This window comes from Dipodomys merriami, unplaced genomic scaffold (assembly GCF_024711535.1).
Source record: "Dipodomys merriami isolate MVZ:Mamm:240054 unplaced genomic scaffold, mDipMer1.0.p SCAF_767, whole genome shotgun sequence".
Taxonomy (NCBI): domain Eukaryota; kingdom Metazoa; phylum Chordata; class Mammalia; order Rodentia; family Heteromyidae; genus Dipodomys; species Dipodomys merriami.
In genome coordinates, this window is record NW_027206365.1 from 350,865 (window position 1) to 403,122 (window position 52,258).

At 48.4% G+C, this 52,258-nt stretch overlaps 2 protein-coding genes across 2 annotated transcripts; both read left to right on the forward strand.

The window, feature by feature from the left end:
• The first annotated feature begins 3,565 nt into the window (after positions 1-3,565).
• Positions 3,566-33,674, forward strand: LOC138818494 (inositol hexakisphosphate kinase 2). The gene is made up of 6 exons (XM_070009417.1): positions 3,566-3,648; positions 20,208-20,525; positions 22,546-22,768; positions 25,823-25,998; positions 31,155-31,330; positions 32,906-33,674. Exons 2-6 carry the CDS (start codon positions 20,324-20,326, stop codon positions 33,404-33,406), a joined length of 1,278 nt encoding a protein of 425 aa, XP_069865518.1. The 5' UTR covers positions 3,566-3,648; positions 20,208-20,323; the 3' UTR covers positions 33,407-33,674.
• Positions 33,675-35,955: 2,281 nt separating this feature from the next.
• Positions 35,956-51,946, forward strand: LOC138818476 (NCK-interacting protein with SH3 domain). Its single transcript, XM_070009376.1, has 13 exons — positions 35,956-36,236; positions 40,307-40,416; positions 41,794-41,998; positions 42,653-42,743; positions 43,011-43,495; positions 45,248-45,418; positions 45,997-46,083; positions 46,204-46,342; positions 46,490-46,570; positions 47,191-47,319; positions 47,864-47,956; positions 48,111-48,283; positions 50,958-51,946. The coding sequence occupies exons 1-13, from the start codon at positions 36,066-36,068 to the stop codon at positions 51,159-51,161; spliced, it is 2,139 nt and encodes a 712-aa protein (XP_069865477.1). The 5' UTR covers positions 35,956-36,065; the 3' UTR covers positions 51,162-51,946.
• The last annotated feature ends 312 nt before the right edge of the window (positions 51,947-52,258 follow it).

Sequence of the window (52,258 nt, forward strand, 5' to 3'; positions counted from 1 at the left end):
GGCTAGCTTTAAACTACAATCCTCAGATCTCAGCCTCTTGAGTAGTTTAGGATTCTAGGCATGTCTAGCATAACTGTTTTTGCTCATGGCTGGTACTTTTATCACTTGAGTTACACTTCCACTTCTAGTTTTTGCTTGTTAATTAAGAATAAAAGTCTCACAGACTTTTCTTTCTCTCTCTCTCTCTCTCTCTTTTTTTGGTGACAGTCCTAGAGCTTGAACTCAGGGCCTGAGCACTGTCCCTGAGCTTTCTGACTCAGAGCTTGTGTTTTATCTCTTAAGCCACAGATCCACTTTGAGGTTTTTTTGCTAGTTAATTGTAAGTCACAGGCTTTCCTGTCAGGCTGCCTTCAAACCACAATCCTCAGATCTCAGCCTCCTGAGTAGCTAGGATTGTAGGTGTGAACCACTGATGCTTGCCTAGGCTGAAGCTTTGGTCCACAAGGATGTAGTTGAATGGGAGCTTGTGCTCCTCAAACCCTGAAACTTAGAGAACTACCCTAATCTCAAGGTGGCCCCATTCTGCTAACAATTCCTGCTGGCCAGAGAAGAATAGATTGGAACCCTCATACTGGCCCTTAGATTGCACCTCTGGTTTGTGTTGTTTTGATTTTGGCTGTGGGGTTTGAACCAGGGCCTGAGAGCTATGCTATCCTCGAGTGTTTTTGTTTTGTTTTGTCAGTCATGGGGCTTGAACTCTGGACCTGGGCACTGTCCCTGAGCTCTTCAGCTCAAGGCGAGCACTCTACCACTTGATATACAGCACCACTTCTGGTTTTCTGGTGGCTAATTGGAGATAAGAGTCTCACAGACTTAACTGCTCAGGCTGGCTTTGAACCTGGATCTTCAGGACTCAGACTCCTGAGTAGCTAGGATTCCAGACATGAGCCACCAGCACCTGGCCTGCCCATCATAAACAGAAAAAGCCAGAAGTGGCACTGTGGCTCGGGTGGAAGAGCTCTAGCCTTGAGCTGAAGAGCTGAGGGACAGCATCCAGGCCCAGAGTTCAGGCCCCAGGACCAACAACAGCAACAAAAAAAGTGTCAGATTTCTGGAGAATGTCCACCTTGTTGCAGTCCCTGGCTTTGCCTAGAGGTCCCTCACTCACCTATGAAGGATCAAGGGCCAACCCCAGAAAGGGGTTGGGGTCCAACTGCTGCCATAATAATCTCTGTCCTGTGTTCGGTCCACTACTGGAATGTCTGGCTCACTACCTCTCCTCTGACACAGAACTGGTCTCCTAACTTAGCCCCAGCAGGGTTAGACTCTTATTCCCTAACCCAGGGAGGGCTTCTAGCCTTGTGTGAGAGAACAAGTTCAAAGTACAGGCTCACAAACAAAAAGTGTCAGCTAAGGACACAGTAAGAGTGTAAGGGGTGGAGCTCACCCAGCCTGGGCAGTCTTCCAATACAATGGGAATTTCTTAGTTGTCCCCTCCAGGCTTTGTACTGTCTGGACGTGTTGGGGACAATGTGTGCGTGTCTAGGACGTGCTGGAAACCACCTCCACTCTGGTCTTTGTAGGATCCTTTTCTTAGTAATTTTCCTGCCTTTGGGTTCTGGGAAAATATCTTAAGGAATGGTTTGTAGCAGCCACAGCCAGTTCCTCCCTTCCTCCATGGCCCGCGTTCAAAGAGGGTGAGGGAGACGTGAGTCTTCCCATGTTTTCCACTGAAAGTTGCATAGGTAACCCTGAGGCAGTGAGGGATCGGGGAAGACTTCAGACTTAGTAAGAATGGAGTTGATGAGGTTGGGAATGTGGCTGAGTGGTAGAGTGCTTGCCTAGCATGCATGAAACCCTGGGTTCAATTCCCCAGCACCACATACACAGAAAAGGCTGGAAGTTGGCACTGTGGCTCAAGTGGTAGAGCACTAGCCTTGAGCTGAAGAGCTGAGGGACAGCACCCAGGCCCAGAGTTCAAGCCCCACAACTCCCAAAGATAAAAGAATCCACACAGCAGGCTCTACTGTCACCCCTCTGTCCACCCTTCCACATGCACTTTTTTTTTTTTTTTGGCCAGACCTGGGCTTGAAATCAGGGCCTGGACACTGTCCTTGAGCTTCTTTTGCTCAAGGCTACTAGCACTTTACCAGTTGAGCACCATTTTTTCTGTTTATGTGGTACTGAGGAAGTGAACCCAAGGCAAGCACTCTACCATTAAGCCACATTCCCAGCCCACACAAGTACTTTTTACATAACTTTTTGTTGTTGTTGTTGTCCTGGGGCCTGAACTCTGGGCTTGGGCACTGTCCCTCAGCTCTTCAGCTTAAGGCTAGCACTCTCCCACTTGAGCCACCTTTGTCCACCATCTACTGTTTTTGTGTACTCTCTACAGCTGTGTGTGTGTGTGTGTGTGTGTGTGTGTGTGTGTGTGTGTATATACATACCAGTATTGGTGGCTCAACCTCAGTGCTTTGTGCTCTTGCTTGGTTTTTTGGCTCAAACCTGGTGCTCTACTACTTGAGCTACACCTCCATTTGCAGTTTTTTTTAATCTTTTGTTTGTTTGTTTGTTTTTCTGGTTAATTGGAGGTAAGAATCTCACAGACCTATTTGCTTGGTCTAGTTTCCAATTAGGATCCTCAGATCTCATGTTCCTGAGTCACTAGAATTATAGGCTTAAGTCACCAGCCCCCTCCTCCCTACCAGTCCTGGAACTTGAACTCAGGGCCTGGGTGCTGTCCCTGAGCTTCTTTTGCTCAAGGCTACCTCTACCACTCGAGCCACAGAGCCACCTCAGGCTTTTTTTTTTTCTTAGTAGTTTATTACAGATTAGAATCTCATGCATGGGCTGGGAAGGTGGCTCAGTGGTAGAGCTCTTGCCTTGCATGCATGAGGCCCTGGGTTCGATTCCCCAGCACCACATATGCAAAAAGAAAAAAAGCCGGAAGTGACGCTGTGGCTCAAGTGGTAGAGTGCTAGCCTTGAGCTGAAGAGCTGAGGGACAACACTCAGGCCGAGTTCAGGCCCCACGACCGGACCCAAAAATATAAAATAAAATAGAATCTCATGCACCTTTCTGCCTGTGCTGGCTTCGAACCAGGATCCTCAGATCTCAGCTTCCTGAGTTAGCTAGGATGACAGGCAGAAACTACCGTGTATGTCTCTTAACAACTGTTCACAATCCAGGCCTGTCCATCCATGGGCTAGCATGCCCAACTTCCCAGTTTGCCTCTGGATGTTGGCCCTGCCATTTCCCGCATCCTGGGGAAAGCACCTCATTGCCAGGCCAACCAGGACTATTAAACGATCTACCTGTCTCCCACGCGTCCCGCAGTTGACTCATTCCCACGTAACCCGTCTGTCACTCCAACCAAGCACCTGATTCCCTCGGCCAATCCTCCAGTTAGAGAACAATGCTCCGCCCCTTGCTTGGCCACGCCCGTTTTCCCCAACCCCTCCTCCCCGTGTTGACCACGCCCACTGCGCCCCCCGCCCCTTCCGGAAGTCACCACAGCGAATCCTAGCGCCTTAGCAACAGCGCCTTTCGGGTTACCCAGTCCGCGTGCGCGGCTGCTGGTGTCAGCCAATCGTGAGAGGATCCTGGGAGCGAGGCGCGGGGGGGGCGGGGCTCCGAGCGGCGCAGCCATTTTGGTGGAAGAGAAACAATAGGACGGAAGCGCCGCGGGACCGGGCTGTGGCTGCACAGGTAACGCCCGCTCGGCCGGGCCTCTGACTGGGTCGCCTCCGGAGTCTTGAGGGGACGCTTTTTGTTTTTGTTTTAACGTGTCGTGGTTGTCACTGAGCGTTTCTTCATTTGGTGAGGTGGGGGGGTGTCTCCCGCTGTCATTGTGAGGGAGATGTCTCTCCATCTTCGTGGAACCAGATTCTCCCTGACCCTGTGTGAAGATGTCTGTCTGTCCATCCATCCATCCATCCATCCATCCATCTATCCATCATCTACCTTTAGATCATAGAGGAGAGAAGATATTCCCCCCCTTGAGGGGAGGGACAGAATCCCCAGTCATGGGGCGGGGGGGGGGGGCTGAGTGCTGGGGGGGGTGGGAAGGGCCGTGTTTTCTCTGTTTTCTGGAAGAAATCTCCTGTATCATTTGGAGGGGGTTGGGGGGGCGAGAAGGTCATTGGCGGCCATGATTTCCCAGGTTATTGGGGATGGGGAGGGCAGGGTCCCCCCCATCTTTGGGTCAGCACCTCAGGTATGGTTTGTGGTGACGGGAAGGGTGTGGGGGGGGGGGAGTGAGGGATCGGGGCTCCATAGCTGGTGCAGCCATTTTGGGTTGTTGAATGCCACTGAGGCCCAATCACCTCATATTTGATAGGAGTGTGTGTATGTGTATGTGTATGTGTATGTGTATGTGTGTAGGGAGAGGTTGCGCATCCGATCTTAGTGGTTTTGGAAACATCTTTTAAAAAAGATGCCTTCCATATACTGATGTGTTCACCTTGAGTAGAGTTTTTGTTTCACATTTGATTGCAGATTGCTCTGTGTGTGTGTGTGTGTGTGTGTGTGTGTGTGTGTGTGTGTGTGTGTGTGTATCTTTGGCATCCTTAATGACTTCAGGATTTTAACCCATTTCCATAACCTCTATCAATACAAATGCATTATACTTATAAACTGACACTTTGAATGGTAACTGTTCTGTGATAATTTTTGGAAAAAACAAAACAAAAACAACTCCCAAACCCGAAAAGCTGTACTACCAGAAAAACAGGTGAAAAGCAGATGTAGAATCCAGTCAAATCTAGTACTCTTAAATAGTAGGGTAAATACTTGCTGCTTAGAATCGGTTTTACTAGGAAAAGGTACAAAGAGTATGAATAAAAGGATCATTTTGAAGAATAGTTTTTTTGTTTGTTTTGTTTTTTGTCAGTCCTGGAGCTTGAACTCAGGGCCTGGGCATTGTTCCTGAGCTTCTTTTGCTCATTGCTAGCACTCTACCATTTGAGCCACAGTGCCACTTCAAGGCCTTTTCTGTTTATGTGACACTGAGGAACTGAACCAGGGTGTTATGCATGCTAGGCAAGCACTGTACCACTGAGCCACATTACCAGACCCTGAAGAAGAATTTTAAGATGCACTACTGACACTTTTGAAAAGTAACCAAAATATTGAAAATGAGCAGTTGCACAAATTCACTTTAAAGAAAGACCTCGATTACAGTAATTTTGTTCAATCCTAGTATTTAAAATGTTTGCTGTATTTGCATCTTTAACAGGATAATATCTTACATGGACTGAGATACTTATTTACGTAAGTTGTTTGTGGGGTTGTTATAATTGCATCTTGTAACTTGGTGTTACGTCTTAAAAGAAACCCACAGGTGGTGGTGTTTTTAACCACTATCAAAGTCAGAAATGTCAAAATGAATACTTTTATCACATTTAACACAAGTAGGACAGTTGATTGTGTAGCAACTTTTTTTGCAGAAAAGTCAATTGTACTGTTAATGCATTCAGATTGTTTTACCTGCATTGTGCTTTTAGAGTAGAATTTACAAGTATTGCTAGAAATCAAGTAGCTAAGGACTAGAAACTAGAGTTGATGTAATCGTAGAAACCAGTTTATCAGATGCTGTAGTCTTCCTTTGTGCTTCAAAGCTTCCATGGTGACAGACCAGAACACTGTATACCAACCCTGTATCTCCAAACATTGGAACGTGCCAGAAAGGAGCAATCACTGATTGCTGAACCCTAGCCTGTCTCCCTTGCAGTGGGTTGTGGGAGCTTCCGAGATGTCACTAGTATCTAGGCAACAGTGATGAGCTTGAGTCTCCTCCCTGAGGCCAAGTTGCTGAGATGAAAATTTTCCATTGTTAGGTTCATAAAGAGGATGCTTTGGGAAGAATTTTAAGCCAAGGTTTGTTTGTTTTATTTGATGAGATGATTATTTAAAGAACAAGTTGATGCCAAGTGTGGTGGTCCATATCTGTAATCTCAGATCTTAAGAGGCTGAAGTAGGTAGATCATGAGTTCAAAGACAGCCTGGTCCATATTAGAAGTTCTAGGGGCTTGGCTCGAGTGGCTCATGCCTGTAATCCTAGCTACTCTAGGAGACTGAAATCTGAGGATCTCGGTTGGAAGCCAGCTTGGGCAGAAACATAGCTATGTTATCTCCTATTAACCATTCAAAAAACCCAGAAGTGGTGCTGTAGCTCAAAGTGGTATAGCGCTAGCCTTGAGCAAAAGAACTCAGGGACAATGCCCAGGCCCTGAGTTCAAGCCCCACCACCCAAGTTCTGGGGCCCTCCTAGACTATGCAGCAAGATAACAAAAACAAGTTGAACACCCTTCTTTTTGGTCCTGGGCCTTGAACTGTGGGCCTAGGCATTGTCCCTAAGCTGCTTTTTTGGGCATTTTTTTTTTTTTGTTGTTGTTGTTGTTGATTGTAGAGTTTGAACTCTGGGCTTGGGTGCTCTGGGCTTGGGTGCTGTCCCTCAGCTCTTCAGCTCAAGGTGAGTGTTCTCTATCCCTTGAACCACTTCTAGTTTTCTGGTGGGACTTTCCTACCTGGGCTGGCTTTGAACTGCAAACCTCAGATCTCAGCCCCAAGTAGCTAGTATTTCAGGGGTGAGCCACCAGCACCCGGCTAAGCACCTTTTTGTATCACAAAAAATAAGATTTAAGACTTTTTTAAAAAAGTTTTTGCCTTTCTATGTGCCATGTAATAAAATTAGGCGTTTTCCAGCATATTCTAATGGCAAAGAAATGAAAGTAGAATTTAAGTTTCACCTCTGAGTTTGAAGGAAAAGATGATCTGTCAGATTAAAGCATGGTTGGATTTGTCACTCACCACCAGCTTCATCAGTTAACCAATTCCTGCCAAATATTGTAAGTAATTCCTGCCCAATATTGTTTCAACTTTAAGAAAAGTTTTTATGTGTTTGTTTATTTTAGGCCTTTTCAATCGCACCTCCAATGACTGAGCTATATATGTCTCAGCCCCCAGAAGTGTTATGCTATTCATATTTTACTGTATATCTTTGAAAGAGGAGCTGGCCATAGAATCTATACTGCCATTATTCTGTCTTTAAGAATAGTAATTCTTGCAGGGTGCTAGTGGCTCATGCCTGAATCCTAGTTACTCAGGAGGCTGAGCTGAGCATCTCAGTTCAAAACCAGCATGGGAAGCTGGGCGCCAGTGGCTTATGCCTGTAATCCTGTCTACTCAGGAGGCTGAGATTTTAGGATTGCGGTTCAAAGCCAGCCCGGGGAAGGAGACTGTGAGACTCTTACCTCCAATAAAAACCACTAGAAAACCGGAAATGGCATTGTGGCTCAAGCTGTAGAGCGCTCGCCTTGAGCTGAAGAGCACGGGGACAGTGCCCAGGCCCAGAGTTCAAGCCCCATAACCAACCAAAACAAAAAACGGGGGGGGGGGGATTTGGGTGGGGGGGCGGGGGGAGGCTGGGAAGGGATGTGAAGGGTAAACAAAGGAGGAGGCTGCAATGCTTGATAAGAAATGTACTCATTATCTTGCCCATGTAATTGTAACCCCTCTGTACAGTATGTTCACAAAAAATAAAAATTAAACAACAACAAGAAACAAGAACAACAACAACAAAAAACCTAGTATGGGCAGGAAAGTCCAGGGACTGGTATCTCCAGTTAACCACCAGAAAGCTGGATGTAGGGCCATGGCTCATGTGGTAAAACATCAGCTTTGAGGAAATAAAGCTGAGGACTCCCAGGCCCTGAATTCAAGTCCTGTAGTAAAAATTATGGACAAAGCCAGATGTTGGTGGCTTATACCTATAATCCTAGCAAGAGACTGAGGTCTAAGGATCATGGTTTGAAGCCAGTCTGGGCAGGAAAGTCTGTGACAGACTCTTTTATCTCTAATAAACTGCTAAAAAAAAAAAAAAAGAGCCAAAAGTAGAGCTATGGCTCAAAATGGTAGAGCAATAGCCCTGAGCAGAAAATCTCCCAGACAGCTCTTAAACCCCACAAACAACAACAACAAAAAAGATAATTCCTAATTTTTACTTTTTTTTTTTTTGTTGGCCATGGGGCTTGAACTCCGCCTGGGTGCTGTCCCTCAGCTCTTCAGCTCAAGTCTAGCTCTACCACTTGAACCACAGTGCCACTTCTTTTTTTTTCTGCTTATGTGGTGCTGAGGAATCGAACCCAGGGCCTCATGCATGTGAGGCAAGCACTCTACCACTGAGCCACCTTCCCAGCCCCTTCCTTATTTTTATTTTTTTGGTCATGGGGCTTGAACTCTGGGCCTGGGCGCTGTCCCTCAGCTCTTCAGCTCAAAGCGAGCGCTTTACCACTTGAGCCATAGCGCCACTTTCTGTTTTCTGGTGGTTTATTGGAGATCAGAGTCTCACAGACTTTCCTACCCAGGTTGGCTTTGAACCATGATCCTCAGATCTCAGCTTCCTGAATAGCCAGGATTACAGGCGTGAGCCACTGGCACCCAGCTTCCTTAAATTTTTTTTAAGGCTTCTCCAGTGCTCCTTGTCTGAACAATAACCTTGGCATCATTTCTGATCTGCTCATAGCACTTGCTTGAAATGACTGTTTTATCTTTTCAAATTATGTACTTGCTCTGTTTTTCCTGTACTCTTTTGACACAGCCATCTGGTAGTATTTTCCATATGCTGGCTTTTGCTCATCATTCCCTGTGCTTTTGAGACCTTTTGGCTGTTAGGTGGTTGGATGTGAGGGAGCTGCTTTTACTTGTCTTTTTGGTAAATTAAGGAACCATGGAAGCTCATCTACAAATGCACAGTGTTGCACACCCAGGAGGAGTGCAAATATGAGCCCAGCATGAGACATGGCTTCAAAAAAACAAGAGCTAGGGGCTGGGAAGGTGGCCCAGTGATAGAGCGCTTGCCTTGCATGCATGAGGCCCTGGGTTCGATTCCCCAGCACCACATAAGCAAAAAGAAAACGCTGGAAGTGGCGCTGTGGCTTAAGTGGTAGAGTGCTAGCCTTGAGCTGAAGAGGTGAGGGACAGCGCCTAGGCCCAGAGTTCAGGCCCCACAACCGGACTCAAACCAAAAACAAAAAAAAAAACAAGAGCTAGCCGGGCGCCAGTGGCTCGTGCCTATAATCTTAGCTACTCAGGAGGATGAGATGTCAGGATTGCGGTTCAAAGCCAGTCCGGGTAGGGAAGACTGTGAGATTCCTTTCTCCAGTTAACCACCAGAAAACCAGAAATGGCTCTGTGGCTCAAGGGGTAGAATGCTAGCCTTGAGATAAAGAGCTCAGGGGCAGCGCCCAAGCACAGAGTTCAAGCCTTACGACTGATGGAAAAAAAAAAAAAATATCTGTGAATCCCTGGAAATGGAAACATGTTTTTTTGTGTGTTTTTTTAAAGTAATTTTAATTGAGATTAAGTGATACATACATTTCACAAATTTCACAATATTGAAGGATAGTAATAGTTAAAGTCACAAACACATTTTAACCTTTTATTGGTGGTGGTGGTGGTTGTAAGGGCAGTGGTGTTTGTTTTTGCTTTGGGTTGTTTATCGTTTGAGGAGGGGAGTAAAGGAGATGTGCAGAAAATGAGGAGGAAGGGTGAACAAATGGCAATCATGCTGTTTGTGGAAAATGGTGTGTATAATTTGGGCAGGATTGGGAGGGGGAAATGGGGAAAGTAAAAGAAGGGGGTAATATTCAGACAAAGAAACATACTCATTACCTGATTTACGACATGGTTACCCTTCTATGCAACACCTTAACAATAACAAAATTAATTTTAAAAAAATACAACGGCTTTCAACAGAAACTCTTTGAACTTCTGGGGGCCTGAAGGGCCTCCTGGTAAGAAACCCTCCTCCCTCTGTGTCATATGGTTCAAAGGAGGAAGGAGCGTAGTCTTGGCTTCCAGAAGTCTGTAGGGTGTCCTGCTCCTTGTGTCGTGTGTGTGTGCACGTGTGTGTGCATGCGTGTGTGCGCATGCGTGTGTGCTTGTCCTGGGGTTTGAACTTAGGGCCTGGGTGGTGTCACTGACCTTTTTGCTGAAGGCTAGAGCTCTACCACTTGAGCCACAGCTCCACTTCTAGCTTTTTGGGGGGCGAGTTTTAGCGGAGATGAGTGTCTCACAGGTTTTCCTTCCTAGGCTAGCTTTGAGCTCCGATCTCAGCCTCCTGAGTAGCTAGAATTACAGGTGTGAGCCACTGGTACCCAGCTTCTTTGTGCCTTTTTATGGATATCTTTTCATGCTGATGTTGGACCATTTTGTTACAAGTGGCTTGTAATTAGTCCTTCATCCTCTATATGTAATTCCACAGTTTTTTTTTTTTTTCAGATTAAATTTAGTCTGCCTCCCAACTGTCTGCTTCTCCTTCAGTGTGTGACCAACATTCTCTTATATGTGAATATCTGCAGCTCAATTCAGTATCTTCTCAATTATCACTTAACTTCGTGAATCAAAAACACGTTTGTGGGGCTGGGAAGGTGGCTCAGTGGTAGAGCGCTTGCCTTGCATGCATGAGGCCCTGGGTTCAAATCCTCAGCACCACATAAGCAGAAAAAGCTGGAAGTGGCACTTTTGGCTCAAGTGGTAGGGTGCTAACCTTGAGCTGAAGAGCTGAGGGACAGCGCCCAGGCCCAGAGTTCAGGCCCCATGACTGACAAAAAAACAAAACAAACAAAAGAAAATGTTTGTTCTGGCAAAGAACCGGTATCTGTCTCATGTCTCTTGTCTGCTACCCTGTAAGCAACATTTCAAAAGTCAGGATCTGTGGTTCCTACTCCCCAGATTACATGCTGAGTTCATTGGGGAGTGTGCGTTTTTCAGATCCTGGAGATCTCTAAAGAGTTGGTTATTTTCCCGTAAGGGAAATGCGTTATACCTAGGCACCGATGAAGCCCTGGTTTACTGCCATCTCCTCTTCCTTAGTTCTTCTGTGGCTGGGGTATCATCAGGCTGTGGGTTTAGTACACTGTTCCCTATCAGGTGTGCAGTGGAGTGGGCAAGGTGAGAGCCATTGTGCCAGGTGGGACAAATGTCTAGAAACAGTAGCCTTTGAACATTTTGTGTGTGTGTGGGGGGGGCAGTGGGATCCAGAACCTGAAGCCTATGTCTACCTGAGTGAAAAAGGCCCATAAGACAAGGAAGCCCAGTCTGAGGGATGGTGGAGGGGATTTTGATCCCTTGGCTTTCTGGGGGCTTATAGCTCTGGCTGGGATGCTCCTACTATTATCTCTTCAGGCTTAGACTGTGATGGCAGTGTTAATCTCATTCCCTCCCTCACCTCTTCTCTCTTTTGAGTGCGCATGCACCTGTGCAGGTAGTATTGGGATTGGGGAATTTGAATTTAGGACTCATGCTTGCTAGATAGGCATACCACTGTGCCCGTAATAGGTTCATTGGTTGAGACTGGCAGGGCCTCACCACTATTCAGGCTGGCCTCAAACTATGATCCTCCCAAGTAGTTGGGATTACTGCCATGTACTACTATGTTCAACCCCCACTTTTGTTTTGTTTTTTTTTTTTTTAACTGTATTTTTTTTTTGTCTTTTCTTTTTTGGTACTGGGGATCGAACCCAGGACGTTGCACTTGCTAGGCAAGCGCTTTGCCACTGAGCTACATCCCAGCCCTCAACCCCCACTTTTGGTTTTCACATCTTTCCATAACCCAGTATTTTTTTTTTTTTTTTTGTCAGTGTGGGGCTTGAACTCTGGGCCTGGGCGCTGTCCCTCAGCTCGTTAGCTCAAGGTGAGCACTCTACCACTTGAGTCACAGTGCCACTTCCAGTTTTCTGGTGATTAATTGGAGATTAACCTGCCCTGGCTAGCTTTGAACCTCGATCCTCAGATCTCAGCCTCCTGAGTAGCTAGGGTGACAGGCATGAGCCACTGGTGTCTGGCTCCCAATACTAATTTTGTGAGCATGCTAAGTTGCCTGAAACATTTTTGTGATGTGAAACAAAGATTGAGAACTTTCTAAAGCAGTAATTGTTTTCGAATGAAGTGGGGTTCTTTTTGTTTTTGTTTTTTTTCTTTTTTTGGTACTGGGGAGCAAACCAAGGACATTGCACTAGCTAAGCAAATACTTTTTTTTTGGTTGATCATGGGGCTTGAACTCTGGGCCTGGGTGCTGTCCCTGAGCTCTTCAGCTCTAGGGTAGCCACAGCTAGGCAAATACTTTGCCACTGAGGTACGTCGCTTGTAGCCCTCAAATGAAGTTTTAGTATTTTCTTTCAAAAATTTTTTTCTGTATGTGCTTCTAATATATATAGGAATATATAGCTCTTCATTTGTACTTTTAGTCAGATAGTACAACAAAGTATTTTGTTACAGAGAAAATGGCAGTAAGTACTTACTCCTGCTGCTACTGTCCTTCTACATGTGTGCAACCAGAGTCTTAACCTTTCCTTTTTGTTTGTTTTTGTGCTGGTTCTATGGCTTGAACTCAAGACCAGGTAATAGTCCCTGTGCTTTTTTGCTTAAAGCTAGCACTCTTAACATTTGAGCCACAGCTCTACTTCTGGCTTGATTATTGGAGATCAAGAATCTCACATGCTTTCCTTACTCAGGCTGACTTTGAACTTCATCCCTCAGATCTCAGCCTCAGGAGTAGCTAGGATTACAGGTGTGAGCAACTGCTTGGCCAGTAGTGCTCATTAAACTGTTCTCTGCGGCAAATGGTTCTTATGATTCTAGTATCCCTGCTAAGGCAGGAGGATTGATAGTATGAAGCCAGCCTGGGCTACTTAGTGAGACCTTGTCTTAGAAAAGCCATAAATGGTGGACTGGGAAGGTGGCTTAGTGGTAGAGTGCTTGCCTAGCAGATGCATGAAGCCCTGGGTTTGATTCCTCAGTACCACATTAAAAAAAAAAGCCAAACAGGAGATCTCATTTTTGGCAAAGTCATATTCTGTTGTTCTGTTGGAGTGTCATGGAAGGCTGGGGATTGGTTACTGCCTCCTTGGCCTTCCTGTGCCTGGTGGGTGCTAGGTCGTCGTCATCACTCATGCGTGTGTGGTTACCTCCCAGCATCTCCATCTCTGAGTGAAGCTATTCGCCCACACAGTGGACTGCTTCCATGTTTACTTTCTTGTGGATGGATTTAAAACCTTCACGAGCTGGGCACCCATCTGTGTTTTCCTATTTCAATCTTGTGAATCCTCCCCCAGCCTAATTATTTTTTTCTCCCAGTTGTAAAAGTAGCATATGCTCCGAATTTGAGAATATTTCAAGAAATTTGAGATCTAGGAATATAGCTCAGCAGTAAAGCACCTGTTTAGAATGTGTGAGGCTCCAGGTTCCATCCCTAGAACTAAAAATCAGTAAGTAAATAGAAAATACAACTAAGAAGGGAATAATGATTTTGCCTCCTAGTACAGGGCATATTTTGGGGTGTCCGCAGTTAATATGATATGAGTCATATGGCATCTTTAAACAACTATGATCCCTTCCGTCTCCCTCAGACTGTTCTTGAACTCTGGATCCTCTAGCCTTAGCCTTCTGAGTGCTGGGATTGCAGGTGTACATCACCATGCCCGCCCAGCTTTCCTACATTAAAAAAATTATTTTTAAACTTATTTTTGTTTATGTGGTGACAAGGAATCGAACCCAAGGCCTCATGCATGCTAGGTAAGCACTCTACCACTGAGCCACCTTCCCAGCCCTCTTTACATTTTTGGGCAGCATTTTGACTGCCTCTTTCGCCTTTTTTTTTTGTCCAAGACTGAACTCAAACTCAGTACCAGATGCTTTCACTTATTGGCTAGTGCTTTACCGCCTTGACTGCCTCTTTGTTTTAGCAGAGCTAAAACTTCCTTTAGAGAAAATAGAAGGGTTGCATAGTCAGTCTTTTGATGTAGTTGATTGCTTCTACTTTCTGTTATTAACAGCTCTCCTAATAGGTTGTTTCAGTCTTTATATTATTTTGTCTTATAATCTTAAATGTATTAAAATTATGCATGAGCTGTGAGATTTCAGGGCATTCAAGATTTCTTTTCTTCTTCTTTTTTGCCGGTCCTGGGGCTTGAACCCAGGGTCTGGGCACTGTCCTTGAGCTTCTTTTGCTCAAGGCTAACACTCTACCACTTGAGCCACAGCACCACTTCCGGCTTTTTCTGAGTATGTGGTACGACTGAGCAATCAAAACCGAGGGCTTCGTGTATGTTAGGCAAGCACTCTACCACTAAGCCACCTTCCCAGCCTTCGAGTCCTTTTCTTTTGACAGTAGTTGGGTTTGAATTGCGGGACTTGCACGTGCTAGGCAGGTCTTCTGCCACTGACTCATGCCTCTAACCCTTTTTTATACTGGCATTTTGAGATACGGTCTCACGTTTTTTGCCCACACCCAGACAGTAGTCTGCTTATTTTATCCCTCCTGTCCTAGCTGGATGAAAGACACATCCTCTACAATGCCCAGCTTCTTCCATTTTAACATTCTAAAGTGTACAGTTCATGAGTATAGCTAGTACTTTTTGCCAGTCTCTTTCTTTCTAAATCCTTTCGGTCTAGACAATATTGATGATACAAGCTTGTATTTTAGTTCTTTTGCTTAAGGAGTATATCATGCATTTTTTCAGATTGTTACAAACACAGTTGGCAAGCATATTTTTTATGGTGGCCTAATACTTGGTTACACAGTTGAAAAAATACTTTTAATTTCATGCGTTTTCTGTTACTGGTTTTGAAGGATAGTGCGTTCATGGTGGTAAATAAGAGATGTCTTGTTGGAGCTTTTAAACTTTTTTTGTATATTCATTTTGTCATCAATGTTTGTATCTCATTTGTTGCCTTTGGAATCTTAGGTAAAGGGAAGAGAATGATTTTCCATCATCTTGCTGAGAATCTTTGCTTAAGGGTTGCCTCGGCAGGCCTATTATTCAAAACCAGCTCATGACTTTGCTTTGTCTTCAAAAGATGGGTCTCTGGGAGGTAACCTCATTATCAGCATGGAATCTGTGAATGCTAGTTCACATTGGTTTTATACCGTGATAGGATTTTAATCAATCTTAAGGCCACATTTAAAAGTCTTCTCACTTGTTTTTCCACAAGAGAGAATTTTCCAAAAGATTAGTTGTCCTCACATTAAAAGCTTGCGGGCTGGGCAGGTAGCTCAGTGGTAGAGTGCTTGCCTTGCATGCATGAAGCCCTGGATTCAATTCCTCAGTACTACATAAACAGAAAAAGCCAGAAGTGGCATGCTATGGCTCCAGTGGTAGAGAGCTAGCTTTGAGCTGAAGAGCTGAAGGACAGGGCTCAGGCCCCACATCCGACAAAAACAAAAAAACCTACATTTGCTTACATGGAATATTTTTACATCAGCAGGTCCCAGATGAATGAATGTTCAGGAAAAAAGAGGTGCATTGCGGATCATTGCTAAGAATGTGTGGCGCTATGGATACAGTTGCTCAGGAATACCTCATTAAAGAGGTGACACTTGAGATGGTCCTAGCAGCTACCCAGGAGGCTGAGGCAAAGACGATCAGTTGAGGCCAGCCTGGGCCACCAAATGAGATATCATTTAAACAAAACAAAAAAGACTATCTGGTGTACCAGTGAAATTGAGATTAAAAAAAAAAGTGAGACTTGAATTGAAGGAAACTGAGCATCAGTGACTCACGCCTGTAATCTTAACTATTCAGGAGGCTGAGATCTGAGGATCCCTGTTCAAAGCCAGCCCAGGCAAGAAAGTACATGAGACTCTTATCTCCAAGAAACCACTCAGAAAACCAGGAAGTAGTGCTGTGACTCAAGTGGTAGAGTGCTAGCCTTGAGCTGAAGAGCTGAGGGCCAGCACCCAGGCCCAGAGTTCAAGTCCCACAACCGACCAAAAAAAGAATTGGAGGAAGCTAGATGTGGTTACAAATGCCTATGGCCCCAGTGATAGATTGTGAGTAAAAAGCTATCTTTGACAATATGGTGAGAACCCTGCCTGGGGTAATGGGAAGGAGAAAAAAATTCAAATCTCTTGAGTTCAATCACCAGTACTGCCTAAAAGAAAAGTAAAGAAGGTCGAGAGTGAGCCAAAGCACCCTAGAGATGAAGAAGGAGTGTAAGTTTGAGGCTAGCCTCATTTGGAGGATCAGAGTTTGAGGCCAGCCTGTGTAGAATATTAGGAAGACCTTATTTCAGTCAGCAAGCCAGGTATGATGGTACATACCTGTGATCCCAGCTATGCTGGAAGATAGCTTTATAGGTAGGATTCTCAACTGATTCAAGGTCAGCCTTAGGCAAAAACATAAGACCCTGATTCTGAAAAGTTAGTGAAAAGCAAAAGTCTTGGAGCATGGTTCAGGTACCTGCTTAGAAAATACAAGGTCCTGAGTTCAAATCCTAGTACAATGCCAATACCCCCCAACTCCCCCAAAAAAGAAAAAGGCAAACCAAGGGGATATATCTGATGAAGACCATACCAAGTGAAAGAAGCAGCAAGTATGAAGGCTCCTGAGGACATGTCGGGCATATTTGAGAAATAAGGAGGTCAATGATGAGACTGGAAAAGACTTGATAGTTAAGTTTTCTTTCCTGATGGGTGTTTTAAGAAAAGGCTTATTTGGGCCAGGTGCCGGTGAGTCACACCTGTTACCCTAGCTACTCAGGAGGCTGAGATCTGAGGATCACGATTTAAAGTCAGCCCAGGCAGGAAAGTCTGTAAAACTCTAATTTCCAATTAACAATCCTAAAAACCAGAAGTGGCACCATGGCTCAAGTGCTAGAGTGCTAGCCTTGAGCTGAAGACCTCAGGGACAGCGCCCACACCCAGAGATCAAGCCCCATGATGGACTAAAAAAAGAAAACACAACTAATTATGCCTTTTCAGGACTTGGGTGCTATCTCTGAGTTTCTTCGGCTGAAGGCTAGCACGCTGCCACTTGAGCTACAACACCACTTCCAGCCTTTTCTAAGTAGTAGTAGTTTGTTGGAGATACGAGTATCACTCACTTTCCTGTCTGGGCTGGCTGGCTTCCAACCACAATCTCAGCCTCTGGAATAGCCAGGATTGCAGGTGTGAGCCACCGGTGCCCAGTTCCGTGAGACTCTTACCTCCAATAAACCCCTCAGAAAACAGGAAGTGGCGCTGTGACTCAAGTGGTAGAGTACTAGCCTTGAGCTGAAGAGCTGAGGGAGTTCAAGCCCCAGGACTGACAAAAAAAAACCCCAAAAACTCATGGGCTTTCCTGCCCAGGTTGGCTCTGAACTGCGATCCTTAGATCTCAGCCTTCTGAGTAGCTAGGTTTATAGACATGAGCCACTGGCACCCGGCCCATTGTTGCATTTCTCTGGACAGTGTATGGGCGTTCCAATGACTGGCCCTGGTGGTGCAGGTGTACTGGGCAAGTGTACCAAGCTGTAGCTCTAGTTTGTTAAGGGTTGTTTTTCTACCATGAGGCTATCCTGCATCACACCTTCCCTGGTGACTGCCTGACTCTGGAGCTTTTCTTGGGCAGAGTAAGTGGCTCCAGTGGAGCCCATTTATCCTCTCATTAACTAAATTCTGGAAGAATGAACTAAGTTAGGCCCAGGAGCTTTGATGACTCATCAATGTTATATTTATTTATTTATTTATTTATTTAGTCATGGGGCTTGAACTCTGGGCCTGGGCACTGTCCCTTAGCTCTTCAGCTCAAGGCTAGCACTCTACCACTTAAGCCACAGCACTGGTTTTCTGGTGGTTTCATTGGAGATAAGTGTCTCACAGACTTTCCTGCCAGGGCAGGGCTTTGAACTGCCATCCTCTGTATCAGTCTCCTGAGTAGCTAGGATGACAAATGTAAGCCACTGGTGTCCAGCTCATTGATGTTTGGTTTGCAGGACAGAAAGTTCAGAATATTAAGACGTCATCCTACACTCCTTAAATCGGTTCTGCCTGCATCTTGGTGTGGACTGTGAGGGAATGCTACAGCGTGTTCTAGGGTGGATTATGTTCTGTGTGCCTTTCCTGTTTGTAGTTTCATGGGCGGCAGTGAGGAATATGGAAAGCTGAGATGGACGATAAGTCTAAAATCAGGAATGACATGATATTTACAGTAAGCATCCAAGATGATAATGGCATGGGTTTTTCTGGAAGCCGTGACCTGCGGACTACCAGAGATGCTCAGGTGCCACATGATATCTAATGAACATCAGAGGGACCTGGGAAGAGGATCAGCTTTTTTTGTTTTTATTTTCATCAGAGGTGTAAATGGATTAAAAGAGCCCTGCATAGGTATTTTATACTTAGTTTAACACGGTTAAGAATTCTGAAGCCTGGCACAGGCTTACAGGCATGAGCCTGAGTAATCCTAGCTTACTCAAGAGGCTGAGATCTAAGGATCTCGGTTCAAAGCCAGCCCTGGCAGAAAAGTCTATGAGACCCTTATCTCCAATTAACCACAACCAAACCAGAAGTAGAGCTATGGCTCCAAGTAGTAGAGTGCTAGCCTTGAGCAAAATTGCTCAGGGACAGTGCCCAGGCCCTGGGTTCAAGCCCCACAACTGACAAAAAAAAGGAATTCTGAGCAAAATTGAAAAGGGATTTGCATTATTACTAGTATTGCTCTGTTAGCAAAAGCAATTTTAGATCTTTACAAAGTCTAAAGCCTGGCCACTGAGAAGCATCTTGTACTTGGACAATTTGCTTATTATGGTACCTGAGTGGCGCTGTTTCTGGCAGGCAGCATGTGACAGTAGCTTTCCGGGTGTTGATAATGCTTACTCAGGTCTTAGCACTTTCGCTCCTTGAGTGAGCTAGTCTGTATGGAACTAGAGGAAGGGCATCTCAAGAGCGCCATCTTCTGGAGAGAAGCAGGAGAAGCTAGAATGCCCTCATCCTTGTGGTCCCATTGCCTGTGTGGTTTGAGGGCATTTCTCACATTGCTCCCTACGCCTTCTGTAGTGAGTCAGGTGGGAAATCAGGACCTCTGGGTCTCCGTGTTCTTTGCAGATAGGAAAGCTTATTGATTCCTAATTCTGCAATCTGAGTACACACACAGTTGGGTTCTCTGAAAGGAGATAAACACTAACTTATGGTAACACTCTTTTCCAAGATATATTTTTCTACCATAGAAAATGACTGTCCCGTCTGTATAATAAGAATGCTATATCAAGGTGCAAGTTCCAGAGACCCTGGGCCCTTGAGAAAGTGGGGAGCTATGGCTTTCTAACTCCGGTCCTGGACGTGTTTCCTAAACTCCTCCCCCAAGTTGTTGTGTACCTCATAGGAAGGATCGTGAGGCCCAAAGTAAGAAATTCCTTTAATGAGCCTGGCACATAGTAGGTGCTTTACATTCAAGGACAAAGGGCCCATCTCCACAGACTCTTTCTCACTACCACCGTTCCAGTGGGAGCCGTGGGACCTGGAGGAGTTGCCCAGTAAGATGCCTGTACAGACATGGAAGTGTAGCTCAAGCCCTGTGCCATGGTGCTAGTAGACTAAGTCCGTAAATTATAGGCAGGAAGTTTCACGTTCTGAAACAGTAAACAGGGTGTGTGTGGAGGTGTGCCGAATGGATGGTGTAATTTGTACAGCTCTGCCACGTAATCATGATCTCCAAGGCCTTCACTGAGGTGGGTGAGAACCTTGATTGCCCCAGGAATGCAACTTTGGTTCTAAAGGTGTGTGCCAGCTTTTGGTGATCAAGATCTAAAGGTGTGTGCCAGCTTTTGGTGATCAAGATCTAAAGGTGTGTGCCAGCTTTTGGTGATCAAGATCGAACTGATAAAAATAGTCTGTGACCTAGAACACTGTGTATCTTTTTTAATGGATTTAGCCAGCCTCTCAATCAGTTGTTTTTAGATACAGAGGTTAATCATTAAAGCCGAGCTGGCGCTCCATTGCTAATAAGGTTAATGGAGCTTGGCTTTGGCTTTGGGCAGTGGTAATGTGTGGGGGACACCTTGGGTGAGTAAATCTAACCAGGTGATGCATAACATAAGTTGGTTTTGCCCGTACTTAAATACATTTTATTAAAAAAATATATAATTAGTGGAGAAACTTCGGCACCATACACCTTAAGTGTAACAGTCCTAATTAGAAAATAGGCTTAAATAATGAATATTATGTTAGAAAGTGTAATTTTACCCCCATGGCTTTGTGGCTTTGGGTTTCTCTCCTCCTGTAGTGGCTTTATAATACTACCGTGTCTCCCATCTATCTGCCCCAAATAACCCCGCCCCTCTTGTTTGTCTTTCTGTGGGAAGAGGCGGGGGCTGGTGTGGGCGGGGCCCTATATGAGCTCACACTGTTTGTCTTTCTGCTGGAGCGGAAGGGCCAGTGACTCTCCAGCAGCAGAACCCAGGCTCCTTCTAAACAGCACATCGTCGCCTTTGTGTTTGCTTTCCGGCAGGTAGAGTGTCCTTTGCCAGTCCAGGCGTGAAGAGACACCGACAGACACAGGCAGAAGACGCACTGGCCGCCAGACCCCGCTGCCTCCCCTTCCTTCCTGCTGCCTGCGTCCGGAGGATGAGCCCAGCCTTCAGGGCCATGGACGTGGAGCCCCATGCCAAGGGTGTCCTGCTGGAGCCCTTTGTCCACCAGGTTGGGGGACACTCCTGCGTCCTCCGCTTCAACGAGACAACCCTGTGCAAGCCCCTGATCCCGAGGGAGCATCAGTTCTATGAGACCCTCCCAGCGGAGATGCGCAAATTCACTCCCCAGTACAAAGGTAAGCCCCCAGCCGCTGGAGGGGTCTCCAGGCTGGTGAGATGTGAGGGGACTGTGGCCATGGAAGGCCCTGGCAGCTAGCCACCCTGTGAGCCCGCTCTCCCTCCCACTCACTCTTGTGTTTTCCCCTCCATCCTCCTCTTCCTCCTCTTCTTGGCCCTCAGCCCAGCACCTCGCTCCCTCAGTTTCAAAGCCCTGGGTAAGATTGCACAATTGTTTTGTTTTTGTGGATTGTTTTGAGTCTCTCTCTTCTCTGGTGGAAGTCTAGTTGTGTCTTTATGTTCAGGTGTCTCTTGATTACAGTAAACCCATAGTCCCCCACAGAGGGGACAGTGGGGGAAGACTTTAGGAGGATTTTGCCCAGAATTCTTGCAGCCTGCTTTTTGTCCTCCAGGAAACCAGAAGCCCTGGTGATTAGGTAGGCTGGGAGCAGGGTTGAGTCATGGAATGCAGGAGTGGGAGGACTGCGCTGATTAGCTGAAGCCCTTTGCTATTACGGAATGTCCTCAGAATTGCTATGTAAAGGCAATCCTTTGATTCATCCATGGTGACGTTCTTCTTTTTTAAACAATGCATTTTTCAAGGGGTGGGGGTGGGGTGTTTGGGAATATTGGCAGCTACCAACCAGCATGGTGTGGTCTTTCCCGGGGAGTGGGGCGTGTGTGTCTGTGGGGAACCTTTTGTAAATCAAAGGAGAAGCCCATCAAGAAACTTTAATTTTCAATGTGCACTATTGGTTATCCAAAAGACTCTAGGGCAATGTAGGTTCTTGTGGGACTGTTGAAACTTGGTTCTTTAAAGACAAGAATGTATTGGGTACCTCCTGTCTGTACTCTCGAAATGCATGTGTTTTGGTGGGGGCGGGGAAGCCAGGGGCCCTCACTCGGTCCTTTTCTGTTGTTTTTTTTCCAGGATAAAGCCCAAGCTCCTTTGTTAGCTAGTCACTCCTGCCCCATTTTTTCCCCCCTCCTGGTCCTTTTCCCCCATGGCCACAGGGAAGTGTGGTCCCTGAGTTCTTCCCCACCCCAGGAGCTGGGGGCCACCTCACAAGTGTCGTCTCTCTCTGAGCACGCATTCCTTTGCAGCAAGCAAGCGGGCAGGCAGCAAGCACTGAGCAGATTGAGTGATCCCGGGGGCAGAGAGGCCTGGCAGGAAAGGCGTTCAGCCAGTCGGTTGTAAGGCGCTCGTCGGCACCTGCTGAATGGCTCCCTCCTCAAAGACTGTCTAATTACACATGGCAGGCTCTAGAGACTCAAGGGGGAAAGCTGCTTTCAAGGCCGCCATGTGTCTGTGCATCCTGGCCCAACCCTATCTGCCTTGTGTTCATTTTGTTCTTTTGTGATACCCAAACTGCAAGACCAATAAAAGTATAATAATCGAGAAGGACAAAAGGCTCGGGGGGGGCACCCACCCAAGTGGGGGTGCTGCAGGAGGCCTTTTGCTAGGGTGTCTGTGTGCTGTGTGATTTGTTTTGTTTGCGCTCCCTCCCCCTTTTATTTTGCTTTGCTTATTTACCCAGTCTTCCCTCACCCTCAGATGCTTCTTACCTGGAGGCAAACCTGTGTTCCCCTGTGTTCAGGCTCTGCTTTAAAGCAGAATTCCAGGCCGGTCAGAGTTGCTGTGTAGGGCATTTCAAGTTCCCATGAGATATAAAGATCATTGTTTTTTTTTTTGTGTGTGTGTGTGTGTCTCTCATAGGATTAGAAGAGTTACATAACAATTAATAAACATTTTCAATATGGAAAAATGTGTCTTGTAATTCTTTGGCTCTTGCCTTGTTGGGTACTTTAGAGAGGAAGTCTCTCCTCGGCCATGTTTGCTCCCTAATCGCTTGTCTTGTATGGTGTCATTTTTTTCTAGCTGTTTTGATATTTGTTAGGTTGCAGATGAGTTTGGGGCCTCTGGCAACATAGAGACTTAAGGAACAGGGTAAGAAAAAAACACACATGTTAAAATCATGTTACTTAGAACGCATCTTCCCATCACATTAAAAGTCCTTTTGCTCCTCACCCTCCTCGCAGGTGTTGTCTCCGTGAGCTTTGAAGAAGATGAAGACAGGAACTTGTGTTTAATAGCATATCCATTAAAAGGGGACCATGGAACTGGGGACATTGTAGATAATTCGGACTGTGAACCCAAAAGTAAGCTGCTGAGGTGGACAAACAAAAAACATCATGTCCTAGAAACTGAAAAGTCACCCAAGGATTGGGTGCGTCAGCACCGAAAAGAGGAGAAGATGAAGAGGTGGGTAAAGACCGAGGGGAAATTTGTACTCTCTGTGTGGTGGGGAGCAGGTGGTTTCCTGATTACAGCCTGAAGCCAAAGACTCAGGGTGGAGACCTGTAGGGGCCTTGTCATTCTCTGGCCACTTCCCACATGCCATTTTTGACAAGTAACTGCAGAGGCAGCTGTAAAAGAAAGTCATTCATTCATTCTTCTGCTCTATGCCAGGCCATAGGAAGATACGACAGATATGACAGGACCTGTGCCTTTATCCCAGATGACTCACCAGGAGCATGGTTGAAACTCAAAGCTCCATGTGGGTGGGGCCTTCCAAGTTTTCACATAATTGGTAGAGCTTGTGAAAGTGTAAAATACAAATTAAAAAGTGTGGACAATGGGCTGGGAAGGTGGCTTTAGTGGTAGAGCGCCTGCCTTGCATGCCTGAGGCCCTGGGTTTGATTCCTCAGTACCACATACACAGAAAAAAGAGCTGGAAGTGGTGGTAGAGGGCTAGCCTTGAGCAAAAAGAAGCTTAGGCACAGTGCCCGGGCCCTGAGTTCAAGCCCCGGGACTGGCAAAAAGAAAAAAAAAATTAAAAAGTGTGGCCAAGTAGTTGAACTTATTTCTATGAAATTTCTGTTGAGATTTCCCCAGTCTCAGCATGTAGAATCAGGGGAACCTGGGGGACCAGAGGCCAGCCTTCTGCAGTTACTGCCTTGGAATTTGGCAACATAGAAGCTGATCTTGTATCTAAAGTCTGTGTAGGTGTGGTAGGCTGGTCTCTTTTTTTTTTTATTTTATTTTAATTGTATTTTATTTTTGTGCCAGTCCTGGGGCTTGAAACTGAGGGCCTGGGCACTGTCTCTGGGCTGCTGTTGCTCAAGGCTAGCACTCTACTACTTGAGCCACAGTGCTACTTTTGGCCTTTTCTGTGTATGTGGTACTGAGGAATTGAACGCATGGCTTTATGCATGCTAGGCAAGCACTCTACCACTCAGCCACATTCCCAGCCCCTGAGCAGCATTTTTGTTCAAGGCTGGTGCTCTACCACTTGAGCCATAATTCCTGTTCCAGCTTTTTGGTGGTTAATTGGAATCTTATAGACTTAATCTGCCCAGGCTGGCTTTGAACCATGATCCTCAGATCTCAGACTCCTATGTAGATAGGATCACAAGCTTGAATCACTGACACTGGCTCTTATAACTTTTTTTTCCAGTCCTGGGACTTGAACTCAGGGCCCGGGCACTGTCGCTGGGTTTATTTTTGCTCAAGGCTAGCATTCTACCACTTGAGCCACAGTGCCACTTCCGCCTTTTTCTGTTTATATGGTACTGAGGAGTTGAACCCACAGCTTCATCATGCATACTAGGCTAGCACTCTACCACTAAGCCACATTCCCAGTCCAGCTCTTTTAATTTTTTTTTTATTTTGAAAATACCATACAGATGGGTTACAATTACATGGGCAAGATAATGAGTACATTTCTTATCAAGCATTGTTGCTTCCTCCTTTGTTTCCCCTTCCCATACCCCCCGCACCCCCGCCCCCGCCCCTGATCCTCCCCTCCCCCCCCTAAACTTGTAAAGTTCGTTTTTCTACGTAACGACTTGTACATCTCATTGTTGCAATGGGTCCACCTGTATCCCTATTTAAACGATTTGTTTTTTTCCCTTCCCCTCCTCAAATTATTATTATTATTATTTTTGTTGGCCGTGGGGCTTGAACTCTGGGCCTGGGCGCTGTCCCTCAGCTCTTCAGCTCAAGGCAAGCGGTCTACCACTTGAGCTACAGCGCCACTTCCGGTTTTCTGGTGGTTTATTGGAGATAGGAGTCTCACGGTCTCTCCTGCCCGGGCTGGCTTTGAACCGAGATCCTCAGATCTCAGCCTCCTGAGTAGCTAGGATTACAGGCGTAAGCCACCAGCGCCCGGCAGCCCTCCTCAAATTATACCAACATAAAATACAGTGAAAAGCAGGGGTTATACCGTGGGGGAGGGACATACAAAGCAACAAAGAAATAATCTTATAAATATGTTAGAAACAATAGCATGAAAGAAAAAAATTTGAATACTTACCTTGGGGTTCATTTCCCTAACATCAACTTATCTGACCTTTTCTGCTTGACTCAGACATATACTAGTTATTCAGGGAAACCATGGGACCTATGTTTCTTTGGGCCTGGCTTATTTCACTTAATATAATTTTTTCCAAGTCTTTCCATTTCCTAACAAATGGGGCAATGTCATTCTTTCTGATGGCAGAGAATTCCATTGTGTATATATACGATATTTTCTTGGTCCATTTATCTACTGAGGGGCATCTGGGTTGGTTCCATATCTTACCTATGGTAAATAATGCTGCAATAAATATAGTTGTGCTGGTAGCTTTAGTGTGGTCTTGTTTGTGATCATTTGGGTAAATGCCCAAAAGTGGGATTGCTGGGTCATAGGAGAGCTCTATGTGGAGTCTTTTGAGGAACCTCCATACTGCTTTCCAAAGTGGTTGAACAAGTTTACACTCCCGCCAACAATGCAGTAAGGTTCCCTTCTGGCCACATCCCCTCCAGCATCGTTATTAGAGTTCTTGATTAGAGCCATTCTAACTGGAGTGAGGTGATATCTCAATGTTGTTTTGATTGGCATTTCTTTTATGGCTAGAGAAGTTGAGCATTTCTTCATGTGTCTATTGGCCATCCTTCTTTCCTCTTCAGAGAAGTTTCTCTTTTAAGTCTTTAGCCCACTTATTTTTTGTGCAGTTGTTTCTTTGAAGATTCGTTGTTGGGGGATTTAATTTTTTGAGTTCCAGGTATATTTTAGATATGAGACCCTTGTCCGTTGTATGGCTAGTGGAAGCTCTTTTAATTTTTCATTTTATTTTAATAAACTTATCTGTGGAATAATACATATAAGACAAAATATATTCGTTTGAAGTATTTAATGAGTTCAGACATAGACATGTGAGATCACCACCATATTAAAATATCCAACTTTTCGTTACTCCAAAAATGTCCTTTATGACTCTTTGATAACCGACTTGATGAGACATGGTGATTTATTGGATCTTTATCTCTTCACAGCCATAAGTTAGAAGAAGAATTTGAGTGGCTAAAGAAATCTGAAGTCGTATACTACAACATAGAGAAGAAGGGGAATATAAGTTCCCAGCTTAAACACTACAATCCTTGGAGCATGAAATGTCACCAGCAACAGTTACAGAGAATGAAAGAAAATGCAAAGCATCGGAACCAGTACAGTATCCTTTGTTCAGAGGGTATCTTTGCCTTGGAGAAGGGGAGAAGGAAGGAGAGATTAGGGAAGAGAAAAAGGACAGGTATTTTCTTGTTTGTTCTTTTGGGTTTTGGTTTGTGAGACAGCAGGGTCTTTCAACTTTAAACTGATTGCTGTGATTACAGGCATGCACCACCACAGCATGGACATGGTTAGGATTTTTAGTCAAGGTTGAGTTTTTTTCTACAGGTTCTCCTAGGCTGCCTGGTGTGGTAACTGGGGGCAGATACTACCCCCTGAGGGATAGGGTCTGATTTAGTGAATAATGGTTCTTGGGAGGTAAAAAAGCTAACTCTCACTCATCATCAGGAGGGTTTTAGCTGGGGAGACTAGAGAGAGGTGGCAAGGGTTGGTACTGATCTTCAGACCCCTGCAGACAGGTTCTAAATAAGAGCTGACTTGGAAGGACTGAAAGGTGTGAGGGAGGGAGGGAGGACTGACTGAACATGAACTGTGCATGAAGAAAGCACCAGACTCTGTCACTCTCCCTCTCCCACTTAACCCATAAAGACACTATTTAGCATTTTTTTGGTTTTTACAGTACTGGGATGAAGCCTATAGATTCATGTTTTTGTTTTTTTTTTTAAATTATGGGTTAGCGTTCATCAGAACTGAAATTTTATTATAACTTTTTTTTTTGCCAGTCTTGGGGCTTGAACTCAGGGTCTGGGCATTGTCTTTGAGTTTCTTTTTGTTCAAAGCTAGCACTCTAGTACTTGAGCCCCAGCACCACCTTTGGCTTTTTCTGTATATGTGGTACTAAGAAATCGAACCCAGGGCTTCATGCATGCTAGGCAAGCACTCTACCACTAAGCCACATTCCCAGCTCTTTATTTTAACTCTTAGGAAAACATTAAAAACAAAACAAAAAACAGCATATTTCATTGAATCCTAAGTTCTCATCATCCTGGTTTGTCAGTTTCATGTCCTAACTATAATACCCATAACATAAATACCAGCCCTTTACAACCATTTTTCTCTGTATGTGTGTTAAGTGTAAGTAAGTAAAAGTGCTATAGATCCAACCTGTGACCTTTTGCATGCTAGACAAGCATTCTACTACTGCTGTATTTCTCTCCCTCTCTCTTTCTTTCTTTCTTTCTTTTTTTTTTGTCAGTTGTGGGGCTTGAACTCTGTGTCTAGGCACTGTCCCTTAGCTCTTCAGCTCAAAGCTAATGTTCTACCACTTGAGCCCCAGCACCACTTAGGATTTTCTGGTGGTTAATTGGAGGTAAGAGTCTGAGTGGTTGGGAAGGTGGCTCAGTGGTAGGGTTCTTGCCTTGCGTGCATGAGGCCCTGGGTTTGATTCCTCAGCACCACATAAGCAGAAAAGGCCGGAAATGGCACTGTGGCTCAAGTGGTAGAGCGCTCACCTTGAGCTGAAGAGCTGAGGGACAGCACCCAGGCCCAGAGTTCAGACTCATGAATAAAAATAAAAATAAAAAGAGTCTCACTGACTTTCCTGCTCAGGCTGGGTTTAATGACAATCCTCAGATCTCAGTTTCCTGAGTAGCTAGGATTACAGATGTGAGCCACTGGTGCCCAGCTTATTGCTGTATCTGTAGCCCCTTTTCAAACAAATTTTCTTTCAGTTGGACTCTTTGAAGCAAATCTAAAGTAAATCCTGGGCTGGGAATGTGGCTTAGTGGTAGAGAGCTTGCCTTGCATGAATGAAGGCCTGAGTTCGGTTTCTTAGTACTATATACACAGAAAAAGCCAGAAGTGGTGCTGTGGCTCAAGTGGTAGAGTGCTAGCCTTCAGCAAAAGAAGCTCAGGGAGGGGCTAGGAAGGTGGCTCAGTGGTAGAGTGTTTGCCTTGCATGCATGAGGCCCTGGATTTGATTCCTTAGAGCCATATAAGTAGGAAAGCTGTAAGTGTCTCTATGGCTCAAGTAGTAGAGTGCTAGCTTTAAGCTGAAGAGCTCAGGGACAGTGCCCAGGCCCAGAGTTCAGGCCCTACAATGGACAAAAAAAAAAAAGAAAAAGAAGCTCAAGGACAGTGCCCAGGTCCAGAATTCAAGTCCCAGGATTGGCAAAAAAAATAAAATTTTTAAAAAAAGTAAATCATTTCATCTCTACACTTTAGCATTTGTCTCTGAAAGAAGAATTGTATTTGTTGACAGTACTGGGGTTTGCACCCTAGGCCTCAGCCTGCTAGGCAGGGGCTCTACCACTTTAGCTATGCCACTAGCCTAAGATAAAGATATTTTATTTATTTTCACTCTTGTAAAATACTTCAAGTCCTTATATTTCTAATTTCTCAGTAAGTATATTTGTACCATTGATTTGTTTGAATTGGGATCCAGGTTAGGTTCACATGGTATAATGGATTGAAATGTTTTAAGTCATTAAATAGCACTCCCATTTCTTGGAAATTTGTCGTGAAAGACACTGATCCATCATCTTAAATTTACCTTTGGTATCTTGTTACTGTGTTTCTCCCACTTTCCAATAAGTTGATAATTGAATGTAAAGGCTTGATAAAACAGGTTCAGTTCCTGGGAGGTAAGGAGCAAGAATCTTCAAGAGATAGAATTGTACATTGGGAAGTACACTGGTTGCCTTTCTCTTTTGAATTATTATTGCCTTAGAGCCATCTCTTCCATTAGGTGATTAAAAAACAAATTATTAGTCATCAGCTAGAATCAAGTAAACAAAGAGCAACTTTTCTTCATTATTGTCCTGCGGTACAGTTTTATGTAGGAGGGAAGGCTAAATGTTTATTTTCTTTTACTAATTAGTATTTGAAATAATGGGTGGGTTCCCTAACATTTTCCAGAGATACCCAGTGAATTTTCCTCATGTGCTTGTGCACGCACGCACGTGTGTGTGTGTGTGTGTGTGTGTGTGTGTGTGTGTGTGTGCGTGTGTGCGCGCGTCCGCACGCTGATGCTAGGGTATAAACTAAGGGAGGGCTGAATGTTCTCATTTGTTTTTTTTTTTTTTTTGCTCAAGGCTGGCGCTCTTACCACTTAAACCACAGCTCTATGCTTTTGGCTTGTTAATTGGAGATGTGAGTCTCAGATTTATCTGCCTGGGGTAGTTTCACCCTGTTATCCTCTGATCTCAGCCTCCTCAGTAGCTGGGATTATAGTCGTGAGCCATCACCAGTCTGATAGCTAGTGAATTTTTTAGCATCATTATAAATGCATGAACTTAAATATATCTGTGGCATTGTAATTCATTGCGGTTGTGATGCTCAGAATATTCCAAGTTGGACACAGCCAGGGTAGTTTCTAATGTTGTCATGCTTTCTGGTATGAAAAAGATAGTTCAGGAAATGGCTATGAGTATTTTCTCCCCAGTTGTAAACTCAAACCATTCTTCTAGAGCTCGGCAGATCTTTTCAGTAAATGGCTAAATAGTAGATAATTTAGCTTTTGGTGTCCATACAGTTTCTTTGTCACAGCTTTATCACTATGAAAGCAGCTATAGATAATAATGTAAATTCATGAGTGTGGCTGTGTTCTATAAAACTTAAGTCACTGTGATTGAATAGCATTTCATTTTCTTTTTTGGGGGGCGGGGGTCGTAGGGGCTGAACTCTGGGCCTGAGCGCTGTCCCTCAGCTCTTCAGCTCAAGGCTAGTGCCCTACCACTTGAGCCACAGTGCCACTTCCAGCTTTTTTCTGTTTATGTGGTGCTGAGGAATCAAACCTAGGGCCTCATGCATGCCAGGCAAGCACTCTATCACTGAGCCAACTTCCCTGCCCTAGCATTTCATTTTCATAGGTCATAGAGAGAGAGAGAGAGAGAGAGAGTGTGTGTATGCACACATAAATTTTTGTTTTGTTTTTTGTTGGTTGCTGGGCTTGAACTGAGGGCCTGGGCACTCTTGCTGAGCTTTTGTGCTCAAGGCTAGCTCTCTACGACTTTGAGCTACAGTGCTACTTCCAGTTTTTTCTGGTAGTTGTTGAGAAGAGTTTCATGGACTTTCCTGCCCAGGATAGCTTTGAACTTTGGTCCTCAGATCTCATCCTTCTTAGTAGCTAGGATTACAGGCATAAGCCACTAGCACCCAGCTAGGTTTTTTTGTTTTTGGGGAGGGGGGTTTTGGTGGTGGTTGTTTTGGTTTTGTTTTAACTTTTAATAACCAATCCCAGCTATTTGGGGGGGGGGAGTAGAAAGATCACAATTTAAAGACAGCTGGGCACAGAAGTTACAAGACTGTCTCAAAGATAAACCAGTCTTGGTATCTTATGCTGTACCTACAGAGATGGCACAAGTAGAAAAGTTAAGGTCTGGGGCTATGTCTTGGCAAAAGCTAGATACTCTATCTAAAAAAAAAAAAAAAAAAGCAAAGACTGATGAGCGTGTGGCAAGTGTACTTGCTAGTAGGTCCTGAATTCAAGGCCCCTCTCCCCCAGATACACACACACTTTTAGCTTATAGACTGCACAATGAATGAGTAGACCATAGTTTACCAATTTCTCCCCTCCAAGGCGGGGTGGTTCCTGTTAATGGGAGATGGTGAGACATGTTTGTGCTTATTACTTCTGGTCATTGTTTCTAGCTCTTTCTGTACATGTGGATCATAGACAATTTTTAAAGCAAAGAAATATTTTCATCCAGGCTCGGATGGCTCACCCCTGTAATCCTAGCTACTCAGGAGGCTGAGATCTGAGGATGGTGGTTCAAAGCCAGCCCAGGCAAGGAAAGTCCGTGAGACTCTGATCTCCAATGAACCACCAGAAAACTGGAAGTGGCGCTGTGGCTCAAGTGGTAGAGTGCTAGCCTTGAGCTGAAGAGCTGAGGGACAGAGCCCAGGCCCAGAGTTCAAGTCCCACGACTAACACCCCCCCCCCAAGTTTTTTTTTCTTCATAATTTCATACTGATAGCCAAACTATCAGATTTCTAGATCTTATTTGCTGTTTTATTTGTAGGTGGGGACAGTGTGCTGTTGGAATCTGGTCCTACACCTAGCTATTCTGGAAATAGTGTGCACATCTCCCAGCAAGCACCCTGGCCTCCCTGAATAGATGACGGCTTAACTAGTGGGGTCCCCTATAGACTTGAGCTCCTCTGGGTCTCTCCGCATGTGGGCATTAAGCTCTGAGAGTAGTGCCAGGCCACTGTGTAGCACTAGCACTTTCCTTGTGAATATCTTCCTTAACAACTTAGAATTTATCTTATTGGAGAACCTGACTTCCCGCTACGAGGTGCCCTGTGTCTTGGATCTCAAGATGGGCACACGGCAGCATGGCGATGATGCTTCAGAAGAGAAAGCAGCCAACCAGATCCGAAAATGTCAGCAGAGCACATCTGCGGTCATTGGGGTACGCGTGTGCGGCATGCAGGTGAGTTCAGGCCAGGACAAGAGTTGGCTGGGCCATCCAGTGGCTCGTCACCCTGGCCAGGGCATAGTCCTGTTGTCTCTAAAGTGCTCACATTTGAGCCTTTATGAGTCTTGCTTTGCGACCAATAAGAAAGCTTATGTAAGCCCAGTACCTGCAGCTCAACGCCTGTAATCCTAGCTACTCAGGTGGCTGGGATCTGAGGACCAGAGTTCAAAGCTAGCCAGGGCAGGAAAGTCCATGAGACTTATCTCTTAATTAGCTAGCGAAAAAGCCAGAAGTGACAGTGTCCAGGCCTTGAGTTCAAGCCTCAAGCCTGGCATTAATTAAAAAAAAAAAAAGCCGGGCGCTGGTGGCTCACGCCTGTAATCCTAGCTACTCAGGAGGCTGAGATCTGAGGATCGCGGTTCAAAGCCAGCCCGGGCAGGAGAGACCGTGAGACTCCTATCTCCAATAAACCACCAGAAAACCGGAAGTGGCGCTGTAGCTCAAGTGGTAGAGCGTTCGCCTTGAGCTGAAGAGCTGAGGGACAGCGCCCAGGCCCAGAGTTCAAGCCCCACGGCCGACAAAAAAAAAAAAAAAAAAAAAGAGGGCTGGGAAAGTAGCTCGTTGGTAGAGTGCTTGCCTTGCATTCATGAGGCCCTGGGTTCGATTCCTCAGCACCACATAAACAGAAAAAGCCGGAAGTGGCACTGTGGCTCAAGTGGTAGAGATCTAGCTTTGAGCTGAAGAGCTGAAGGACAGCACCCAGGCTCAGAGTTCAGGCCCCATAACCACCAACAACCAAAAAAAAAAAAAAAAGGAAAGAGCCCAGTGCTGGTGGTTCATCCCTGTAAACCTAGGAGGCTAAGATCTGAGGATCATGGTTCAAAGCCAGCCTAGGCAGCAACGTCCGTGAGACTCATCTCCAATAAGTCACTCTGAAAAAGCCAGAAGTAGAGGGTGGGAAGGTGGCTCAGTGGTAGAGCGCTTGCCAGCATGCATGAAGCCCAGGGTTTGATTCCTCAGCACCACATAAACAGAAAAAGCCTGAAGTGGCACTGTGGCTCAAGTGGTAGAGTGCCAGCCTTGAGCAAAAGAGGCTCAGGGCCATGCCCAGGCCCTGAGTTCAAGGCCCAGGACTGGCAAAAAAAGAAAAAGCTAGAAGTGGTGCTGTGGCTCAAGTGGTAGAGCACTAGCCTTGAGCACAAAAGAGGCTCAGGGATAGCACCCAGACCCCAAGTCTAGCCCCAGGGCTGGTTTAAAAAAAAAAAAGGAAGAAAGAAAAGAAAAGAAATCTTGTGTGCCTGTGTGATATCTCTTGAGACTGGCTTGCCTGGCCAAGTCCAAAGTCTGGACAGGGGACAGGAGTTGAGCACAAGGCAAGAGGGTAGGGCTGTCTCCGTTGACATAAAGAATAGGGGCCAGGGGCCCACGCACTGAATCAGCCTCAGATAGCTACTTTCTGGTTAGATGTTGATCAGAGAAGATACCAACTGGCTCTTGTGTGATTGGTGTGCTTCCCAAATGAAAGGATCAAATCTGGGCTATCACGTCCCTCCCAACCCCCCTACAGTAAGGTGCTTACTTCTCACACAGGTCTACCAGGCAGGCACTGGCCAGCTCATGTTCATGAACAAGTACCATGGGCGGAAGCTCTCTGTGCAGGGTTTCAAAGAGGCGCTTTTCCAGTTTTTCCACAATGGGCGGTACCTGCGCCGGGAGCTCCTGAGCCCTGTGCTGAAGAAGCTGGCGGAGCTCAAGGCCGTGCTGGAGCGACAGGAATCCTACCGCTTTTACTCCAGCTCCCTGCTGATCATCTACGATGGCAAGGAGTGGCCTGAAGTGGCTCTGGACTCCGATGCCGAGGACTTGGAGGATCTGTCAGAAGAATCAGCCGATGAGTCTGCCGGGGCCTATGCCTACAAGCCCATTGGCGCCAGCTCCGTGGACGTGCGCATGATCGACTTTGCACACACCACCTGCAGGCTGTTTGGCGAGGACAGCGTGGTCCACGAGGGCCAGGATGCCGGTTATATCTTTGGGCTCCAGAGCCTGATAGACATCGTCACAGAGATCAGTGAGGAGAGTGGAGAGTGAGCTTGTCGGCTTGTGGAGGACCTGAGAGACTGTGTGTCCCAGGCCCAGCTGTGCTGCGCCAGGGAGGAAGCCAGTATGGCCAGGTGGTGGTCCCTGGGGCTGGTGCGCAGTGGCCTCTGGGAGCCCCCAGCCAGCCCCAGCCCCAGCCCCAGCCACGGAGTTTTATTTATTTTAACTATTTCTTCAACATTCCACATATGATGATGCAGATACCTCTTTGTTCCCTGAGTGTAATACAGATCTAATACAGATCTTTTTGTTTATTGTATCCAGTGCTACTGTCATTTTTTTCCCACACACACATCAGCCTTCCCACGTGCTGGGACTTCCTCTTCTCTAACCCAGTAATATTCTGGATCCTGCCCCACAGTCCAGCACCTTAAGATCATCCAGAAAAAGCCATGTGCCTTCTGTGGTCTGTAGCTGGTTGAGTCTTCTAGCAACCCTATCTTAAAAGTTAACACTTGAAAGCCTTGCCTTAAGCCTGTAATCCTAGCTACTCAGGACATCCAGAGCTGAGGATCACCGTTTGAAGCCAGACAAGGCAGGAAAGTCCTTGAGACTCTTATCTCCAATAAAGGACCAGAAAACCGGAAGTGGTGCTGTGGCTCAAGTGGTAGAGTGCTCACCTTGAGCTGAAGGGCTGAGGGACAGCGCCCAGGCCCAGAGTTCAAGCCCCACGACCGACCAAAAACAAAAAATAACACTTGACACAGGTCAACTTAAGCTATGCAACTAAAGCAGAAGTTGGGTAGCAGGGGCTCTAATCCTTACGTGTGTCACGGGCAGTAGCTAATTGGCTGGACATGATGGCCAATACTGAACTGATGTTCAAGTAGCCACTCAGCTGACTGGTTGCTGCCATAGTAAAGGGGCTCATGGGGATGATACAGTGGACAGGGGTGGACTTGGCCTTACCACCTGCCAATACTCTTATCCAGTTCTGGATTCCACTAGCCTTATCCCCCACAAGGTCCAGCTAACACAACCACTGCTCTGGGCTTGGAGGGCTTCTAGAAAGAGGAAAGGCCAAAGAAGATCTTGAATTGCTGAGTCAGGTTCTAGCCGCTGTCTCTCACCTGAATCAGCTGGCATCTCCTTCCAAGGCCTCTCACTGGGCCCAGCATCAGTGCTGCTTCATCCTCTGATCCTCGTTCTCAGGCCTTCTAGTGGAGGTGTTTAGCAGGACCAGCAGCCCCTGGGATTCTTTTTTGTTGTTGTTGTCATGGGGCTTGAACTCTGGGCCTGGGCACTATCCCTGAGTTCTTCAGCTCAAGGCTAGTGCTCTACCGTTTGAGCCACAGCACCACTTGCGGTTTCCTGGTGGTTAACGAGAGAAGAGTCTCACGTACTTTCCTGCCTGTGCTGGCTTTGAACTGTGGTCCTCAGATCTCAGCCTCCTGAGTAGCTAGGATTACAAGTGTGAGCCACCTACGCCCAGTGCCCCTGAGATTCTTAGCCAAGACCCTTGGAACCTGTTCCTTGGAGTTCCCAGGAACCCACAACAAAGATATCAAAGACCAGAAGGACTAGGCTGACTGAAAAGTTGAGGACGTCAAATCTTTTTATTGAAACATTGCTTATATGGCCCAGGCTGGCCTTAAACTCACATCTGCCTCTAAATGCTAGGATTACAGAAGTAAGTATACCACCATGCCCTGTACAAGGCATGTTCTTAAGACTTCATGATACCCCCTTCCCCAACCCAGCCACTGCCAGTACTCTTAACCTGCTCTCAGAAGAGACATCAAAAATAAGCCAATAAGCTTTTCAGTCCTCTAAAGAACAAAAGGGCTGCCGATAAGAGTGGGAAATAACCAATTCTGAATAGGCAAAGGGCCGACCCCCTGGGCAGGTTAAAGAGATGCCAATGGCTAAGGTTTGGCCAGCAGCACCACTTGTGGCTTTTTCTGCTTATGAGGTGTTGAGAAATCAAACCCAGGGCCTCCTGCATGCAAGACACAGCACTCTACCACTGAGCCATCTTCCCAGCCCTCCAGTTTCCCTTCTGATAGACTAGATCACCTGCTCCTCTGTTCTTCACTGGGTTTGTTAACAAAGCAGGAACTTGATAGGGTGTTGCGAAGCCTAAGACTTGAAAGTATTTGATCAGCAGGATCCAAAGTGACCCCTCTTCTAGCCCCCATCCTGATGGTTAGCAGGCTAGGCCCCACTTACTGCCTGGAGGCTGCAGGGACAGAGCGCGCTTTCTTTAAAGGAAGTGGTAGGATAAGGGTCATAGTGGAAGACCCGGATGGAGCGGGAGACAACGTGGGGGCTCAGGTGTTGAGGATCGGCTTGGAAGCCAATCACATCATCAATCCAAGGGCCTGAGGTCTGGGAAAAGCCGCGAGAGCTGGGCGCCGCGACCTCCCGCCAGGGAGGCGCTGCTGTCTATCATTCTCCGGAGGGCGGGGCGGTGCCGTCGCGGAGCGCGCACGCGCAGTAGCGTGTCACGGGTGGGGGGGGGGGGGAGCGGGAGGGGCGGGGCGCCGCGCGGCGGGGCGGAGCTCGTGCGCGCGTGCGCGCGTGCGCGCGCGCGGCACCTCCCCAGGGCCTGGCTTAGCCAAAAAAACCAAAACAAAACCCCAGCCGCCTGTACCACCGCCGCCGCCGCTTGGCCTCCCCTGAGCCCCGGCACCCCCCTCCCGGTCCCCCCATGTACCGGGCGCTGTACGCGTTCCGCTCGGCGGAGCCCAACGCCATGGCGTTCGCGGCGGGCGAGACCTTCCTGGTGCTGGAGCGCAGCAGCGCGCACTGGTGGCTGGCGGCGCGGGCGCGCAGCGGGGAGACGGGCTACGTGCCGCCCGCCTACCTGCACCGCCTGCAGGTGAGTGTGCCCCCCAGAACCCCCACACCCCGTCCGCGGGAACGCCGCCCCCCTCCCCCACCCCGCAGCCCTCGGCCCTGGGAGGCCGAGCGGACCCTATAGGAAACACCCCCCCCCCACACACACACACACAAGTTCCAGCATCATGGCGGGGGTAAGGGGGGGCTCCCACTCAGCCCCAAGTCCGTGCCCTTGAGGTGACAACTCGACCCCTCCTCCCCACCCCAAACTCCACGGAGACTCTTTTATTGGGGGGGAGGGGGAACCCCAGGACAACCCCCCCCACACACACACCGCCTTCCCCGCTGGAGGCCTTCCATCTGAAGAGAATTCCAGGCCGAGAGACTTCAGACCAGTTACTGGAATCCCTGAGACACCCCCCCCCCATCATCCACACCCCCCCCCCCAAACCTCTCCTATCTCCTTGGCCTGCTTCTGAAGATGCCACACTCTCGCCTTCCCCTCCCCCAGCCCCCACACCCTTTGAAAAACCACCACCTTTGACCATTCAGGGTTCTGTCCACCTTGCGCCCACCAGCCTGTTTCCAGACACCCAACAGGGCCTCCCCTTCCTCTCCTCCCCACCCCCCCTGCTTTCAACACTGGAGACACAGACACCCCCCGCCCCTATTTCCTAGATGCCCCTCCCAAAGTCCTGAAGTCTGAGTTATCTTTACCTTTCTCTGTAACTTCACCCCATCTCCTCTAAGCTCTGCCCAAGAAACAACCTTCCCCCGCACACACACACACATTCCCTGGGGACACTTCCCTGGCATCAACCCCCCCCCTCCCCACCCAATTCATCCTCAAGCCTCTCCAAGGCCACAGGCTTCCTTCCTCTTGAATCTAGAAGCATCATTCTTCGCCCCAAGACTGGAACAGGGCCTGCTCCCATTTTAAGGAAGTGCGTCCTTAATCCAAGGCTCCCCCTCCCCCCCCACTGGCCTGACCATGGCCCCATTTCCTTCCTGTAAAAGGCTGCAGTCCCAGTTTCTGATTTCCAAAGCATAGTCCTGCTAACTCTTTGGGGTTTGGGGTATCTTGTCTTTAGCTGATCTATTCTGCCCACAGTGGGAAAGAAAGACCAAGACCCAGAGCCCCTCTCTAGCCTATATGCCAGAAAGTTCTGCCCATCCTAACCTTTAAGAAATGTCTAAGGGTTGGGAAGGTGGCTCAGTGGTAGAGTGCTTGTCTCGCATTTATGAGACCCTGGGTTCAATTCCTCAGCACCACATACACAGAAAAAGCTGGAAGTGCCGGGCGCTGGTGGCTCACGCCTATAATCCTAGCTACTCAGGAGGCTGAGATCTGAGGATCGCGGTTCAAAGCCAGCCCGGGCAGGAGAGACCGTGAGACTCCTATCTCCAATAAACCACCAGAAAACCGGAAGTGGCACTGTAGCTCAAGTGGTAGAGTGCTCGCCTTGAGCTGAAGAGCTGAGGGACAATGCCCAGGCCCAGAGTTCAAGCCCCACGACCAACCAAAAAAGAAAAAAGAAAAAGAAAATGTCTAGTCCGAGCCCAGCCCAGCCCAGGACAGAAATAACAGGATAAATTTGGAAATGTCATCTGGTTGTTGATAAGTGGATGGGCTTTTAGGGGCGTCTTCATAAGGCCCCTTAGCCTCATCCCATGTAGAAATACTTGAAAAGTAGGGAGAGGGGCCCCCCCATACTAGGATTTCTGGGTCTTTGTGTGTCTGTGTCTGTGTGTGTGTCTCAAACTCTCTGAGATTGGGGGTCTCATCTGAATCCTGTCAGGGAATATCCTGTCTCTTCTCCTATTGGGCCTGTTGAGGTCCCAAGCAGTACCAATGGGGTTAAGTGTTTGGGGAGGGCTCTGTTGCTTGCTTTTGATTTCCTTTCCCCTACCTTTCCCCCCACCTCTCCCCCTCCCCCCAAGTCATAGGGCTGGAACTCTGGGCCTTGGCTCTATCCCTCAGCTCTTCAGCTCAAGGCAAGCACTCTACCACTTGAGCCACAGCGCCACTTCAGGTTTTCTGGCGGTTAATTGGAGATAAGAGTCTCATGGATTTTCCTTGCCTGGGTTGGCTTTGAACCGTGATCCTCAGATCTCAGCCTCTTGAGTAGCTAAGATGACAGGCATGAGCCACCAGTACCCGGTTCCAGCTTGATTTCTTTCTGGATGCTCCCTGTGTCTCATCCTGATTCATTTTCCCTCCTTCTTTCTCTCTCTCTCTCTCTCTCTCTCTCTCTCACACACACACACACACACACACAACACACATGGAGGAATTGAACTCAGGGCCTCATGCATGCTAGGCAAGTACTCTACCACTGAGCCACCTTCCCAGCACTCATCCTGACTCTATCTGGGTATTTTCTCTTCTTCCTCTGACTCTCCCACTCTTATGTCTGGCACTCATTCTGCCTGCATTCGCTTCCCCTCTGCCTGCCCTCTCTCCCAGTCTGTCTTACTCTCCGTGTGTACGTGTGTTTTTCTCTTTCTGTCCCCATCTGTCTCTTCTTTCCTTGTACCCCAGTATAATCCATGCCAGCAGGAGGGCTTTGCCAGTCTCCATACCCATCTGTCTGTCCATATCAGGAAAGCGCCTCAAACCCACTCTGGAGTAAGCTGACCTTTGATCTGAAGCTCCTGCCTGGCCCCAGTGGAGCATGGAGGACAGGGCCAAGGGCGGCTGGTCCCATGGCTGTTACCCACATGCCACTCTGTGTGAGGTAGTTTCAATCTCTGGGTTGTTGGGGATGACAGAACAGGGATCCCGATCCCTAATCAAAGACCAGGACTGGCGCTGGGAAGATGGCTCAGTGGTAGAGTGTTTGCCTTGCATGCATTGAGTCCCTGGGTTGGATTCCTCAGCACCACATATGCAGAAAAAGCTGGAAGTGGTGCTGTGGCTCAGGTGGTAGAGCACTAGCCTTGAGCTGAAGAGCTGAGGGACAGCGCCCAGGCTGGCTTCGAACCACGATCCTCAGATCTCAGCCCCAGCATCTGGCTCATGTCCTTCCTTTATCATAAACACAACTGCCTTCCAAAACAGGTCTATAAAGGTGACAGGGAAAGCGTGGGACTATAGGGTTGGCAGTAGGGATTGGGAGCAGAAGATCTCCCAGCCTATGTTTAGCTCCTGGGGCCTGCAAAGGACTCCAGCAGGTTCTGCAGTATGACCTTGGTTTTCTGAAGGACCAGTGGGACACAGAGGGACTTATTAAGGATTCCACACAGGACAGACGTCCCCTGCTTGCATCTCAATTAGGACTCTGAGCCAGGATCAGGGGTGGACTGGGAGGGGAACTCCTGGGCTGTATTTTTGCTTTTAACTGAGAGGCCCTGGTATGTGTAAAATGGTGTCATGGGAGGGGCCGGCTTATGTTCTTGCTCTCTTGAGTGATGCAATGTGAGAATCTCATTCTCTCTCTCTCCGTGTTTGTGTGTGTGTGTGTGTATGTGTGTGTGTGTATATGTATCATTTAATTTATTGCATGGTCATGGGTCTTTCTCTCGCTCTCTCTCTCTTTTCTTTTCTTTTTTTGGCCAATCCTAGGGCTTGAACTCAGGGCCTAGGCACTGTCTCTGAGCTTTTTTTTTTGGTCGGTCATGGGGCTTGAACTCTGGACCTGGCGCTGTCCCTCAGCTCTTCAGCTCAAGGCTAGTGCTCTACCACCTGAGCCACTTCCAGCTTTTCCTGCTTATGTGGTGCTGAGGAATCGAACCCAGGGCCTCATGCATGCCAGGCAAGCACTCTACCACTGAGCCACCTTCCCAGCCCCATCCCTGAGCTTCTTTTGCTCAAGTCTAGCCCTCTACCACTTGAGCCACAGCGTCACTTCCGGCTTTTTCCACATTATGTGGTACTGAGGAATCGAACCCAGGGCTTCAGGCATGCTAGGCAAGCACTCTACCACTAAGCCACTTTCCCAGCCCCTTGTTCTGTAACTGCTATTCCCAATTTGGCCCTATGTGCTCCTCTCCAGCATTCCTGGATTTAGCTTAGTGGTCCTCTGCCTGGCGCCAGCTTGAGCTAGTGCTGGATTGAGTACCCCTTACTTGGTCCTCAGATCTCACTGCTCTCTTCCCCTTCCCACCCAGGGCGTGGAACAGGATATTCTCCAAGCCATTGACCGAGCCATTGAGGCTGTACACAATACAGCCATGCGGGATGGTGGCAAATACAGCCTGGAGCAGCGCGGAGTCCTCCAGTGAGTGGCATCTGCCAGCGAGCATAGTGGGGTGAGGTCTTTTCAGTGGGGACCAGAGATGTGTAGTGGCAATACTGGGGTGCCAGAATGGGGTGGGGCTTGGGGAAGATGGGAATGAGAAGCATGTGGGGGAGGGGGGGCAGGATCCCAGCATCCTGCAGAGGCCATGGGATGGATGACTTGGGGACTTTTTATTTTTTCCTTTTTGGTCAGTTGTGGGGCTTGAACTCAGGGCCTGGGTGCTGTCCCTGAGCCTCCTTGTGTTCCAGGCTAGCGCTCTATCACTTGAGCTACAGCTCCACTTCTAGTTTTCTGGTGGTTCATTGGAGATCAGAGTCTCATGGGAGCTGGGAAGGTGCCTGGCACTCAGGAAGCCCTCGATTCAATTCCTCAGTACACATACACAGAAAAAGCCAGAAGTGGCGCTGTGGCACAAGTGGTAGAGTGCTGGCCTTGAGCAAAAGAAGCGCAGGGACAGTGCTCTGGCTCTAAGTTCCAGCCCAAAGACTGGCCAAAAAAAAAGTCTCTTGGACTTTCCTGCCTGGTCTGGCTTTGAACCTCGATCCTCAGATTTCAGCCTTCTGAGTAGATAGAATTACAGGTATGGAGCTGGGCACTGGTAGCTCACACCTGTCATCCTAGCTACTCAGGAGGCTGAGATCTGAGGATTGTGATTCAAAGCCAGCCCAGGCAGGAAAGTCTGTGTAACTCTTACCTCCAAACAACCACCAGAAAACCAGAAGTGGCGCTGTAGCACAAGTGGTAGAGCGCTCGCCTTGAGCTGAAGAGCGGAGGGACAGCGCCCAGGCCCAGAGTTCAAGCCTCATGACTGACAAAAAAAGAAAGAAAAAGAAAAAAAAAAGAATTACAGGCATGGGCCATCAGCACCTTGCTTCCTTTAGCTTTTTCACTTAAAGTTGGTGCTTTACCACTTGAGCCATAATCCACTTCTAGGTAGTGTGTGTGTGTGTGTGTGTGTGTGTGTGTGTGTGTGTGTGTGTGTGTGTGTGTGTGTGTGTGTGTGTGTGTGTGTGTGTGTGTGTGTGTGTGTGTGTGTGTGTGTGTGTGTGTGTGTGTGTGTGTGTGTGTGTGTGTGTGTGTGTGTATCCTGGGGCTTGAACTCAGGGCCTGGGCACTACTCCTGAGCTCTTTTTACTCAAGACTAGTTCTCTACCACTTGAGCCACAGCTCTCCTCTGGCTTTTTTTTTTTTTTTTTTTTTTTGCTTGTTCATGGGAGATAAGAGTCTTACTAACTTTCCTGCCAAGGCTGGCTTCAAACTGTGATCCTCAGCTCTCAGCCTCCTGAGTAGCTAGGATGACAGGTGTGAGTACCTGATGAAAGTGCCCTCTTAATACTGTCCCTGTCCCTCCATCAGGAAACTGATCCACCACCGCAAGGAGACCCTGTCTCGAAGGGGCCCCTCCGTCTCCAGTGCTGCTGTTATGACCTCATCCACCAGTGACCATCATTTGGATGCTGCTGTTGCTAGGCAACCCAATGGAGTGTGTCGAACTGGGTTTGAACGGCAGCATAGCCTGCCTAGTTCTGAGCATCTTGGGCCTGATGGAAGCCTGTACCAGGTGCGTGGGGAGGAGGTGGGTGGGATTGAAGGCTTCATCCAGAGGCCCAATGGTCTACTCAAGTTAGTGATGCAGCCAGAGACATAGCTCTGCCTATACCCAAGGCTCAGCACCTCAGACAGTGTGGCCTGTCCCCAAAGATCCCTCCTATTTTATTTTGTCAGTCCTGGGGCTTGAACCCCTGGCCTGGGCACTATCTTTGAGCTTCTTTTGCTCAAGGCTAGCATTCTACCACTTGAGCCACAACGCTACTTCCAGCTTTTTCTGTGTATGTGGTACTGAGGAATCGAACCCAGGGCTTTGTGTATGCTAGGTGAGCACTCTGTCACTAAGCCACATTCTCAACCCCTCCCCCCTTTTATTTTTGTCAGTTGTGGGGCTTGAACTCTGGGCCTGGGTGCTGACCCTGAACTCTTCAGCTTTTATTCAAGGATATGGCTCTACGTGTACCACTTGAGCCATAGCTTCCTTTCTGGTTTTTTGTTTTGTGCGTGCGTGCGTGCGTGCGTGTGTGTGTGTGTTTCATGGGAAATGAAATCTCACAGACTTTCCTGCCCGGGCAGCTTTGAACCACAGAGCCTCAGCCTCCTGAGTAGCTAGGATGACATGCATGAGCCACCAGTGCCCGACCCCAAACCCCTTCTGTCTCCCCAGATCCCACCCCAGCCTCGTCGAGCGGCGCCTACCACTCCACCTCCCCCAGTGAAGCGCCGAGACCGTGATGCCCTGGTGGTTTCTGGGAGTGGTAAGTGGGGGTTGAGGGAAATGGAGGTGTGAGGGCACCCTAGACTTGGAATCCTTGCTTGCTGGCAGATTGGGGGAGGGGGAGAGCTTTCAAGATAGGCTTGTGTCCCATGTTGGGAGTGGAGGAGGCTCTGAGCTCATTGAGGAGACAGGGCCTGGCACAAGATGGAGCCTTGTAACTGGTACTGTGCCAAGGTGATGGGGGGCTGGGTGGCAGGGTGCGGGGAGCAGAGCCCATTCCAACATAACTTCTATTCTCTGCTCACAGGCAGCCGCCACGCTGGGCCCTCCGTGGGCAGTTCTACATGCAGTGGTTCCTCAGTCAGTAGTACCTCCCTGGACACACTGTATACCGGCTCTAGCCCCTCGGAGCTAGGCCCCAGCTGCTCGCCCACACCTCCCCCCGTGCCTCTTCGGAGTACCCACACCACTATCTCCCAACCCCAGCCCCCGAAGCCTCCAAGCCCCGAACCCCCTGCCGAGGAGGTGGCTGCCGATCCAACCCCAGCTCCCGATGATCTGGAGGCCCTGAGCTCCCTGAACTTGGGGACCACGGAGGAGAAGACAGTGGCGGAGACCACAGTGCCCAGAACCATTGGGGCAGAGCTGATGGAGCTGGTGCGGAGAAACACCGGGCTGAGCCACGAGTTATGTCGCGTGGCCATCGGCGTCGTCGTGGGTCACATCCAGGCCTCGGTGCCAGCCAGCTCACCCATCATGGAGCAGATTCTCCTCTCGCTGGTAGAGGGAAAGGTGAGGGAGAATGAACGGAAGGGCCAAGAACCTCCCCGACCCTCAGGGTGAACCCCTAGCCCTGCGGGGCTCCCGGCCTCCACGCCTCTACCTAGCCTGTGCCTGACAGGTAATTGTTGAGCCCTAAACTCTAGGCTTCCGCTGTGCTGGCTACCTGGGGAGAAATTTCAGCCCATCTAAGAAGGGGAAAGGGCGGGGCTGGGAATGTAACGGTAGAGTGCTTCCCTTGCAAGCAGGAAGCCCTGGGTTCGATTCCTCCGTATCATATAACTAGAAAAAGTCAGAAATGGTGCTGTGGCTCAAGTGGTAGAGTGCTAGCCTTGAGCAAAAGAAGCTCAGGGGATAGTGCCAAAGCCCTGAGTTCAAGCCCCAGGATTGACAAAAAGGGGGGGAGGGAGAAAGAGTTCCAGGCAAAGGCACAGCCTAGATCCATCTCAGGAGGTAGGACAAGAGCTTGGCTCAAGGACCCTGCCATTGCTGAAACACAAGAGAGTGAATCAGGAGTCTCACGCCTGTCATCCCGGCTACTCAGGAGGCTGAGATTTGAGGATCATGGTTCGAGGCCAACCTGGGCAAGAAAAGTCCTTGAGATTCTTTATCTCCAATGAACCACCAGAAAACTGAAAGTGGAGCCGTGGCTCAAAATGGTAGAGCTCTGGCCTAGGGGAAAAAGAGCTCAGAGACAGTGCCCAGACCCCAAGTTCAAGCCCCACAAGAACAAAAAGCAGCAGCAGCATCAGGAGCAGGTTATATAGGAGTTGAGACTTGGCAGTGGTAGCAAGTGAGGGAGGGGTAAGAGAAGCCTCCTGTAGTTTGGAATGTGGGGGGGAGGGGATGTGGAGACAGGGCGAGTCTGAAGACTGACTATAGAGACAAAATAGACTCAGGGTATGGATGAGCACGATGCCTTTATGGCCTTGGCAGCGGAGAGAAATGCATTATGGGAAACTTATGATTAAAGGCTGCAGGGCCTCACCAGGGTTCAGGAATTGCGTGAGGTGTTTCCTTAGGGCTCCCACGAGGGTTCTGATTGGAAGGTGGAGGAAGGTAGACCAATGGCATACCCGTACTGGCCATGCTAGCCAATGCTTGTTCAGCAAGGCTTAAGGAAAATGCGGGAGGTGGGTCTATAAGAGGCCCGGTGCCACTTTGTGTGGAATTGGGAGTATGGGGGTCTCACAGTCACATTCAGGAAGTTGAGTCGGTACCCTCATCTAGGACTGAGACGAGAGCAAATAGTTGAGAATCCAACCCCCCCACCCCCCAGATGTCCTAGGAGGTCATCCAGACAAGTTGAAGCTGGGTGCTGATGGTGCTGATGGCTCATGCCTGTCATTCTAGCCTCTCAGGAGGCTGAGACCTGAGGTTCATAGTTCAAAGCCAGCCCAGCTAGGAAAGTCCGTGAGACTTTCTAATTAACCACCCAGGGTGGCAGCATGGGATGCTGGGGAGAGTTAAAAGCCAAATGCTGGTAGTTCATAGTCCATGCCTGTCATCCTAGCTACTCAGGAGGCTTTGATCTGAGGATTGAGGTTCAAAGCCAGCCGGGCCAGGAAAAGTTCCTGAGACTCTTATCTCCAACAAACCACTCAGAAAACCGGAAGTGGCGCTGGGGCTCAAGTGGTAGAGCGCTGGCCTTGGGCTGAAGAGCTGAGAGACAGCACCCAGGCCCTGAGTTCAAGCCCCACAACCAACAAAAAAATGCTGATGGGCAGGAAGTGTCATGAGCTGTGTCTTATTCTCTCTTCCCAGGACCTGAGCACGGCCCTGCCCTCTGGGCAGGTCTGCCATGACCAGCAGAGGCTGGAGGTGATCTTTGCAGATCTGGCTCGGAGGAAAGATGACGCGCAGCAACGCAGCTGGGCTCTGTATGAGGATGAAGGTGTCATTCGCTGCTATCTGGAGGAGCTGCTTCACATTCTGGTGCGGGATGGGGGTTCCCCCCCCCAGCCTGTAGAGCAACCATCTCCACCCTACCCCATCCACCTTTCACACTGAGATTCTGGGCTGGGAAGGTGGCTCAGTGGTCAAGAGCTTGCCTGGAATGCATGAGGCCCCTGGGTTCGATTCCTCAGCACCACAGAAGCAGAAAAAGCTGGAAGTGGCGCTGTGGCTCAAGTGGTAGAGCGCTAGCCTTGAGCTGAAGAGCTGAGGGACAGCGCCCAGGCCCAGAGTTCAGGCACCACAACCGACAAAAACAAAAAACAAAACAAAAAAAACATTGGGATTCTGTGCTTCTTTTTTTGGCCAGTCCTGGGGCTTGAACTGAGGGCCTGGGCACTGTCCCTGAGCTGCTTTCTGCTTAAGGCTAGCGCTCTACCACTTTGAGCCACAGCCCAGCTTCCACATTTTGAGTGGTTCATTGGAGATAAAGAGTCTCACAGACTTTCCAATCTGGGGCTGGCTTGGAACCCCGATCCTCAGATCTCAGCCTCTTGAGGAGCTACGATTACAGGCGTGAGCCACCAACACCTGGCAATTTTCCTCCTCTTCCCTTACAGACTGACGCCGACCCTGAAGTTTGCAAGAAAATGTGCAAGAAGAATGAGTTCGAGTCCGTCCTGGCCTTGGTGGCCTATTACCAAATGGTATATGCAAGCCGGGGGTGAGAGGGTGTGGAGGGGAGGGTTGAATAGGGAGGGGGGGGGATCCGCAGCCACACCCGCACCCCCTCCTGGACCCTGAGCACACACAAGATCCTCTGCCAGGAACACCGAACATCACTGCGGCTGCTGCTTCTCAAGTGCTTTGGCGCCATGTGTAGCCTGGATGCGGCCATTATCTCCACGCTGGTGTCATCTGTGCTGCCCGTGGAGTTGGCACGGGACATGCAGACGGACACACAGGGTGAGGTCAGGGGTGGGGGTGGGGTGTTAAGGAGCTTCCTAGCATCTCAAGATGGGGGGGGGGAGCTCCATCATTTGCAGGGTTCCTGCCATCTTTGGGGAGTACTGATTGCCTGTCTTCCCTTTCCTCTCCCCCTACCCCCTCTAGACCACCAGAAGCTCTGCTACTCGGCCCTCATCCTCGCCATGGTCTTCTCCATGGGAGAGCCAGTGCCCTACGCACACTACGGTAAGAATGATGTGTGACTGCCGGGCGCTGGAGGCTCACCCCTGTCATCCTAGCTATTCAGGAGGCTGAGATCTGAGGATCATGGTTCAAAGCCAACCCCCAGGCAGGAAAGTCCATGAGACTGTTATCTCCAATAAGCTACTCAGGGGCTGAGGAGGTGGCTCAGTGGTAGAGTGCTTGCCTTGCATGCATGAGGCCCTGGGTTCAATTCTTCAGCATCACATAAGCAGAAAAAAGCTGGAAGTGGCACTGTGGCTCAAGTGCCTTGAGCTAAAGAGCTGAGGGACAGCGCCCAGGCCCAGAGTTCAGGCCCCAGGACTGTCAAAAAGAAATACCGGAAGTGGCGCTGTGGCTGAAAGTGGTAGAATGCTAACCTTGAGCACAAAAGCTCAGGATTCAAGTCCTAGGATGAGCCCCTCCCTCTCCTCCAAAATAAAAGCATCCACACTACTGACTGGCTGATCCTGGGTCCCAGAGGTGTAGGGTCTATGACCCAGAGAGCTGAAGATCTGCTAACCAGTGCTTCTGGTAGGACTAGGTTGTCTCTAAGGCTCACTGGAACTCCAGAGGATGGGTGATACGGCAAGGAAGAGACAGACATCTGTGTGCCTCTGTTCTAGAACATCTGGGCACCCCTTTCGCCCAGTTCCTCCTGAGTATTGTTGAGGATGGGCTGCCTTTGGACACCACCGAGCAACTGCCGGACCTCTGCGTGAACCTACTTTTGGCTCTCAACCTGCACCTGCCAGGTGGGAAGGAAACCCCCAACTGGAGGGTGACAGAGCCACAGGAAGGGGCTGGGAAGGTGGCTCAGTGGTAGAGTGCTTGCCTAGCACCCAGGAAGCCCTGGGTTCGATTCCTCAGTACCATATACACAGGAAAAGCCGGAAGTGGCGCTGTGGCTCAAGTGGTAGAGTGCTGGCTTTGAGCAAAAGTTAGGGACAGTATCTAGGCCCTGAGTTTAAGCCCCAGAACTGGCCAAAAAAAAAAAGCTGGGGCCTATAAGTGGCTCATGCCTATAATCCTAGCTACTCAGGAGGCTGAGATCTGCGGATGGAGATTCAAAACCAGCCCGGGCAGGGAGGTCCGTGAGACTCTTATCTCCAGTAAACCACCAGAAAACCGGAAGTGGCGCTGTGGCTCAAGTGGCAGAGCGCTCACCTTGAGCTGAAGAGCTCAGGGACAGTGCCCAGGCCCAGAGTTCAAGCCCCAGGACTGACCAAAAAAACAAAAACAAAACATGGGGAGCTTTCCAGGCTCCATCCATACCTATGCTTGTGATTTCTTCTTCAGCACCTGACCAGAATGTCATCATGGCCGCCCTGAGCACACACTCGAATGTCAAGATCTTCTCTGAAAAGCTGCTCTTGCTTGTGAACAGAGGGGGTAAGGACCCAGGAACCTGTTGCAGCCATTTTTTTTTTACTCGGTCCTCACTTCCTCCCCTCCTCACACCCTCATTCACTCATCTAACCCACTGGGGTGACCTGGGAACCTCAGCAAAGACATCCCCTGACCCTTGTGATCTCCTGCCCTCTAGATGACCCCGTTCGCATCTTCAAACACGAGCCCCAGCCACCCCACTCTGTCCTCAAGTTCCTGCAGGACGTGTTCAGCAGCACTTCCACGGCCACCATTTTCTACCACACAGATATGATGGCTCTCATCGAAATCACTGTTCGCCACATCGCTGACCTGTCACCAGGAGACAAGGTGCCTGGAAGTTGCCACCAAAGCAATGGTCACTGAGTGGAAATGGAACTCAAATTTGAGGGGTGGAGTGGGGACATAATACTCGGTGGAGATGAAGGCTGAGGTTGAAGCCAGGTTAAGTGTGAGATGATACTCAGAAGCCAGGACCAGGCTGGGAAGGTGGCTTAGTGGTAGAGTGCTCGCCTAGCATGCAGGAAGCCCTGGGTTCCATTCCACAGTACCACATAACACAGAAAAAGACAGAAGTGGCGCTGTGACTCAAGTGGTAGAGTGCTAGCCTTGAGCAAAAGAAGCTCAGAGACAATGTCCAGGCCCTAAATTCAAGTCCCAGGTCTGGCAGAAAAGAAAAAAAAAGATGGGGCACCAGTGGCTCATGCCTATAATCCTAGCTACTCAGGAGGCTGAGATCTGTGGATTTGAGATTTGAAGCCCGGCAGAGCAGAAAAGACTGTGAGATTCCAACAAACCACCAAAAGGCTGGTAGTACAGCTATGGCTCAAGTGGTAGAGAGCTAGACTTGAGCAAATAAAGCCAAGTGAGACTGTAAAGCCCTGAGTTCAAGCCCCAGATAGGAAGAGAAAGAGAGACAGAAAGAGAAACAGACAACAGAAAATGTGTTGAGGAAGAGAATAGGCTACTAGAGGAGACAAGTAGGTAAGGCAGAAGTTGGTCATATCCATCCACACAGGACCCAGAGCAGTTCTTATTCTAGTAGGAACAAGTAGAATGTAACTGCAAGAGTGAAAAACAGGGGCTGGGAATGTGGCTTAGTGGTAGAGTGCTTGCCTAGCAAGCATGAAGCCCTGGGTTCGGTTCCTCAGTACCACATAAACAGAAAAAGCTATCCAGGCACCGATGGCTCACACCTCTAATCCTAGCTACTAAGGAGGCTGAGATCTGAGGATCATGGTTCAAAGCCAGCTAGAGCAGGAAAGTCCCTGAGACTATTATCTCCAATAAACCAGGAGAAAACCAGAAGTAGCTCTGTGGCTCAAGTGGTAGAGGGTTCGCTTTGAGCTGAAGAACTGAGGGACAGCGCCCAGGCCCAGAGTTCAGGCCTGACGGCCAACAAAAAAAAAAAGAAAAAAAAACCCTTTGTTTTTCTTTTTTTTTGGCCAGTCCTGGGGCTTGAGCTCAGGGCCTGGGCGCTGTCCCTCAGCTCTTCAGCTCAAGGCTAGCGCTCTACCACTTGAGCCACAGCACCACTTCTGGCTTTTTCCATTTGTGTGGTGCTAAGGAATCAAACCCAGGGTCTCATGCATGTGAGGCAAGCACTCTACCACTGAGCCACCTTCCCAGCCCAGGAGTTTCTGAAAGATTGCTTTTGTTTCCTCTATGAAGCACAAGGCTAGCTGGCCAAGCAAAAGAGGCTCAGTAGTCCTGAAAACAGTGGACATGGCAGAGACCTCTGGGAGGCCCCAGTTGAGGACTGGGATAATGACTGAAGTCCACACATTAGGACTTAGATGGGTGATGTTGCCCGAAGGAGTGGATAGACAGGCCCCACCTCTAAAGAATTTCCAGGACTTCCCTTGATAGAGCCACGTCTGGGACTCTATCTGGCTGTAGAGAATTGTTTGTTTGTGCCAGTCCTGGGCTTGAACTCAGGGCCAGTTTTTTTTGTTTTTGTTTTTTTGTTTTTTGTCGGTCATGGGGCTTGAACTCTGGACCACTTGAGCCACTGTGCCACTTCTGGTTTTCTGAGTGGTTTGTTGGAGATAAGAGTCTCAGGAACTTTCCTGCCTGGTCTGGCTTTGAACTGTGATCCTCAGATCTCAGCCTCCTGAATAGCTAGGATTACAGCATGAGCCACCGCCACCGGCTCAGCTTTTTTTTTTTTTTTAAACCCCTCCCCCTTTTTTTCTTTGGTCATTTGTGGGGCTTGAACTCAGGACTTGGGTGCTGACCCTGAGCTCTTTTGCTCATCTAGTATTATACCACTTTGAGCCATAGCGCCACTTCCGGTTTTCTGGTGATTAGTTGGAGGCAAAGAGTATCATAGACTTTTCTGCTTGGGCTGGCTTTGAACCCAGATTCTCAGATCTCAGCCTCCTGAGCAGCTAGGATGACAGGTGTGAGCCACCAGCACTCAGCTCATTCATTCATTACTTTTTTTTTTTCTTTTTTTAATGCTAGTCCTGGGGCTTGAATTCAAGGGGTCGGCACTGTCCCTGAGTTTCTTTTGTTGTTGTTGTTGGTTGTGGGACCTGAACTCTGGGCCTGGGCGCTGTCCCTGAGCTCTTCATCTCAAGGCTAGCACTCTACCATTGAACCACAGTGCCACTTCTGGCTTTTTCTGCTTATGTGCGGCTGAGGAATTGAACCCAGGGCCTCATGCATGCAAAACAAGCACTGTACCACTGAGCCAGCTTCCTAGCCCCATCTCTGAATTTCATTTTGCTCAAGGCTAGTACTCTACCACCACTTGAGCTTTTTTCCTGTGTGTGTGCTACTGAGGAATCGAACCCAGGGCTTCATGCATGCTAGGCAAGCACTCTACCCCTAAGCCACAATCCCAGCCCCCATAGAACACCTCCTGAAGGCCATTTCTGCATCAGGTGCTAGGGACGCAGTACAGTTATTCAAGTTGTGTGTGCTGGTCCTTAACCCTGGGGTCCATGGGGCAGCCGTGGCTGGGTGGAGGCTTCCCTGAGCCCCCCTGCTCTTCCCACAGCTGCGCATGGAGTACTTGTCCCTGATGTATGCTGTGGTCCGCTCCACACCCTACCTGCAGCACCGCCATCGGCTGCCTGACCTGCAGGCCACGCTCCGGCGCATCCTATTGGAGGAGGAAGTTTCACCCCAGTGCCAGATGGACCGCATGATTGTCCGAGAGATGTGCAAAGAATTCCCAGTGCTGGGAGAAGCCCCCAGCTAGCATTTCCCTTTTTTTCTCCCTTCCCTGTAGCCCTGGTCAGGGTTACAGGGGACTTCAAGGAGGGGGGTTTACCCTAAGATCATTTTGCACTGGCATTAGGAGTGGATAAAGAAGCAGAAGGACCTGAGCAAGAGCTCACCCCCCACTCCCACTTCGTACACTTGAAGCGGAACATAATGATGCACGGGGCCAAATGTAGGATTGGGGACCAAGGTGTGGGAGCTCTACTGGGACGGAAGAAATGTGCAAGCTGAAGTTCAATTCCCCGCCTCTTCAGCATGCCACCCTGCCCCCACCCCCTGTACCCACGTGCACACTCAAAGTCCTGCTATTGCTCCAGGCTGGGCCAGAGTTCCTCACCCTTTATCCTGCCTGCTCTGAGTCCTGGCGTCAGCAGAGCCGTGCCCTTGGGGCGGAGGGAGAAGCCCCTCCCACCAGCTCTTTGCCTTAGCTTTGCAGTGAGTTTGTTGCTCATGTGCAGCCCTGTCTCTGTACCCTTTCTCCCCCCCTCCCCTAATAAGGATCTGTGTCCACCCCACTCACCCACCCACCCTACTGCTTTCAACCCCCCAGAGGCCTTGGCCAACCCTGCTACTTGCCAAGCAGGATTCTTGGAAACAGTCCATCCAGCCTGAAACCTCATGAAACGGGACGATGGCACCAAGAATGAAAACAAATGAATCTTATTTTCTCTGTTTCAAAAAAAAAATGCAGACCGAAAAGCCATGTGTATTTTCCTATGTGCTGCAGCTCATCTTTGGAAATAAATTACAGTCATCTGGAAATGGGATTCTCTGGATGATCCTGGAGGGCGGGACAGTGGAAGCGTAGGGGTGCTGGGGGGCCCCAGCTGCTAAGAGCTCAATAACTCTAGTATGCACTGACTTCAGCCTGGTGGGTGATGGACTCTGACAGGCCTGGATCTCTCTCTCTCCATCCCCACAGGGTTGGTTCCAGCCTTTCTACTCTGATCTCTCTTTTCCCAGAGAGCCATAGTCAATACCCACTGTAGCCAGGCGCCAGTGGCTCACAACTGTAATCCTAGCTACTTTCGGAGGCTGAGATCTGAGGATCGCAGTTCAGAGCCAGCCCTGGTA

Excerpts from the sequence above, each read along its gene's own strand:
- LOC138818494 (XM_070009417.1), top strand. The coding sequence starts at position 20,324 with ATGAGCCCAGCCTTCAGGGCCATGGACGTGGAGCCCCATGCCAAGGGT. Across the intron at positions 20,526-22,545 it reads ATTCACTCCCCAGTACAAAG|GTGTTGTCTCCGTGAGCTTT; the intron begins GTAAGCCCCCAG and ends CCCTCCTCGCAG. Across the intron at positions 25,999-31,154 it reads AAAGCATCGGAACCAGTACA|AATTTATCTTATTGGAGAAC; the intron begins GTATCCTTTGTT and ends TTAACAACTTAG.
- LOC138818476 (XM_070009376.1), top strand. The coding sequence starts at position 36,066 with ATGTACCGGGCGCTGTACGCGTTCCGCTCGGCGGAGCCCAACGCCATG. Across the intron at positions 40,417-41,793 it reads GAGCAGCGCGGAGTCCTCCA|GAAACTGATCCACCACCGCA; the intron begins GTGAGTGGCATC and ends TCCCTCCATCAG. Across the intron at positions 46,084-46,203 it reads TGGTGGCCTATTACCAAATG|GAACACCGAACATCACTGCG; the intron begins GTATATGCAAGC and ends ATCCTCTGCCAG.